This window comes from Haplochromis burtoni, unplaced genomic scaffold (genome assembly GCF_018398535.1).
Source record: "Haplochromis burtoni strain Fernald_Lab_line unplaced genomic scaffold, NCSU_Asbu1 Contig_209, whole genome shotgun sequence".
NCBI lineage: Eukaryota > Metazoa > Chordata > Actinopteri > Cichliformes > Cichlidae > Haplochromis > Haplochromis burtoni.
In genome coordinates, this window is record NW_024582570.1 from 868,822 (window position 1) to 940,910 (window position 72,089).

The window sequence follows — 72,089 nt, forward strand, 5'->3', positions numbered from 1 at the left end:
CTTTATAAACTCTCTAAAATCAGCTTTATTAAATTATAAGAATTCTTCCCCTTCTGCACTTGGTCTCTTCCTGTGACCTCAGATGAACCCAGAAGGTATAAAGCAGGAAGTAAAACTACATTTCCTCCTTTTGCTTCTGCAAGACAGGTAGGTAAGGTAAGTTCTAAACAATACCAATTAACAGTTGAAATAAAGAACATGTTAACTTAACAAACTTGTATGAATTGATTTAAACCAAGATGTTATATTATATAATCTGTAAAAGTGCAGAACATAAACAAACCCGGGATAGTAGATGTTTGCCTATTGCAGATTACATGTGAAATATGGTTAAATCAAAACAAGAATGTTAACCAAGAATGTAGACAAATGGTCTTCTCACCCACTTTGTCACACTCACCTTGAAGGAGAGAAAGATTTATCTCAGGGCCCACCCATTTAAAATTTCCTCACATTTTTTTATTTTGTTATTCCATCCATCCATCCATTCGCTTCCGCTTATCCTTTTCAGGGTCGCGGGGGGTGCTGGAGCCTATCCCAGCTGTCATAGGGCGAAAGGCGGGGTACACCCTGGACAGGTCGCCAGTCTGTCGAATGTTATTTTGGTTTTTAAATTTTTCACCCATATTCTCTTTACATTGTCGAACGTCATTGAGTTTCTATGTTCACTGGTCACTAGGTTGCTGTGGGTCACTCCCTGTGTGGATGCAGCTGAATGTTCCAAGTCTATCTGACCAAAAAAAAGAAAGACCCTGCAGCAATCCCGTAATGTCACGAGTTTCTTTTGACAGTGAAATCATACATTCACTTACGTGAACCACAGATGTTTAGCCCCCCACAGTGCAGCAATAAATGCAGAGAGAATCCCAAACCGTTCTCGGATGACTCATTTGAGATCTAAAGCTTTAAATCTTTTCACAACAGGTATGGTCTGGGTGAGCCTTCTGGCTTAGATTTTCAATTAAATTAGACCCAAAGCATCCAGAAATATTGTGTTTGTTCATGCAGAGCACTGCATGAAAAATATGTTCATAAAAATAATTTATCCAGCCATTAGAATGATGGTAATGAGGACTGTAATGATCTCTGCTGAAGACCCATTTGTGTCTGAAAGTGCACTTCATTTATGAGAAAAACACTACTTTTCACATCAAAAGTTAAAAACAAAACTATTGTTAAAAAAGTGAGAAAGAAAACCTGCTTCTTGTTTGATTGAAAACTCATCAGTAAATTGTTATAGATGTACAAAAAGTTAATGCCATTTTGTTCTTACCCTCTGGAAGAGAATACAGAGGTTGCTGTGTGGTCTTCAAACAAGCCTCTTCGATTCACATAGGCAATCAAAAGTATGTAAAAAGTAAAATTATAATGTATACAACTGTGTATGTGCCATTTTTCACCTGTTATTAAATAACAAAGGCCAGGCGACATCATGAGCTTACACTTCATCATTTGTGGTATTCCCATAAGAGAAACGGTTTTCTATCAAATCGACTCACTTTATTTGTAATTAAAGTTGCTGAGCAAAGTCTGGACTTCTGGCGCTCTGTCTGCTGGACACTTGATTAATGATCCCAAACATGTTTCTCACTCCCCTGAGCCTAAACCTATTTCTTCTGATACTGTAATACATTTCAGCAAAAAACACACAAACACAGATGTAGTGCACACACCCACATGTATAAATAGGACAGGGCAGTGAAATTTTTCTCCCAGCAGGGGCAACCTAATTGATGATAACATGTTTGAGAGCTGTCAAGACATGCCACCAAAGAGGTCACACACAGAATTCCTTATTCTACAAGGAAAAGAGAAAGTAGAGTGTTTGCCTGCAGTCTCTTAATTCCTTTAAGCACATTCCAGAGCGAGACCATGGATTTTGTCATGTTTCATTTTAAAACTAATATTTGCTTAAGGTGGAAAAGCTATTTTTGTAAAAGTGTCACTTGCTTATTGATATTCATAATTCTTAGCAAGTATCTTTTTTGCACTCAAATTCATGCCGATCTAAGACATATGCTGTTTTTGTTTTCCACTGAGAGGTGGAAGCGTGCCTCTTTTCCTTTCAGCCCCATCTGTGCAGGTCAATGGATTAATGTAAAAACTCAAGTGTTCTGACTCTTAATTAATGCTGCAATCGAGGGTCAGCATGATTGCTGATGGAGAATAAACGTATGGAGTTGCTGCTGTTGCTTTTGAAAGGAAATTGGGGTCAGTAATGATGCAAGGTCATATAAAGCGCGCTTTCACAGGCGTAAATGTGATGAGAAATCAAACCAAACTCGTTTCAAACCCCTCCAAAAAACATGAGGGAGGTCTTCAAGGTGCAATAGTGCAAATGTCCTTAATCTGTGGGCATAATTTACCTATAATATCTGTAGCTTGATGCTTTATACACTGTTAAGTGGTAATGGTGGTGCAGTGCACGTATTTTTTATACTGACATATAGCTTATTGTAGGTATTTTTTTTTCCACGCCAATTGTTTAGCTGTGAATTTGTGTAATTTATTATTAATTTATCTATTAGTGATATATTATAAATGGCATCTGTGTTAAACATATTATTAAGTCACCAATATCTGATTTCTACAACCTTGTTATTTGAGTGAGATTCATCAAAGGCTTATAACTAACCTATAAAGCAGTAGTAAATATTTCATAACATGGAAAAATATATAACTTAAGCCAAGTTATAATGGAAAGATATTCTTATGCAATTTTCATGTATTTAAAAAAATAATAATATTAAAAGCTGAAAAACCTCATTTAGATCAAAAAACAACCTGTGGCGTGCTGGTCTCTAGACCGAATACCTGGGTCGGGTTGGTTCAGAAAGGACATTCGGCATTAAATTGTTTCCAAATCAAATATGAAAATCATCAAAAATGAGATTTTCATATGTGAGTGATAAGATGAGATGGAGGGAGATTATCCACTGTGGTGATTCCTAAAGGGAGTAGCCAATAGAAGAAGGTTAATACATGGATGTATGATAGGGAGACTTACTGGTCTCACCCTAAGCCTTTCACATAGGGACATCTGTTCAAGATCCCTCTGTGTTCCATTTTAATGCACTCTTTAGCCCTCAGTGCACTTTTTTTTTTAAAGTGGAGACTTAACATTGTGAACACGTGTTTTATATAACCCAAACCATCATTGTATTGTAAGCCTGAGCAAGTAGCTTTGCCCAAACCTAATCGAACAAAGCAAATAAACAGAACTCTCTTTCTGAGAGCCTTATGGTTTACAAAACTGATGCCCGTCCTTCATTATTAAGCAGACTTTTTTTTCTCGTGCAGTCTGTATGTCGACTAGGGCTGTGTCATATTGTATCATTTGCGTTAACACAAAACGCAAATGATAGCTCAGTGCTGTCAGAGTCTCCCGCATGGGGTGGAAAATGTTGTCCAACAGGGATGACAGCCACCGTTCTCCTGTCTCTCACCACCTCCACTGGGTCCAGAGGGCATCCTAGAACAGAGCAGGATAAGCCTGTTCAGTCTCTTCCTGTCCCCAGCAGAGATGCTGCCACCGAGGCAGACATGGCTGAAGCCACCACAGAGTAATAGAAGGTGTTCAGGAGTGGGCCCCTCACTCCGAAAGATCTGAGTCTCCACAGCAAATACAGCCTGCTCTGCCCTTTTCTGTAGAGGGTGTCTGCATTATGAGACTATATCTCCCACCCCTAATGGAAAAGGAGCTGTAGCTGGAGTCAAATAGACAGCATTTTTAAAGTATCCATTGAAGATAGTAGAGCCAGCAGTACTCCTGGATATATTTGGTTACACTTCTGACCTTGATGAAGAAAGAGCTGAGGAAATTTCATTAACAATTCATTATGCCAACAGCACAGCTTTATGCCCATGCAACTACTGTCTTCAGTGACTGCAGTCTTAACGATGCCTTGCAAAGAGACACATAATATTTGAGCAAGTAAGTAGGGTCACCTGGGTGGCATTATGTTGTCCTGTTTTGGGGAAGTTTGGGGGAGGTATGGTTTCAAACCACACTGACTGCTTTAGCCCAAAATTGTCCCTAAATCGGTTTAAATGCCGGTTGCAAATGTAACAAAATCACTACAAAATAAAATTTGAAAAATAAAATTATACTGAGTACAAAAGATAAAATATCTCCCAAGTGAAAACAGAATTACCAGACACCAAAAGAAGTGACGTTAATACATCTCATGTTGTTTCGTATCACAGCTCTCAGTCTCACAAACCACTCATCTCAACATGCTAGCCGTCTTCCCTGTAAGCCTTTAACAAAGTCCTTCAAAACTCCCAACTCAAGCAACAATTGCTCATTGAACACTGAAAGCCTTCACCACCACAGCTCCCTGGGCAATCAAGCAATTTCAATCGCACCTTCCAATTCCAACAGTGGGGGATGAACCTATCCCTGCTGTGACATCTACAACCCTTCAGACTTCCAATATACATTCTCCCTCTAACTGTCTCGCTGTGAGCACTATGTGCTGCAAACAGTATGCACTCTAGGTTTTCTCTGCTGCGAGACAAATCCTTGTGATTTTGTCAGTTGTATTTTTGTTTGCAGAGCCATATGGCTTCGTCTCGGCAGCAGTCACCAGTCACTCATCTCAGTGTCGCAGCTATAAACGTCTCAATTAAATAAGATTCAATCTTCAGATGAGCGGTTTCACGACTGCTTTGATCCTTTAATCTTCAGGATCATCATTTCTACAATTTAATTTGGAAAAATGACAAGGCTGGGTTGAGATGTGCTTTTGAGCGTGGTACACAAAGTCCTAAATCACAACTGCTATGATTAGGTGGCTCACGGCAGGATGGTTATTCCAATGAGTACTCCAGTTCAACCCTCTTTTAAATACAGAAAACAGACTTGGAGTGTGCACGCAGTGTTCCAACAAAATATATGAATTCATAACTACATTTGTGAGGGTCTGATCAAAACTGAAGAGCATTATAGCCCTACAGCTATGCACTAAAGTATTCCTTACTGTCACATAACATCTCTGATACTCAAATGAGGATTAGTTTGAGAACGAGTGGCGAGCTTGAAAAAGATTAAATGCAAAGAAGCAAAGATATAAATGGTTGCATGCAACAGCACTGCAGAAATTCTACTTTTTTTTTTTCGAGTGCCCACTTTGATATGAATCTCCTGCCTATTCATCATAAATCAGGAACAGTCCATCTGAGCTGATATTGTTGTTCAGGTTTACTGTAATCCATATATAATTAGAGTTGAGCAATCATACAAGAGATTAAATCCAGGATATGGAAACACAGAGAAACAAGTTAAAGTGACCCCAACTGTAATCCAGAAAAACATATTAGGATGAAACACAGGACTTCAGTGAGCTTCTACTGCAGATTGTCTTGGCTTTATAAAGAAAGAACAACCGTTTAAAAGGACAAAGAACTCAAAGATATCATATTTATCACGCTCTACCATGCCATAGAAGAAGAACAATGACCAAGAATGCCATGTTCTTGTCTTTAAGCTGAATAAGTGTACTTAAGTGTGTGCGAGCATGTCACAGGCACTCCCGACAGACATCAGCACACAATGTACCAACACCTTCAGCACCGCGGCAGGCCTAAAGAGACACGCCTGTTGTTTTCTTCTCTTAATTTACGCTCGTTAAGACGTATCCTTTCACATTCAGCTCCCCTCAACAGAGGCAGGTCAGACCACCAACCTGACACCTACGGCGGTGTGAACACAAACACAGAGCGCTCGATTTTTACTCTTACTCGGGTAATGTGACTTGAAGACATTCGTACTGTGTAGCATTTGGTGTGAAAAGAGTGGGCAGACTATTCTCTCGAGGATTGCTTTCAGAAGTGCAAGCTGTTGTAATATACATCCCCAGTTTCCCGTGTTGATTCGTCACTATTCGCTCACATTCATAAAGCTGTTAGTTGCATACAATATGAAGCTATTCTTATTTATCTGTTCTGTGGCGCTGCAGTGTACTTGTTCACACTATTGCCTAACAAGCAAAAGGGGGAAAAAAATCCTTGGTTTGGTCCTCATTGGTTCCAGGAGGAGACATAAATCCCTTTGGGGTTGGGTCAGGAAGGGCGTAAAAATCTGACAAATCAAACATGCACAGCTACCCGTGCTGATGATCCTCATAAATAAGAGAGCAGCCGAAAATATAATTTCATATGAAAAGAAACAGCACTATAAGCTGAATATTAAACCCTGTTAGCTACAGTGGCAAACAGTGTACTATTTGCCATCTGTTGTGCTTTAATATAATTCCAGCTTGTTATTATTTCATTACTAAACCATTTATAAATCTCCTCCTCAGTTACACAGCCCAAAACCAGTGGCGGGTTCCAATAACAACAACGCTCATGGTTTGTTCAATATTAAACATTCATTAAGAGGCAGGCAATGCTTTATTGAAACATGGTTTGTTTCTGCAGCCGGAGGCGGCTAAGCTCTCCATCTCTGTCACTGCGTCTCTGGTTGTCTTTAGCAACATTCTGCTGCTGCCACAGGAAAGCAGCGTTCTCACTTTGTGCTGCTCCCTGTCTCGGTTTGCCACTTGTATTTTTTTTTCCTTACACAGCCATCTGTCCCTAGTCTGTGTGTTTTGTGTTATGGGTTTCTGAACAAACATTAAGCAGGACTCACTGCTACAGATTTCGAACATCAATTCATGAGAAACACTGGGGCCTATCCACATAAACAAATGATTACCTCTTCTACTGGTAGAACACTTTTGAATAAACGTGTGAGTAAATAAATAAAAGCATTCAATCTGTTTGGGGTGATTAACTTCCTCTTTACTGATACTGAATTTGTGCTAGGCTGCAGCATTCTACCAGTACTGTGATTATTACATACACAACACCGGTATTCCAGATCTCTTTCTTCTGAAAAATCAATGATGCTGGAAAAAAAAGAAAGGAAAAAAACACAAAGATTTTTTCTTTTAGAGAGAATCTAATCTTGTGGATTTCGTTCTGCTTTTGTGGAGCAAGAACAGCTTTGGCAAGCTTGAATAAAGCAAAATAAAATAAACCAAAACAACCTACTAGTAGCATAAGTGCCTGAAAGTGTCAGACAAACAATATGTGGTGTAACTTTTTCCTAAGCCTCTCTCACACAATCAAAATATGGTATGTGCTCCCAGCAAAATTACTATCAAATGTCTTTTGGAGCATCCATAATCTTTCATAAAATCCATATCTCCACAAGAGAAAAAGGTGACCACTATTATATACTGATGGCTTGCTAAAAAAAAACACTGACACACAGAAACACAACCAGGATTTGATGCAGAAAATATATATTTTCATCCCAAAATGAGAGGATTTACCAATGTGTTTAAAAGATTCAAAGCTGTTTCATTTAAACAGGACTGACATGCACATTCATGGCACTCGATGTAATCCCTGCAGGGCAACAGGCTGCAGACTGTAAGCCAAGAATGAGTCATCTCAGACAGACAGAGATGGAGAGAGAACGTCATGAAGCAGGTTACTTTTCACCCACCTTATTAAATTGGATGTCCATACAAGCCTTATGTCGTGGTGATCAACTCTCTCTCCACTACCTTCCTTTTAACATGATCTGTTGGGCTTTTATGTGCGTTTCTCACACGTTTAATGGATCGGAAATGGATGGTACCAAAGAATCATTATGACCATCTGACAATGTGACTGCTGCCACGTTCTACATCTAACAAACCACCTAAGACTATTCGTTATGTAACACGAATAGTGCACTGATAAAATGTGACCTTGAAACAACTCTTTGAAAAACTGAATGGAATGAATGAAAGGAAAACGTTCAATATGAAATGTTGGGGGATTCAGTGAAAAAGAAGATCTAGTTTAGTAGTGGCAGTGGAAGCCCTGGTTTCATTATGTCTCCTCCAGCTGTTTTTATGACTGCACCATGGGGACACAGCAGTTGAAGAACTGCAGAGAGATTTTGATTCAGTAGGTTTTAAAATCGTTCTCTACTTCTCTACACTTTGTGTGGCTTGGAAGAAATTCCTAACACTGCCGAAAGGTTTCTATATTCCATAACTGTCATGATGGTACAGTATGAAGGGTTAAACTGCTGCCTCTTATGACCCACTAGCTTGTGTTTTACTGGGAACCTGTTTCTTTATGCATTTTATGACCTGAACCACACTAACTCATTTTTTGCAGCGTCATGCAACAGGAACCTCTACTGCTTAGGAAAAGATGAGCATCATGCTCCACTTGCAGAACTGACTGGTTAGTAAGGTGTGATTTAATACACATCGATCATTTAACCTGTTTAAGAGCAGGTTAGGTCTGCACCTTACGTTACCATGGTGATGTACCCCAATGAGAATAGAGCATCTCCTGAAGCTACTTTTCTAAGACCATAGCTCCGCTTTGTAGTAAAAGTGTGGTGGCGGCCTGTGTGTAAAGTGGTGGATTTATTCAGACACAATCTCCCTATTTAGAATTTCTTTTCTTTTTTTATTTTTCAGTAACTTATTGTAAATTTCTGGCAACATTAGACTTGTAAAAGGGTATTTATCTACACTTGATGCTTTATTTCATTTTAGATAGCCCAGTGCCAATACACTCTTAGCATGACTTATCAATTAACTTTAAGTTTAAATTGTTGATTACAAGCCATTTAACTATTTTTACATTAATTTGCTTCTCATAACTGAAGCTTGTATTTCTATTTCTTTATTTCTATTTGAATATTCTGTTTTGTTGTGTTTTGTATCTGATTTGATTCATCTTGTCTATTTTTAAATGTTTGTTAATAATTCAAATAAATCCTTATATTATAAATGAGGGATACCCCCAAGGATTTGTCCAGTCTAAATAAAATGCCTTTTTACCCTTTAAGACAGGTCGGAGCCAGCACGCTCCATTTTGCGTAACTAGAACTACAACCATGCAAGCTCACGCAATAATTTTTTTTGCACATGAAACAGGAGTTGTACTTACATCTTATCCCATCAGCTTGCCCTAGGTCACAGTTTCCTTCCACATATAGCTTTGCAAAAATTGCATAAAAAGAACTTGCAGCAACAAAAACATAATATTCCAGAAACAGGCTTTGCCGATCCGATCAGCTGTTCGTAACACTTCCTAGGTTGACGTCAGCGTGAACTATTGCATATCCGCCATTACCAACCTAAACCGGAAGTGACGTCATTTTTGTGGAAAATGTAGTTTTTTACCTTCAGGGCTTTATAAGCCTTCATTGGTGTTTTTAAAAGTCATGTTTGACTTTATGATTTTCTATATAGTTTCTGGGATTCTTAGAACTCAAGTTGCACAGCTGGAAATAGTTTATTTTGATGCACATGCTGTTTTGTTTAGTTTTTTTTACAAATTTGCAATATAACATTTATTTTAGTTTTTCCTGCAGGATATAAAAATTGGTGTATTTCAAAATTAAAACTATGAAGACACTCAGAAATTATTTTGTGCAACCTTTTTGTATTTGCAGTTTTGAGGGATAAACCTCTTAAATTTCTCTTTTACATATATTTCTCTAAAAATATATGTAGAAAAACAAAAACAATTTTCACATTTTTTGTAGTTTATTACACCTTTCTGCAATTTATGTAGTCACTATGCACTTAATGCATACATACTATTAGAATTTGGGCTATAATGGTTGTATTGATGTATAGCAACTTGAAATGCTCCCAGAAATTGCACTTTAGCATGTAAAAATATAAAGATAAGCTCTGGCGGACTTGGTTCTATGGTAGGTCTTAAAGGGTTAATACTACAAAAATAGTAAAAAATCATAGCTGTGAATGAAATACACCTCTCCGTAGGAACATACATCTATTCCCATCTGTACGTGCCACTTATGCTGTACAAAGTTTGTTGATTCTTTCAGCATGATTAAATATATTGAATACCTCTATTTGTCAAATCAAAACATATAAACATAACCTTTAATAAGAAACCTTCCATTATTCCAGAAAAGCTCCGTTACCTGCTGATATCGCTTTGTGTTTTCACATGATGAAGCTTGCAACCCTTAGCCTTCTATATCGATGGCAAAGAAATCACTAGAAGATTATTATGGAACATATGGAAATGATATAATAATAGATACATGTCCAAAGATGCTACAATATATGTTACATATAATATATGTAACAAGTTTTTTGTAACATATACCTAACATAGATCTGACAGAGACATGGCTAAAGAGGGAAATTTCAGACTATCCAGTGGAACAGCTAGTTTCTCACTAATTCTGGCGACTGCGGGAAAACAGCAGTAAAAGCAGTAAGAAGGGCTTAACAGCTTTGTTTACTCAATATGCTCAGCACTGGATTGAGGCCATACTATTTACCACTGGAGTTTTCATCATTGTTCAAATTATGCCATCAGTGCTCTGCACATGTGACATGATTAATTCCACAGTCACAGGCCAATACATAGCAACCCAGTGCACTGCTCATGATAAGAGTGGAGATGGAGCCCATTTACCAGTTCTTGACAGTGCAATTAAACAACAATGTCAAGATGCGTTCGCACAGTCACTGTAACTTTTTCCAACTATACCAGACAGAGAAAGCAGTTAGACTGCACTGCATTGTTAAACAGTCTGCACCCTGCCTGCTCTCTAGTGAAAGATTCACTTACACTGCACCTCATAGAAAACCAGAATAGTACAAATTCTGTATATAATATCAGAAAAGTGAAGCCAATGCAGAAATGCCTTAAACTTGCATTCTTTTGAACATCCAGCAGGTCGTATTTCATGAGGAAATTATGGTCCAGTGATAGTAGCGCGTGGGCAGCACATACGCAGCATGTGGGCAGTCAGTTGGCAGTCCATGAGGCAAATACAGACACAGTCTACCTGCAGAGAACGTTTTTTGTCAGATCGAGACAGTCTGTGGGTAACTCTTGCTCGTGCTGTTGCTGGTCCATCAGCCAGCTGAGGAGAAGAGACAAGTCCTTCCCTTCCCTTGTCAACCAATTACCATTCAACCGATGCACAGTGTCATCCACATCATGCACTGGGATGCTGGGACTTTGGGAAGCTGCACAAGAGCAATGGTGGTTATTGATATTTTATAAATAATCAATTAGCATTTCATAGTACAATAAAGCAAGATATGCTTTAAGATTGGCCTACCTAGCTTGGAGCAAAACTGAGACTACTGGGCCACATTAACTACTATCCATGTCCAGCTGATGTAGACATGCACAGTCTGCTGTGGTTGTTTTTCCAATCTGCAGTGGTCAGTGTTGTATTTTCTATGGTTTGCTGGGGAGGTGGCCTTGGGCCTTATGATGTCAATACGCTTATGACGAAGGCCAGCTCTGTGACATGGATGGAACTGGGCAGTATGTAGGCAGTGACAGAGAAAGGGATGAAAGGAAATCTGAAAGCACTCATGAACAACCCCTCTTATCCTTTGCCAAGCTGAGGAGGCTCAGGAGCACATTCACACACAGATCCAACCAGCCATGTGCCTCAAAATGCTTGGAGGATCTCTCATGCCATCAGCAATCTCCAAAGTTTACGTCCAACCTCAACTAACCGACACTCAAACACATGGTCTCTATAGCTTTTTTCCATATATAATGCATGAAAAACAAATGATGTTGCCTGGAGAGGCAAAGAGTCAAATGGAAAAAGTGGACTGTTGTGTCTATTACACACTTTGCTGTGATATGGGGTTGCACCAGCAGATAACATGGCACCTCAAATCATTACAGACTGCAGAAACTATACCCCTGGACTTCAAATCCTGTATTCTATGCCTCTCCACTCTCCCTCCAGAACCTTGGGAAATCGGAAATTTAAATGTCAAATCCAAGAGTATCCCAGCTAAATACTGCACTGCATAGGACTTTATTTTAACCATCAGTGTTTTTAATGTTTTCAGATCATGTTGAAAGAATCAAACTCCCAAAGAGTGGTGTGAAAAAAAGTTTAGTTTTTTACACATTATTTATGTAAAAGAAGTCCAAATGCTAGCAGGTGTTTCTGTGGTCAATTGATAAGAAGTCTGTAATATGCAGATGGCTGTGCATTCTGTTTACGCTTCCTCTGAAGAACAGAGCTGCAGCCAGATATCCTAGGCCTTCCCCAGGCTGAAAGCTAATACATTAAGTGCAAGACAGCCCCCACTGATGATAGTACTCATCAAAACACACTCAATTATGCACATGTCCAAAAAAAAGAAAAACTAACCCACAATCTCAAGCGAAGGCTCCCCTTGTCTTCAACAAAATATATATAAGCTCTATGAGTCAGTAGTTTTAATACAGTCACTTGTTGCTGTATCTTATTTGTGTGTACATTTATGTTCAAAACAATGAGCTCCAACGAACAATTTAAATCACTTTTCTTTTCAATCCAACTTCTTCTTTTCAATCCTTTTCACAGAGCAGTTTCAGAAACTGCTGATCTACTGGGATTTTCCCACACAACCATCTCTAGAGTTTTACAAATTATGGTCTTAAAAAGAGAAAATTTCTCGTGAGCAGTAATTCTCTGGGTGAAAATGCCTTGTTGATGCAAGAGATCAGAGTAGTTCTTGCTAAAAGGAAGGCAACAGCAAGTCAAATAATCACTTGTTACAACCAGGGTATGCAGAAGAGCATCTCCGAACTCACGACATGTTGAAATTGGAAGCAGATGGACTACAGCAATGGAAGACCACACCAAGTGTCATTCCAATCAGCTAATAACAGGAAACTAAGGGTAGAGTTCTCACAGGGTCACTGAAATTTGGAAAAAGTTGCCTGATCTGACAAATCGGGCGAACATGGTGTAAAGAACATAAAACGTCAGCTCCATCCTGACTTGTGTTAAAGGTTGGGGCTGCTGGCGGAGGCGTAACAATCGCACACTGAGCATCGTTTAAACACCACAGCCAGTTGTTGCTGACCATGCGCATCTCTTTATGACTACAGCGTACTGATCTTCTGAGGCCTGCTTCCTGCAGGATAATGCAGCATGTCACACAGCTCAAATTTATCTTGGGTTTCTTGTATGTGAGAGTAAGTTCACTGTACTCAAATGGCCTCCACAGTCGCCAGCTCTCAATCCCATAGAGCACCTAATGATTCTCTAATAAAACTAGGGAAAATTGCAAACAGTGTTGTAAAAGCTAATTGTCAATTTATCTGTTGTTTGTATGTGAGATTAAGATGTATTTCTTTCATAAAGTTGGCCTGAAATATCAAGCAGTTTTCAACATTAGCGATCTGGTATTTACTCATTAATATTTAGTTCTCATCTCCTAAACTGTCATGTATCTGAGAAGAAAATAAGATAATGGCAGCTGTTGTTTTAGTCATGAAATTACTGTTACAATCCCAAGATAATTACAAGAAGAAAATGTATTTGGAATTATATGACTTCATTTCACACCATCATCAATATGGCACGCTACACAACACTTACTAGAGAAAGAACAGGCAAAACAAAAGCAAACCAGTAACAGACTGAACTTTTAAACCCTTTAAAGTCAGTTTTTGAGAGTTTTTGAGACATCTACATAATCAGTGTTATTTTTTTTCACTCCAAAAAAACCGAGGTGAAATTGAAGAATACATTTTTAAGCAATTTATTTTAAAAAAAATGCTGGAATTACAAAATGTTGATACAAATGAGCTAATATATCCAGATAAATTAGACATTTCTGGCAATTATTTCATGGTTTGGGATTTAAAGGGTTAAAGACTTTACTTTAGATGTCAAAAAATGGGACAGCACAGTTACAGCAGAAATTTTCAACCCTTAATAGAAGCTTTGCACACCACATAATGCCCCAGGAATCAGGCAGAAAATGACACCTGAAATAAAAATCAAAGCTACATTTTAAATCAAGAGGCACTGTTTATCTGCAATAAGCAGCACTGATGCTACGATTATAATTTTAAAGTGGGAAAGTCAGACACTGAGCAGCGCGCCACAGAAATGCAACAAAAGCAGCACTGACAGCTTATTCAGACAGAGCATACCTGAGAAATCTTATCCAACACCTGTCTCCCTCCATGAGCTATTTTATCTCTCATCTCTGGGCCCTGAAAAGTAGAGTGAAAACCAATTGGTTTCATAAGATTAGAAAGTACCACACGACCACCAGGTGCTCCATCTCTCAGCTTTTACCCTCACACACAGCTGTGAAGCAGAAAAGTGTGTCGAAAAAAAAAAAGGTTTATTAGAAGATTGCAAGATTGATTGAAAACTGTTAACTGGCTTTTTGTGGATGGAAGGCTCAAGAGATTCATTAAACGCCTCTGTGTTTAAAATAAAGCCCACAAAAGTGTAATGCTTGACTCTATAACTACCTGCTGAAGTTAAAAATTATATTTGATCATTTCAAAATATATTTCCTCTAGTTTTCATTTTATCGTTTAACTCACAGCAAGTTTCTTCTGCTTCCCAAACATGTAAGCACACAACCAGGCAACACTTGAAAGAGAATATGAGTCACAAAGTTACAGCTGTGAAGGGCATAAAATTCTGTCTGAAGACTGGTTTGAAAAGTGGAAGAAAACAATTCCAAGGACCTTCAAGAGGAACAGAAAATACTCAGAACATGAAAAGAAAATGTGTCTATAAGCAAGCTTTCAGTGCTCTATAAAGAATCCAGCCTTTATTTTGGAACGCTAACTTCATTAGGTGTTTGGGTCAACTGCCCATGGCAGCAAATTACTGCATTTAGCCATGTAGGCATGGTCAAAACAAACTGTTACGTTTAAAACAAGCATCAGAATTCAAAGAAAATTTAAATGACTCTGAATTTTTCAATCTTTGTTGGGCTAGTCTGAGTATTTCAGAAACTGATGATTTACTTCCCACACAAGCATCTCTGGAGTTTACAGACAATCTTCTCTTGTTTAAAATGCATTGTTAACGCATTTCAGTGTCATGGCTCTGGTTCTGCTTTCCAGCATTCTGTGTTTTTTGAACTTTAAACATCTTTTTTTTAAAAGTAAGTTTACATTTCACACAGTCACAGTGAATAAAGAAGGTTAGAAAAACATTGTCTCAGTTTCTGCTTCGACATTCAGATGATAGGGTCAGATTTTAGCTGTAAACAACTTGAAAACATGGCTCCATGTTTACAGCCGCTTGTTGAATATATGCCATGAAGAATTAAAGCAGTTCTGAAAGTAAAAGGGGGCCTGGTCCCATATCAGCACGATGTACCACTGTACTTCTAAAGGTTGTGAGCTGGCTCCTTTCCCGTGTCTTTCTCCTTGTGTATGTCAGTGAAATAGGGTCTACTCCTTATCTAAGGAGGGCAAGGTGTGAAAAGGAAGAGAGACAGATGTAGAAAACATTACTTGAATTAATGACGGTGACAGTGAGTGCAATAAAACCTTCTGTATTTATCACTCTAGAGCCAAAGATGGAAGGACACTTACATCAAACATGTGAAAGTAAGGCCACATGAATGTGGTGACAGTGGTACAAAGTCCCCTGCTAGTACCATCACAGCTGCCATCCTCCAAAGCAATCGACCGAAGGGAAACACTGTAGCAACAGCCCTCCTTCCAGATCATTGATATTGGGTATTGACAGTCTCACATGGTGTTGACTGAACAATGTGACTATGGAGAAGATTACCCTGCACAATAAACAATAGTCACAAACGTTAGCTTTAGCTCTTTTTTTAGTTTTTATCATGTTACACAAATTACATCCTTAATTGTGTTTGGTATTTGTGTGCAAATGGACAAGATGGAAAAAGGTATGCTATCTGTAACTCATAAGAAAGCAATTAAAGAAAATTCTGGACTGAACCTGAGAGCACTAAAAATCCAGTGGAACAGTCTCCAGCAAAGATAATCAATCGCACTACACAGCTCTGAAACAAGCAGTTCTTTAGCTCTGTTCCATCAACAGAAAAGAGAGCAGTGACTGGTTTGCATGCCAGATAACATCCTTTGACAAAGCTCTAAAAGCACATTTACAGCCACATCAGGAACTGATCATTTCAACTTAACCAGCTATTTCAATCACAAAAAGCATTCATAAATGAATTATACATGAGGAATTACATAGTAATTAATTTGGATTTTACATCGCGTTTTGTCAAATGTCATTGGTACAGCTATTATAGGAAATGGCTGGCACTTAAAACGTCTGTCAAGCGCAGTGATTTGCGCTGACTTTTAAATGATTCCTAATCATCCATCATTTTGTGGAGCGCATCAACCCACACTGTTTATTCCCAGCTTGATTACAACCTGTGCTTCCTGCTACAAAGATGAACAGTCCGGTGACATCATGCCAGCAAAATAAAAGATACCTCTGACAGCAAAATCCAGCTGAATAGCAATCAGAGGTTTGTCTCAGTTTTTATTAACAGTCACGGCATCTAATACCAAATCTTATCTGTGTTAAATACTCTTTAACAAATGAAGATGGGGACAGTGAGATCCCACTGAAACCACTCTGGATACAGCTGAAAAAGTATACTCAATATGATTGAAGCCTTCCAATGTCAACTGTGAACCTTGGTGCTCAAATCCGACTACTGTGTTCTAAATGTCCCAACAGGTGTGTTTCAAGGTAACGTCTGTATTTCTTAGTGCTCAGTTTGTTGTAATAGACTCTGTGGAACAACATGAAGCAGATCATTATCCTTCAGAATCACCTTAGTCACCACAACTGTGTCTCACAGGAGTTAGTTTGTTGCAGCAGGCAGAGTCATTTTCTGTAAATAAATCGCAGTGTGTTAAGACTACTGATAGAGCCGTTGGCACAGACCGGGCAAGGCGTATGGCTGAGAGTGCCTTAGTCACAGAAAAGACTTATAATGCCTTAAACACAAAGTCTTTGGTTTGATAAATAAATAACTCATCTAATTTGTTTTGTTCCATGCACAGTTGTGTGTTGCAAAGTTGTTCATGAATGTCTGAGAAATTAATTTAGTCCTTTTTATTTAATGCTTTAAAATCAGTTAAAAATAATTTTAGCAGGTTATAAAGGTCTTTCACAGATCTCTTTGGGCATTGGCGTCTTTTTTATTCATTGCCAGTCTAAACCTTGTATCTGACTATTTTTAGGGGAATGTTGTTTTTTAAGCAACTTAATACTTAAAGATCCAAAACATGTAAACACAGAAACTTTATCAAAAAAAACTCACAAAATGTATTTCATTTTTTCAAGAAGCCTAAAATCAATGGAATTATGAACATATCATAAAAAATATCTTGAGATTTTGGTCCAAAAAGCAATATTATCTGGAAAACATCTGGACAATGATTTACACTGCCAATGCAGCAGAAGCATATCTGGATAGAAAATCACACAGTAGAACACCATCATTCGTGGACTGGCCTCCCCAGAGTCCAACAAAAGGTAGCCAACATTCAATGTCTCCCAAGAAGGCAGGAGAACTATTCCTGAAAATGACAAGAAAACTGGTCTAAGAGAGTTCAGGCTGTGGTGAAGAATAAAGGTGGCTTCATTAAATTCATTCATTAGACTGTTTTTGGCTTATATACTGTATTTCCATGTATGTTTGCAGGTGTTGCAATAAATTTCTGCCCATATTTCCCATTTTTCTAGCAAAATATAGGAATGAGAGGTGGCGCCAGACTTTTACACAGTCCAGTAGTAACCGTTTTTTTCTTTTACAATTTGCAGCATTATAAGTGACAAAACACTAAAGACAGAAAAAGGACAAAATATGTCAACAGTCTCTGAATGAAGCCTAATTTCATCCACGTTTGCTAACTTATTATATAAACAGGTTCCAAAAACACCTGTTTAATTTTTGTCACTGGTGGTACAGTCATTACATAATTGCCAAAAGCATCAGTAGTATTCATTAAATATTTTACAGCTGCCTCGGGCTTCTAATTGCTTGTCAATTCACCATGGTACGATGTATAATCAATGTTTTCAGTTCAGGGCCTGGACCAGAGAGGTACTTCATCATGCCTCAGTAATTAGAAAGCAAATAAAGACCTGAACTACCCAGCAAAGCCAAGTCAGGATTTCATTCTGCACATCGTTCAGTGCTATTATGCACTGCCATGCATTTTTCACAGAGGGAATACCCGTAATAAGTGTTAGTGCCTAAAGGCCTCATGAAAAAATCTTTTTTTTTCCTTCAGTTGCCATAACATCCCAAGACACTTGTCTAATGCCAAGGTTTCAATGACAACACAGCTTTACCTACAATATCAATGTTAAAATCATACAGAAAAGTTAATAGATCACTTTAATTTAACTATATTGCATTGTACACAAAACCAAGTTGATGGGTTATTGATTCTTTGTCACGGCAAGGTACCTACTAATAAATTACAGTTTAAATTCCCCCATGACCTTTTCCTTGTCTTTCTTCTGGACAGTCAACATGTGCTTGTTTCCTGGCTTTCACAAAAAGAAGAAAAAAGAAAGCCTAATATCCAATCAATAACTGCTTAATGGCCTCATGCAAATTTTAAATGCAGGATTAGCAGACAGGCATTGACGATGAAGTGCACCCAGTACTAGATTTTCCCTGAACTGCTATTTATGTAAAAACAAAGTATGCTTTTAAGCCATTAACGGCCACCCTAAATCTGAAAATAATGTTACAAACATTGCACTTCCCTAAGTTCTTTTCTTAAACGAAAAAGAAAAACAAGGCAGACACAGTAGATTAAGTCCAATTTTAAACCCAATGTGGTCTGACATCTTCCAGATTGGTTGTTCTTTCATGTGTCATGAGTAATACAAGTAGTGTTAGGACAGAAAGTGCAGGTCTGTCAGCTTACTAGTCATGGCTTTTGTGGCAAAAAACCCACATTCATCCATTTGCAAAGAAAGTGGCACCTTAGTATTATGCTATCATATTGAATAATGCCCCCAAATTTTCATGCCAGCCTGTTACTTACAGGGTATCATTTGCTCTTCTTTTGACCCCATGCAGATTACAGCAAGTACCGTACCATTTACCAGAGGTTGCAGTACCATTGATACAAGGTACAAGTGCTTAAAAACACAACTAACAAACAAAATGCTTAAAAATAAAAGTGATAAAAGTGTGTCTCTCTTTTACGGAGCCCCGCAAGGGACATGGGAGAGAAAAAAAATTACGATGAACTTTTGCGAGATCTCGCAAAACTAACTCGGGATCTTGCAAACGTTTTGTGAGATCTCACAAAACAAACTCGGGATCTCGCAAAACTTTTGCGAGATCTTGCAAAAGTCCGTCTTAATTTTTTTTTTCTCCCATGTCCCTTGCGGGGCTCCGTACTCTTTCTCTGTCACTATCAGCAAGATGGAAAAAAATCATTATATATGTCTCTTTAACCACTTTATACAAACTAAACATTGAATTTTTATAGACTATATAATTGCAATTAGAATATGATTTTCTGAAACATTAATAATGTGTTCTAACTGTGCAGAAGACTCACTCATAATGCGATGGATGATTTGATTGGCTTGTGAACTGTCACCCGCAGGTTGACGAGTAGATGTTTGGGACCCTGGATTTGTCCCTCTCCCATCATGCAGAGCTGCTGAAGAACATCAAAAACAGCACTTCAAAACCAACGCTTGGGTATTACAGATGTGAAGTGAAGCACTCTGCAATAGTGATGTGTCGGTCGCGAACGAAGCCGGGTCTTTGACGTGAACAACGTGAGCCGGCTCCTTATCGCGAGCTGTGGGTTTTGTTCTTTTTTTCTCTCTCTCACCCTCTCTCTCGCACTTTTTTGCTGCTTCATTCCGCATGCGAGCCTTGTGCTTTATGCTGGGATGGGGGGGGGGCACAGGAAGCGGGAGGGAGAGAGAGAAAGAGCCAGGGACAACAACTTCACATTAGAAAGGTATAGTAATCATCCACAACTATTTTCAGTTGCAGATGATAAAGGATTCAGAAAGTTTATTCATGCAGGCCCAATGCATGTTATTTTTGTTTTCATATTTTAATTTATATTTAATTGTGTTGTGGTTTGCAGTGTTTTGTGTTGTTTCACTTTAAATTTGTAAAAGGAAAAAGCTGAAAATTTAAATAGATAAAGGTTGAAATGTGAATAGTTGGTTTTGGTATTTTTTTGTATTTGTATTAATTTATGGATTTATTTATTACATTTTATGTGGAGTGAATAAATAAAAGTATATTTACGGTGGCCCCTACAGACAAAGAACGTACAAACTTCAAAACACGTACAAACCCCGAAGCAGTAAAAGCTCCAAAACATGTAAAAACTCCAAAACACGTACAAAACACAACAGAAGTGCTCCAGAATGCTAGGTGCAGTGTTGAACTTTTGTTACCTAGTGGCTACACAAGCCAGCAAGTACCAACGACCGGATTTAGTGTGTGGTAGTAACAGGTAAATGAACTTTTTTTTTAAATTATTTGAATATATATGAATGCTTGTGTATTTATGCAATACACATATGCTTTCATGCTTTCAATTGTGTAATTTAAGTGATCTAGGTAGCTCTGTTTTGGAAGTTCAGTTCAAGCTAGAAATGTGTTTTGGAGTTTGCACGTGTTTTGTCTCTAGGGGCCACCGCATATATTTATATATAAACATATATAAATAAAAACACTTTTTTAAATTCCTTTTGTGCATAATTTTATATTATTGTTAATAATAAATTAATTAAAGCAACAAAACAACCTGAAGAGCCGGTTCGGAGCCGAAAGAGCCGGCACTTTTTAGTGAGCCGAGCCGAAAAAGCCGGTTCTCTAAAAAGAGCCGGAAATCACATGACTACTCTGCAACCACCTCAGCTACTGCATCGTTGAGACTGCTAGATATGTATTGTGTTTACAACTCGGAAACAAGATGAAATTAGCTTTGCATGAATGCTAGAGGTTTCGGCAGCACCTGATTGTTTTTGCAGCTCTGTGCTCACTACTGCCCCCTGAAGGGTAAAAGCTGAACTAAAGGTAAAGTATGGGCATGAACTTGCACGACACTTTTTTTTTTTTTTGCTGAAAGTAATATTTTCCTTTGTGGATGACATCCAAGTCTCACTCCAGTCACTCCATTTTCTTTTCTTTTTGACAGTTTGACTTTCACTGTGCAATGCCTATGCTGCATTGCTCAGACTGTAAAGTTTAGGTTCATTCGGCTAGCTCTAATTTCCCTCGGGCTGCCACAGCGGATGGATCCGTATTGTTTGATTTGGCACAGATTTAAGGGCAGATGCCCTTCCTGACGCAACCCGTCCTTTTATCTGTGCTTGAGAGACAGGTGTCGTACCATTTCTGTTAGCTCCTGGTTTCGAACCACAGAGTTTTCACGTGTAAAGCGCATGCGTTAAAGGTTTCAGCTAAAGGTAAGCTCCTTTTTTTGTGCGCAATCAAAAATCTGAGTTTGTAGCTTCCGGGAAAATTTGGGACAACAGACCGTCTCCTAGCCAATCCTAGTCTGACCTTAAGGAAATGCGTTCTGACATATTTTACCCAGAAATTACATAAAATTGAAATTTTAAAAAATGTAAATCGGGTAAATAAACTTTAGTAAATAAGTAAATAATTTTTTTCATGAAAAAGAACTCGTGCCTCGATCCTGTAACCAAAATGTTAAAGTCAAATGATAACTGGATGATAAGCTGGTATGAACTGACCTCCTTTAAGTCTTGGTGTCAACTTTATTGTCACATCCCAGAACTATCCTATCCACAGTGGCGCAGGGCGTTCGCCACCACAGTCGTTAAATTATAGCATGCTTCATGCAGATCAGCTCCATCTTATGTGGGATTGGCTATCTGCATCATTGTAGACGGTCCCTCTTCGTTCAGAGGTGAGTCTCTTCAGCACCTCCCCGGCACTGCTTAAACATCCCCGCGACCGCCTGCCGGAGACAGTTACTGCGCGCGCCACACCACGAGGGCATCCGTCTCCTTTTCTCTTGCTGCGTAACACACAATACAGTACGGATTTAATGCAAAACGAAATTTTGCATCACGCAGTGGTTTTCCATCTCGCCCATGAGACAAACTTGGGGAATATTTAAAGATGAACCTGCCGTGGACACTTAAAACACTTGAACCCACACAGAAGCGGTGTGTTCTGTGAATGCTGAAAAAAAAAGCCCAGTTACAGGTAAGATAATAACTTCCAAGAGCAACTGATAGGGATGTGTTAAAAAATGTACGAAAATAAAGGAGAAGTCAGATTTACGGATTAATGAATTAAAAACGGGAAACTGAATGTGCTTGAGCCAAAGAAATGTCTCGCCCGTTTTCCGTGGGCTGTGGTAATTTTGTTAACTGTTTACACAGGCGCAATTTCACAACACACATAACCAAACAATATCCTATCCTATTTGTATACAGAGTTTCCTAATATAGTTAATGAATGACTTAACCTCACTCTTTCAGTTTGTCTTTTCTGAACCAGATTTGTGTCATTGTCTTGTCTTCTGCTAAAAAAACAAAAACAGGTTCCTGAAGGCTTTTAGCTACAAAATACTCTTTTTACCATCTTTGCTGGAAGCAAACTGCATTCCTGACTCCTTTCTTCCTGTGCTGGCTCTTGGCTGTATATTTTTATAGGGAGAGATAGAGAATACCTGTTGCTCAGTTTGCACAGTACCTCAAACACAGCATTTTTTCCACAATATACCAGACACCTGCAGTGTTTAGGTGTGTGATTCATTTTTCATCTACACAAGTGCTTTAGGCACCATGTTAATCGTGTCTGTGCTCTGCCTCTATAGAACTAATCACTAATCTTATTTATTCTTTGCGATGGGAATGTGCTTTTTCCAGTTTCCAACTGATAGGTAATACAACAGTGTAAGCACCCGAACAACAGTAACATGTGGTCGGCTGTTTACCAAAATACAAGACTGCAGGCAGAGTCCAACCTTTCCTGCTGCTATGGAGAAAATGATGCACTGGCATAATAAAACCTCTTATCTTTTTGGCTTCAAACTAAGTTGTCAGACCACGTTTGCCTCTTGTGTACTGGCAGTGAAAAGCACTTCAGTCTCACTGCAACAAGGCTATTGGCAGTGCCGTGATTCCCCCGATTCAATTACTTAAGCTGAGATAAATTTACATCCATGCCTTCCCCCTAATAAATTGGGGGGTGGGGGGGAAATGTGTCAACAACGAATCCAAGGTGGCTTGTCACAGCTGATCGTTTTGCAGCGTGTGAAATGAAAGAATTTCCCCCGGGAGAGCTTATGGCTTTAGGGGGTGTGGAGTGATTTCCCTCGGTAGCAGTAAGCCTGACCGAATAAACGCGCAAAGGTCTAACCTCAGGTAGAAAGCACCATCTAAGCTTCTGTATGAGAAGATATTCCTCCTAAGACATGCTGTTATTCAGGTCTGTTCTCAACAGAGATACAGATAATCATGGTGTAGACTATTAGATTCCCTATATAAACTGCTGGCCATACGTGTGGAAAAAATACAAATTTTCTTATTGCTACATCGTGTGCTCGCATGTGGACAGTTTTCTGCCATATAATAGCCACTCATATCATCTGTCCGCAACATAGCTTCTCTTGTGCTTGTGTCCAGGTGGGATGTCATAATCAGTGCGACACAGAGAGACTGAGGTGTCATGGACTCGTGGATCTTCCCGTCATCCCCTCCGAACCTGTCGGAGCACCTCATGTACGACAGCTTCATGCAGGACAATGAGTCCATCCCCCACGGGAACTACACAGACCACAGCTTCAACAGAACCAGCACGGTGGTCATCACCTGCATGTACTTTCTGGTTTGTGCTATGGGGCTGTGTGGAAACGCTCTCGTCATCTATGTCATTCTGCGCTACGCCAAGATGAAGACAGTTACTAACATCTACATCCTCAACTTGGCGGTGGCTGACGTGCTCTTCATGCTTGGCCTGCCGTTCATTGCCATCCAGTTGGCCCTGGTGCACTGGCCTTTTGGACCCGTGCTATGCAGGGTCGTGATGACCGTCGACTCCCTCAACCAGTTCACTTCTATCTTCTGCCTGATGGTCATGAGCATTGACCGCTACTTGGCCGTGGTGCATCCCATTAAATCCACAAAGTGGAGGAAGCCACGCATGGCCAAGACTATCAATCTGGCAGTGTGGGGGGTGTCGCTGATGGTTAACCTGCCAATTGTTATTTACAGTGGTGTAATTACAAAGCACGATGGCTGCTTCTGCACCATCGTATGGCCTGAACCTCAAGAGGCTTACTACACAGCATTCATGTTCTACACATTCATTCTAGGCTTCTTCCTGCCCCTCATGGTCATCTGCCTTTGCTACCTGTGCATCATCATCAAGGTAAAGTCCTCGGGCATCCGTGTGGGCTCCTCCAAGAGGAAGCGCTCAGAGAGGAAAGTCACCCGGATGGTGTCCATCGTGGTGGCAGTGTTTGTTTTCTGCTGGCTGCCTTTCTACGTTTTCAACGTCACATCAGTGACGGGCACCATCAGCACCACCCCGATTCTGAGAAGTACCTTTGCATTCGTGGTGGTTCTAGGATATGCCAACAGCTGTGCTAACCCCATCCTTTATGCCTTCTTATCAGAGAACTTCAAGAAGAGTTTCCAAAATGTCCTGTGTCTTAAAAATGTGGGAGGGCTGGACGAGGTTGATCGAAGTGATAGCCGACAGGACAAATCTCGCATGATGAATGACCCGACGGAGACCCAGAGTACTCTGCTCAATGGGGACCTGCAGACAAGCATCTGAGGGGCGGCTGATTGGACTCGTGTACACACTCTCAGAAACAGTCATCAGTTACCAAACTCTCTAAGGTTTCATCAGGAAGAACATTATTAAATATTAAACTTATTAAAAACCAACACAGAGGAAAAATCAAAGGCATGCCAAACTGCAGTGTCCCTCTTGATGTATTATCAGGTTCTAAGCAAATCTATTATAACATAATAACACAAATTCATAAATGCTGTCTTTAGGCTGTGGATGAAATGCAAATTTAATCTCCTCAGTCCCGAGTGTATTAACTCTGAAGTAACTAAACAGACGCCAACACCCAATTGCAAATGTGCCCAATTAACCAGTGTAGTAGAGACCCAGCACTATGTACAGAGTTTATAGCAGAGAGGCTGTGCCAAGTTTACACATTTTTGTATTGGCTGAAAATAACAAGAGAACAGTGTGCTCAAGATATTGTGTAACTGCAGATTATTTGCTTCTTTTCGGGAAGTATTTTGACAGTAAGCAAAATAGAAACTGTATTTAAAGAAAATCAGAAAATGTATATAAATATATGAATCTCTCAATCCTGTCTTGTACAAAACAGCTGTAGAACATAACGAATGTCACTGCTGTTGTGTGTCGTTATGTTCTGTAAATAGCTACTTTTTTCTTATTTTTGTGAGTGATTTTCCTTGGAAGACAAATGTATCTCGTGTAAATATGAATGTTCAGTAGGCCACCAAATATTTAGTCCTGTGTCACTTTTTCCCTGCATTACACTATGTACATATATAATTTAAGTCCCATTAAAGGGTACTGGCTTGACAGTTTATCAAGCAAGCCTCTAACCAAAGTGCTGCTAAGATGTATAGACATTTCGTAGGGTTGTAGTACCATGGTGGTATTAAATAGAGCAATGTTACCTTCCTGTTTTACTGGATTTTTCACAACACTGCTTATTATTTAACGACATCTACCATATAATAATCTTGCTGTCATTGTTTGCAAAGTAATAATTACCAATTAGCTTAAATTTGGGGGAGCTGTTTCTAAATGATTAAGAATGAATCCAGAGTCTTTTTATTATGTTTTTTTCCAAACCTGAAACCTGTTACGATAATTTCTTATTTATAGTTATTTTACTGCATTTTTTTCTGTCCACCGGTTTCCCAGGAGCTGCAGTGCGCATCAAAGGGTACAGATGACTTGATCTATATCTTAAATCAGTTCCTGTATCTGGAGGCTGAGCTTCCACATCACATATTATTAGTTAACACTTTGTATCCTTTGACTCTGACCCATCGTCCTCCGTGGCGTCTTGGGGCTACATTTTGAGTGTGGTTTCTAACACTTTTTGTCTGCGTGTTGTGAATTTGTGAAGGGCTAGAACACTTATCCTAAAGAGGCTGTGGTGTTCCTTTTTAAATCGTCACTGTGCTGCTCCAGGAGTCCACAGTTCCTTCTGGCAGCCCGTGACCTCTCTGTTCCTATAGTCGGATTACTATCTTTGTGTTTATGAAACATTTATATTAGATGTGGAGGTTTCTTCAAAAGCATCAAAGCTACTGATAGATTTTAATTAATTCATGAAGAATCGTGACTGCCCATGTGTTGATGTGAACATGTCAGCTAGCACTCTCTAGCAAACAAGAGGTAAAATACGTGTTACTACTGCCTTAAGCATGTCGAGTTCAATATGTACTTCTTTGTGTGAGTGTTTACATGATATGCAGAAGTGCACACACACACACACACACTTAGTCACACCCCATCCATAACTAACCAAATTCCATATCCAGCCTGGCACTCTCTCTGCAGTATTGCTGCATATGTTAACAGGATTGTAACTTCTTATTAGCATTGAAAGACATGGAGCACCTCTAGTGTCCTATATTTCTATAGCAACAGTGACCAGTTGGTATTGGTTGCATAGAAACATTTATAGCAGGACAATAATAGAGAGATGACTCCAGGAATATATTATGACTAGATGTTGCTCAGAAGACTGAAGAAGAAGAAAAAAAACTCACCATCTCTGAGCTATGAAACCAAACACATCAGATACATGTGAAAGCTTATAGTCTGTATTAGTATGTGTGAGCAAAATAAACACCTTGCATTAAGTATCATGGTAGCAGATATCAAGGGAGAGCTGTGTTACTGCTGTTTATTAATGCTGATTTCTTAAAATCCATTTTTTCCTTTAAAATATCTGAATTGATTACATTGCCTGTTCTATTGGTGTTTTATTTCACTTTTCTTTGTTTTGTGAATGTTACCATTCCTGTATTTTGGGATATATATGTTCTCCCAGCTCCTGTTTAGTTAAATTAAAGTGAAATAGTTATCTAATGAGATGAGATGAGATTGTGTATAGTTGTGTTGAAACTAAATAAAGAATATGTTCAAAAATCATTTGGTGCAGTCTTTTAAAACTGACCTTTGTCACAGCATGAATGAGCAGGTAAACACAGAGGTTGTTTATGAAGAGTTTGGGACTTAGATATCAAAGGTATCCAGAGGTGTGGCTAAAGGGGAAATTTGATTGGACCCTCTCCCTCTCCAGGGAGGGAGAGGGTCCATTGCACTGACATGCACTGACATGTGGTCATGTCAGTGCAATCATCGGTGGAAATTAAAGGGGTATAGCACCGCTCATTGCAATCATCAAGCTTTAAATTATAACTATTTCATGTTAAATATTATTAAACCCAATGAAAGCTATTAGTTTAAATGTAGACTGGAAGATAATTTATTTTGAAAGTTGAACTCCCCCTCATGAACCTCACATTGGCTCAGTCCACTATAGTACACTGCACGAAGCATGTGTGAGTGGTCTCAATACCCACTAAAATTAAGCACGTTTGGTGTAATAACCGGACTTTATTTTTATTAATACGCTACCTCGCTGACTTGTGTTTCAATATTGTTACAAGGTGGCTACGGCTTATTTCCTAATGTGTGTTTATGGAGACGAGGGATTTGTGCACTCATTTAAGTCTCAACCAATTTTCTAAGGATACAAAATGTTAAATTAAAATCCAATTTACTTTAAACTGTTTTAATTAGTCGGAAGTTATAGTCGCTTAAAACAAATTAACACAAAATAACTGTCTTAGCAAATCATAAATACGAGACAAGTTTCACTTATGTCATAAATAATGAAGTAATGTAAAGTAGTGAAGGGATACAACCTCATCTTATGTGCTGTTTTAGTGCAGGATGTGGTTAAATGCCCATGACCAGGCTTGTTCTTTTTTTGCGTTGCGGTTTTAAATGTGACCACAAGGTGGAGCCATAATCACATGCCTACATCTGATCAGTTAGGCATGTGATTATCAGCTATCAGCTGTGTTTCAGCGTTCAGTCTAAGTTTTGACAAAGTGAGACTCCACTTTTGTTTCTGTCCTTGTTCTTCTATAACAGTACATGCACGGCAGCGCTTCACTTCTGAAAATATATTTTAATGTGCAAACAAAAACAAAAAGAAAGAAATGAGACAGACAGCATATCCATATTCCAGTTTTGTTCTGAGTTTAATCACTGAAACGAATGAAGGTCTCCTCTTCCTTTTCGTTTCAGCTGTGTCCCTGAATGTCCTTTGGGCGGTCTCAACTGCTCCACCACAGAACAAAACCACAGTGTGACCATTTCAGAAGTCTTCAATTTCACCCTTCAGAAATTCATCACTGTCTACGAGCTGAGGTTACGCAGGAGACCAAAGGATATGCATGTTGGTTTTCAATAGAGCAGCTAAACAAACAGGGGTTCCTCTTTTTCTTCTTTATGTGGCATTACTTTGTGATTGGTTAGGGCCCTGGTCCTCTTTTTCCCCCCCTTTTTTTTTTTTTTTTTTTAAAATACAAGTTTCAATCCGTCAATTTTTTTTTTAATACACACAATCAGTGACCACAAAACCCTGACACATATGTGTGTTATCTAAAGTCTGAGTTGACAAACAATTTAATAGAACACTAGGTTTGCAGAGGCAAGACATACTGTAAGCCAAACTGGTTTACACCATCCACAGTTGCCATGGAGAAGATTAATACTGATGGATGCAGAGCCAGACTGCGGTCGCACAGGGCCCATATATGTGCAATGTGTTTAATCCACTAGAAATCTCAAACAGCCTTCTCACCCAAAAGTACAGAAGAAACAAATCATGATGGGCAACAAGCCTCGAGCCATTACTAAGGGCAATTTTTCACATATAAGACCATGAGAGCCCAATCGCATGCAGTGCTGTTAACAGGGCTTCTTTTTTTCCTTTGCACAGAAACATTCAAGGTGTTCAACTCGAAGAGAACACATCAGCCTCACATATTACAGGACCTGATCTGTAGTTTTGTGTATTGAATCTTCTTGTCATACAGTACAAAAACCCAAAGCTCACATTCAACATACACACTTTCTAAACAGCAAAAGGTGAGCCAATTAGTCATCACCATCATTATACCAACAATTCCACAAGAATGAAAGTATAATACGTCAAAACAAAAAAAGAAATTTCCAGTACCAGGACAGCAAGAAACATATGAATGTACTGAAAATAACAATTAAAAAAATAAAAGACACTGAAAAGAAAACAAGTAAACAAAAATTCAACGAGTCGCTAAAAAAATAAGATATTCCCTGCCCTCAGCCAGACTTTAAAAAACAAAAATGAAACAATCAACACAGTAAATAATGAAACATGAGAACACACAGGTCCAAATCTGTTTAGTTTCCATGGCAGCGCTTCCCCAGCTACTGGCAAAGGCAGCGTCTCCAAGCTCTCCCATTATTTCTTTGCCCATAAAAAATAGATGTATACTAGATTCATACAGTATTTCATAACTAAATTCACAAATGATAAGAATCATAACCATAAGTTTAAAAATGTTCTTGCAAAGTTCATAATACGCTGATTTATATATTTAATTTTTTTTTCCTTTTTTTTTTTTTTTGCATTCAGTCCTTTATGCATATGACAACATACTGTCCTCCATCATCACTAAGTTAAATGCTTGGTCAGCTGAAATGAGAGCACCATGGGAGAGAGATGGAGAGTGTGTGGGAGGTGGAGAGGGACAGAGGGTGTGGGGGTGGGGTCAGAATACTGTGAGAAAAAAAAATCCAGATATGCCCAATCGGCGTGACAGTCGGTCACGCTCAGACTCTGCCCCTGCAGCAGGAAGGGGAAGGGAGAGAGAGCGACGGGGTGTGGAGCCTCTTCCCTCTGCCCAAGCCTGGAACTGGCGGCGCCTGACCCTTCCTCCTCCTCCTCCTCTTTATTCAGTTTTGTCAAGTAGATGCCAAGAAGTAGCTCAGTGCTTGTTTTGTTTTCTTTTGAAAGTATGTGTAATTTTACACATCTCTTTTTGTTTGTTTGTTTGTTTTCATCCTCAAGAACTGGAGGAGCAGACTGGTAGTCAGAAAGTTTCAGGTAGCTTTGTGTGTTTCATCCTGTCGCCAGTCACATGACTGTCTCATTTAAAAGCAAGTGGTTCTTCATGGTCATTGGTCACAAAGACTACTCATACTCAAGGAACTGTTTATGGTAGAATAAGAGATACCTAGAAAGAAAAGAGAAAACAAAATGAATTACAGTATCACACTGTATCAGACTGTGTAGCACTAATGTTGTGTTTTGACTTTTACCCTTCACTATCGAGTACATCCTTAATGCTAGCCTTGGTGATTATGGCATCATCACATTTGAACCACTGATCCTTGTGCTGGCGGATAAAGCTGGTGTAGTGGCCACTCTCTAATGTGCCTTGGTGGTTGACCACAGCAAACAAGGAATACCTAAAAAGAAAAAAGAAAAGAAATGGAAAAACTGAGTTTTTAATGCAAGAATATCCCATCATCCCACCAGTAAATGAGCTCTTTCGGTTCAAAACCCAGTACCATTAAACTTTAAGGTCATTTTTCACACTATAGAGATATTAAGGAAAAAACATTTTCACAAACGACACAGTATATTCCCAATAAATGTCCTGGAAAATTAAAGCAGTTGTAGCTGCAATGGATGAAGAAAACTAAGCAGCTTTTAATAGGCTTCAAATTGAATTAATTAGGGGAAGTCACAGCCGGATGGTTTGGGTCATTAGCATGTGCTACTGTGTAAGAGTCTTTGATGTCATACAGCAACAAATGCTGATAATTTAGTGATATTTCGTGAATTTTGCTAATGCAAGGTACTCACTTATTGTCATTGTTTAATACATCAACTGACTGTTGATACTGCCCGTTCATTCTGCTCTCTTTACTGTAAAAGACAAAGAAGACAGTTAATTTTTGAGGCAAGCATAAACTTCCTCAAAAATCCACTAGGTGGCAGAATACTACAATCAATGAAAGCACGTTGGTTCTCTGCCTGTAACACTAATGATGTTTCAGTCTATGAGCGGAGCTGAATGGATGCAACATTCAGGGGTGGGGCAAGACTGCTGCTGCATGCTCTAGTGACATCAGTGTATATTACTAGGGAGCATTTACACAAAGCATGTCATGAAATGTAATAAATGAATTGGGAAGGTGAAGGATATACGAGGAAAAGTATTTTTTCCCCATTTGGATCTTAGCTGCCAAATATTTACTATAATATATATGAAAAGAAAAGCTGAGGGCCTCATTAGTAGTAGAAATGAAACATGTAGACTTCAGCGATCATCTAACCTGGACGCCATGAAGGGTGTCATGTCCAGCTCTAGGGGGAAGGAAACATACGTGGTGATCTTCCTCCGTAGTTTAGCAGAGTGCTCAAACCGCTGGAGAGGGCCAGAGAGGGTTGATGAGAAGGGAGACGGGAAAAGGAGAAGTGGCAAGAGAGAGAGGCGGGGGGTGGGGAAACCAATACTATATGTTTAGAATTAACAGGCATCATTTTTACAAAAAAACAAAACAAAACAAAAAAAACATGAGTGAAATGTATGTTTTCCACCCTGGCTGTCAAACATTTCCATATTTGTAATGAGATAACAAGTGAGGCTGATATCCATCTAAGACAACATTACTGCAGCCTACAAATACATTATAGGTCTCCAGTATTGCAATAAATAAAACATGAAGATAATGGAGCACCATATGAGTCATTAAAAATCATAAATGTCCTGGGACACTGCACAAAGGTGCAACACTGTAGGAGGCAACAACAGCTAAATTGAATTATGAACACACCTACGCACATGTACCAGCCAGCTAAGGCACTGCATAATGTGAACCTTGCTGACATCAGATGAAAGGCTGCATACACACAGAGCAAAATGAATCATATATTAATGCCACTGCAATATAGAACAAGTACAGATAATTGAACAGCAGAATGCATTGGCATGAAGGCGGAAAGGAGGGAAAGTTCACGTCAAGATCAAATGCATTTGTTTTCCTCTGGCCTGCAGTGCAGTCTCTAACTAAAGGAAACACAGAGCTAGTCAACCTTATAGCTTGGCATTAATGTTTACATCCTGTCACGAGCGAGGGCAGGTTCAAGATTCTCCTCCGTGCAGCAAAAAAGCTAAAAAAAAAAAAATGGGTAGCACGATGGAAAGAAAAGTAGTCCCTACATAAAACTGCTCAAATTGCTGCTCAAGTTTTTAGGGGATGAGACCTTAGCATTATAAGGAAATACTTATTAGCTCAATTACATATAAAAGCATGCAGGAATCTCATCAACACATGCACACATTTGATTTTAAGGGTGAACTTTCCTTTTAAGTCACACAGCTCTTTTAACTATTTCGGAGTGGTGACAAAATTAGACGTGCGAATGTTAGATCCTCAGATTAGCCTTAAATAATCAAACTGTCAGACAGTGACAGACAATGTAACGAGTGATAATTGGCAGCGCATGGGTGACTCACTTTGAGATGGAAACATGCTACGATGGGAAGCTTCTTCATTGTCAGCTGTTTGGTGGACTCCTGGTAACTATGGCAACCACCACATTTTATTTTGGCACTGCTTCCTAGATGCTCAGGTCGCGTAAACCTGCAGAGTGAAGAATGCAATAAAGAGAGAGGGGAGAGATGACGTGTTAAAACGTGCAGCCAGAAAATGGATATGGAACGGAGGCATGAAACGCGAGAAGCAGGAAGAAAGATTTCTGCGTGGAGTGTTTCTGGTTGTGTTAGATGTCCTCTGAATGTGGAGCGCACTAAGCTGTTCTCCGTATCAGTGGAAGAACATGAAGGTCTGTATAATATGCCTGCTTGCACGGTTTTGCTGCAGCACATACGCATGTCAGTTTGCCTAACGCAAAAGCCCATGTGGTGTCGTCAACGCCTTTATCACCATGGCAATAACATCAACCAGTTCTGTAGCTTTAAGAGACTTGCTGCAGCAACTAGAGATGTGTGAGAAGCTGCAGTAAAAAAAAAAAAAAAGTCAGCAGGAGAGGAGGTGAGAAAAAGAGAGGGGGAGGATGAGACAAATGTGAGTGGTAGAGAGTGAGGGCAAACGGGAAAAGAATGAAATAAGATAAGGAGAAGAGGAAAACAAATTGAAAAAATGAAGAGGCAGTAGAGGAGATATGAGAGGTCACACTCCCTGGTCAACCTGGTGATGGGAGAAGATGAGATTCAAGGATAACACGGCTGTTGTGCCTGAATAGAAACTATATGTGACCCCCTGTACATGTGCAGGGGTGAGGTGAATGTCTGACTGCTCCTGAAAAGATGCAGGTGGACTGATAAAAGCTTATTTCCTTTTAAATCAGCGCAGATTAATATGCCTACTAGGAGCCCGATAAACATGTAGCATCCAACCTGAGAAGGGTTTTGGTTTGCTTTTGCTTTTTGTTTATGTATTTTACATCACACTCACTGACACATCCACAAGTATTTTTAAAATCAAGAAAAAAATTTCTTCTTTGACTCTCCAAAAGAGAAAAAATGCCCACAGAAACATTTATTAAAAAACAAAACAAACAAACCTTCATTTACATAAAAATGTGAAAAAACACTTAAAATGCAAAATGCCTGCAAAATCAGCAGGTGACAGTATAACTAATTCCAGCACCATGCTGCCAGTTGGCCCTGCCGCTGCCACTATAATCCATAATATCAGTTTTCCATGTCTAGACATAAACAGGGAGTATCTGCACCTTATATGGAGTTTTCCAGCAGGCCTTTTTTTCAGTGGCTTTAAGCAGTTTTTCAAAATGTTAAAGTGTTGCATTAAAAAACACAAAGCAAAAGAAAGCACTCCTGGGGAACCTGGACTGAACCTTATGTATGAATGAATGAATATATACCTGCGCAAGCAGTCTGTGAGCGTGGTGGATCCTGACAGGTGACTTTCGCCATTAACTGTGCTTCCATCCCCTCCAGGGCTGAGGGGCCAAAAAGGTGTGGAAGAGCCAGGAAGGTCCAGACTGATGTCCCAGAAAGGGTCTATCGTTGTGGAAACCCCACTACAGGGGAAAAAAGAAGAAGAAGAAGGGAGTTCAATTATAATGTTTAACTATTAGTGTGTGGCTTTGTGTAGTTTGGCGTCACTTGGCAGGATGATGACATAGATGGTAACGAGTAAGATTAAACTCCCACAGCCCCCTTGAGATTCTGATCATGTCTTTGTTTAAGGCTGATGGAAGACTGAATGTGCGCATGTGAATAATGTCTACACAGTTGTTCCGGGTTCATCTGCAATTCAATGATGTGTTACGTCAAAGAAAATGGCTTTGCGTAAAGAATTTGTATTATTACAGCCCAATAAGCGTGATGGACTGCAGCCCAGGCAAAACAGAGGCCTCAAGTGCAAAATGTGTAGAGTATACATAAATATATATGCACAGGGGTGGGCTGCCAAACATTATCAATGCTGGTTAGATGAGTCATGGTTTTGCAATACCCAGAGCAACCAGTGGGTGGCTAGCAAGGCAAGCAGACATGCATTTATGGCAATAGGAGATCAGCTCTGCAGTAATTTGACACCAGTATGGCACTACTTTAGTTTGAAAGCCTTTGCTGATGCATTTTATTGCTTAAGAGCTTACCCATTATATTCAAAAAGTGATTTTAATGATTATGAAGGGGCGTGATTTACTGCCACGGTGATGCACTGTCATGAGCAGCTCTGCATCAGCAGTCTCTACTTTCACAGTGGAGGCAGGTAATGTCACAGTAAGCTGGGCTGGGCTTGCCTGCAAGTCTGGGTGAGGTGCTTTCCAGTTCAGTGCAGCGTGCTAGTGTTAATGTGACAGGACAGCTCTAGGGGGAAGCAGGCAATGCTTGGGTTGCGCTGCTGTCTAGACAACCTCCATTAAAGCAGCTCTGCAGGGACTGGGTCTTTGAATAAGAGCGCAAAAACCAATGGTTCCCCCACTACTTGAAGATGACAGGAATATGTGGAGGATGCATGAATGAGTAAATGTTGGAGGGAAAAAAAGACAGAAGGCGTGATGCTGCTTCAACATGAATGCTTAGTGAACATCTCGAGTGGGATTGTCTTTCAGCAGTCCCTTTCCATTGCATCATGACGGGGGTTTTATCTGACGCCCCCCACACACACACACACACACTTACTGGCAAACTTGACAGGTAACATCTGATTGCAGGCCCCCGGTGAAGATTTGGTCAATGATGCAGTTACAGTGGTTTGGATTGTTGGCTTTCTTGCCATTGTCGTCTGTTGACCAGAGAGAGGAGACAATATGAACACACATGACTGCACACTGCCCACCTCTTTAGCACATTTAAAAGCTTCACAGTGCCTCGCTCCCACTTCACAGCTCTTTATTCTCTCTAGCCAATCAGGGTAAGCCTTTCCGTTGTGGCTATGACTGAGTCAACCTGTCATTGCACTGCAGCAGGGCCTATTGACATTCCTTACACTACTTGCTTGCTGTCCCGTTGGTACATTGTAAGTCTCCTTCAGTATGTTTCCAGTGAAGTAAGGCACTGTTGTCTGTCGGTAGATTTTAGGTATAATTCGATATGCCAGATCAGAGACAGTAGGTGGCTCTGTCTCCTAACACTCCCCTCAATCTCAGCCGACACTGTTTTTACCTGCGTTTACTCACTTAAGTCGAACTGGAATTTCAAACTAAAGTATTTATGGGCCACAAACTCAATAAATAAATAAACCCATTAAACTAATTGTGTTTAAGGACGACTTACTGATAGTGTCTCCTTTGCAGTGCCTATGCAGTACATCCAATGCTGCAATGAGGAACTCATGGGCATCTTGCTGCTCGTAGCCTGCGAGGTGGCGTGCATGAGTCCACACCAGGTGCAGCAGCCGGAATGGAATGTGGGGCGAACGGTGGCCCGAGTAGAACTGGGAGAAGGGATGAAAGATGGGACAGGTGGGTGAGGGTGAAGAAGAAAGGTGGTTAGCCTATTTTTCCAGGTGTTACTAGGTGTGTTATTTTATCCACTTCATTCCAGTCTCTTTTGGCTCTTTTGTAAGCACTTCATTCAACAGGTCTTGCCAGATATAAATGAATTCTAACAAAAGTTACAAAACAGAACCAGCTCTGATGACAGCAAATCCACAGAGAGGGAAAGTGTAAGACACAACAGAGGCAAGTCAAAGCAGATGGGTGGGGGAAAAACAGGGAGAGTGTGCAGCAAAAATATCCATCTGTTATGTGCTGGAGATCTCTGGCTTGCTGTTGAAATTGGACTGAGAATTCAGGGCAGGTCAGGATGGACAAACAAGTGACAAGGCGAGTACCGGCAGGGTGCAAAAACAGTGCAACGAAGTTCCAACAAGAGCTCATTAATGCCAGAGGATCTCACATCTCGACGTGCGGATAATGCGCGCACGTCGCTTTATACTCCTCAGTTTTCTCTGAAGTCTGATTGAGCGGTGAAAGAAAAAAAAATGCTGAGCTGACGTCTCTTTTTGAATCTTACAGACTCTTCTCCTTTTCGGCAGTCTGAAGGTGCCTGACAAACGAATTACGCGACAACACGAAGACAAGAATAGGGGAGAGGAAGAGGAGAGAGTCGCTGATCAAAGCAGGCCACACCTCCCCTTTTCAATCCAAAAAAGCTGCCTGAGATCACGCAGGTGCCTACAGAGCCACAAGATGACTTTTGATGAAGATACAGAGGGGAGCTGGATGTAACCTATGAAACAAGGCTTAGGCACCAAAAAAAAAAAAAAAAAGACTGCTCACGTGCCCGGGACTGTTTAAATGTAAAATCCTGAATTTTATGCCTCAAAGACACTTCATGTGAAATACAACTGAACAGTTCAGCTAACTGAGACAGGACAGACATGTCTGTGTGTGTTGCGGAGGTGGGGGGCTGATGATTCAACTCGTTATATATTATAACACCACTTGCCAACTGTGTGCCCATATACACTGCAAATGAGAGGATGTAAGAAGGAAGTGAGACAGTGTGGGAGCAGAGCAGGCAGTCATTACGTAAGACTCTGGGTTGAGTTTATTAGATGTAAAATATTTTCTGTTGCATGAAGAATAAACAGTTAAGACTTTTTAAGGGCTACGTAAGTTAAATCTGGCTGAGCAGATTCAATAAAGGTGTATAATTACTGCATTGTATGTTGCACTCTACATTCCTTTCAGGCAGCATTTCTTCCCTTGTCTCTGCCTCCCTCTTTGGACTTGACAAAAGAGCACAAGAGTGACTCAGCCTTTTATGGCAGAGAAAACATTCTGTATTGCATGGTTGTTAAAAATCTCTAAAATTATAGCTGTGTACACAAAAAAAAAGATGATAAAAAACTAAACATTCACAAACCCATTTTCTTTGTGCCATTTACCAAACCTATCTAACAAGTTTGCACATGTCGACTGTGCGTCGTACCTCCTGAAAGAGCTGCGACATCTCACACACCAGACAGGAGTTTGATTGCATCTCGCACTTGTGTCTGTCGGAGAGAAAGAAGTCTCGTAGCAGTGGTGTGTGTGTCAGAGCCTGAACGATGCAGTTCATGAAGCACGTGTTGCCCAGATTTATTAGCCCTCGTAAACCTGCGGAACAAAAAGGGAATAAAAGAAGAGGGAGAACATCAGGGTTTTGAAGGTTAAACACGGCAGTGACTCCAATTCGCACTGGTGACGATGAAGAGATTTTTAAATCATATTTATCTTTGGACTACAGTGAACTTCCTTGTTCAAAAAGTAATTCAGTACATAAACTACCGGTATTTACAAGTCTTTTTCTTTTTTTCAATGCTCTCTCATTTTAAAGTCTAAGCTTTCGCTCAACTTAGCCAGACATTTATCCCAAACCCAATTCAGCAATGTTTTAGCCATTAGCTTTGGGTTATCATCATGCTAAAAGGTGTATTACTTACTATTCATCACTCACTGAGTTGCATTGGGTTTCCCTGGGCCTGTTATTAAGAACTAATTCCATAGTATCATACTGCTACTACCATGCTCTACCATGGAGGTGTGACCAGAAGATGAGCAGTGCTTCATGTTCACTAAGAGCTCTTTCCAGAAAGTAAAATATTTATCTCAGAGTCCTTTAAATGGCATTTGGTAAACTCTGTGAGCTGTCATGTGTCTTTTACTGTGAGCGATATATCCCTACAAAGGACTTCTGAAGATGACACACATCAAAATTCTATGCTACTGGGAATACGCGTTGCTTTTATGCCTTTAACCTGAGCTGTGGCTCGACAGAATTTTAATCACAGAGCTCTGAAGAGTTAATTGGATGTCAAGCTTTTGTACTGGCATGTAGTGTAAATTGTGAAACAAATGCACCTTGTAAGAATATAAAGTCAAGTAAAAGGTTTGAACACTTCTTTTACATTTAATAAATTGAGTTAAATTTGGTTTTTAACACTAGATTGATATATAAAAGGCTGGTTCATGTATTTAAACATAATGAAGTTATGCATAAAAGCCACCAATGCTTTGTGATCCATTTTTGTTTGGCTGAAAAGTTAATATGGTGTTGGGTCAGGTATGCCAGCAACACTGTGTGCAACTTGGATGTGTTCCCAAAGCTTTGAATGAATTCATTTAGAGTGAGAAATGATGGCCAGAAGAACAGGTGAGACACAGCTAGATCTTGGGTCTAATCCAACTGACCAAGGTTTAGTTCTTGATAAGAGTGCTCAGTGAGCGCCTAAACAATTTAGACTGGTCATGGTGGGCACACACACATAAAGACACCAGTTCCACTGCCCAGTCAGGTTGACCAAGCAAATTGTTTGAAGGTATAAAGAGAGTGAAGGCTGGTGGGAGACGGGGCGGGAAAAAGGGTAAATTACTACATGTACAAAATTAGAGACACAATGGAAACAACAGGAGGGGTAAAAGCATGGCAAGAGATAACTCCAAAAAAGGAACAAAGAGAAAACAAGCTCTGGGTAGAGATAGACACACATTCTGATGTAGTGTGCATATATCTGAGAGGGAACACTGTGTCCTGCCTCTCCCAGTCCACTGCCTGCGGGGCTGCCCAGTCTGGTTGACCTTGAGTATTACACCTAAATGCATGAGTGACTCCAAGCACACTTGCGCGCACACACACGTACACAAACACACAAAGAGCCATGGAGAAAACCCACAGCAATCACAACTACGATGAGAAGAAAAGCTGTGCAGATTAAGACGTGCAGAATAAACAGTGCAATCGATTGCCCACCTATGGTGCAGTTTGTAGTGATTTTCCTCCGCTTTGGATTGTGTCGTAATAACTCTAGCTCCCTCTTGGTCGGCTCCCACGTCGTGTACTTCTCCCCTATGCCTGTGGACAAATGTGACGGCGCAGAGATTACCAGGCTGCTTTAGTTTAAAAAAGAGAAAAGAAAGAAAACTGTATTAATGAAAACAGAATGCTATACCTTGCAATTTCCATGCTTTCCTCTGTTCCTCTTTGGCAATCTGCTCCATGTCTTTGTCATAAATGTAGTCTTGACACACAAAACAATATATTCCACCATATAATAGGTCTATTGCTGTAGGAAGGAAGGAAGGGGAAAGAGAGTGAGTATTAGATATTAAATTATAAGTATATTTTTTTTTGTACAGTAATAGACATTGGGGGGTGGGGGGGGTTAAAATGATTATTTTGCTGTCTAAAACCACTGATAAAACCAAGTGTTACCATCTTATTGCTTCCACTGGAAATGAGAGGCAGATGTGAGGCAGGCAGTGATGGAAAAGGTGTATTTGTCTACCACCCCCACTTGTGCTTCCCATTAACACAACCCAACTTCTTCCATTTTCAAACTCCACAGCAACAATATTTCAGCTCTGTTGCTGTGACAACCTATTTTTAGATTAACCGGACATCTTTCTGTTTTTGGCGCTACTCACAATAAGAAGGTGAGCTAATGCATCATGTAGAAAAACCAACCGGTGTATATGTGCTGCTCAGTGTTTTGCAAGGGCGTGAAATAAGAAAAGACAGTAAAATATATATAGAAACAGGATGCTCCACTGCATACAACAGCACCCGGTTAATGAAGAAAAATTAGAATAATACAAGTGGCAGAGAGAGGAGGAAGACAAGGTCCTGCATAAGGCATGAGAAGCATTTCAGCACTCGTGCTGAAATGAGTAAAGCATAAGAGCAAAACAATAAGAGGATGAAGAGGTGGGGAAATGAGGTTGATAGAAAAATAAGCAGACAAAGAAGGCATGAGCAAAGTCCTGTGAGTGAGCCTGCTAAGAACAGGAAGTGAAAATGATGGGTACAGAGCACTGAGAAGGGAGCTTGACATCTAGCAGTGGAGCAGACAAGGGAGTTTGGATTAATTTGATTAGAGGTAGAGAGGAACAGAGTGCCAGTGTCAGGGAGGCACCTGTGGAAAGCTCAACGCTAATTAAGACCGTATCCCCGCACACAGGACGGAGTGTGTGTGTCTGTGTGTGTGTGTGACCAAACTGCTGAAATGGATTAAATCAATTAAATCCATTAAGATGTGTACAAAACTGTTCTATTGTCTCTGTTGTTCCCACATTTAATTGTGCTCATCAGGGTGATGTCAAAATCTTGCTCTTTAATACCTTTGTCTTATTTCGCATAATTGGTATGTAATGTTGAAGCTACTCTTTTTGATAGCACAAGATTAGCAAAAGTCTACCATCCCCTTGCTGAAGAAGACTGCCAGTTTAAATGTGACTGGGACTAGGCACTCCCACAGGAACTGTAATGCAATGCAGTCAGCATCTATTTTGCCACTGGTCGTGAGAATAATTTAAATATAACCAACTAGGGTCTTAGAGTGCGTGAGAGTGAGCAACTTACCTAGATTGTGTCTCTTGTTTTTTGCGTGTTCGTGGATGTGTTTCTTTGTAAAACAGCCAAAAAAGACGCAGTAGAGACAAGAGTGGAGTCGGTTCAGGTGGGCGCCACACATGTGACAGATACACGACTTGGCCTGGAGAGAAGGACCCAAGGGATTACGGGGGTTGGGAGAGAACAGGGGACAAAAGGAATTAAGATCAAGGCAGGAAAGGACAAGTCCATAATTTTGAGAAAATCCTCTGAAGCAGGACAGAGCTTCGAGGCCTAGTAAAAGTATAAAGAGCAGAAAAATAAAGTTCTATCTTCAAGTGTCAGACAAACAATTCTGAGGACACAAAGCTTGAATGAACCTGACAGGAGGACAGACTAAAGACTGCTGGGCCTGCTGACAAATCAAACGCAGCGACAAATTAATTTCACAGTGAATCTTTCTGTATTAAACATGTGCAAGCCATAAAGGGTGTTGATGCTTGACAGGCACACCATTGCAAACAATGTGCGGGTAACTCACTAACAGCAATAGGTGTGTTGCCAGTGATTTCATTCATAACATGGCATAACTGGCAAACATGCAAAAAACTCTTCCTTAAAGGAATCAATGTAGAATAATAAGCAGCAACTATAAAGCTAAAATGCTAAAGAGCATGAGTGACACAGAGGATAAAGGACCTGTTCTATGAACACAATGTGTAGAACTATAGTCCTGAATAATGTGATCAGCAATAGAGTAGGACAGAACTGCTTGACATGCAGGTCAAGCATTTAAAAAGGGTGAAAGGTCAACATGAAACTACTATAAATAAATATATAAATGCAGTATTATTGATCTAATTAAAATCAGAGCTTTGTCTGATCTTTGTTTGTTTATTTAGGAATCTAAAGGACACTACAGCAGAAAGTTGTCAGCATGCCTTTTTGAAAGGGAGAAATTGAATAAGGAAAGGGAGGAGAAAGAAAGCAATCTAATCAAAGCCTTTCAGGGTGCAGACCTGATGCAATGAGTCACCCACTTAGAGGGGAGATAGCACAAAAAGAGCTGTGAAGTAGGTGAAGATACCGAAAATAAAAGGAAAAAGTACTGACCAGACAGCTTTCGGTTTTACACTTTTAGGCACAGTGTGTGAAACTAACCTCACCCTCTACTTTATAACTAATGCTACTGCATATAAACTCAGCGGTCCCGCGTTATGTTGTCTGCCTATTGTTAACTTTGAATTGGGATTCAAAAGCATAACCTGAGACACTCTGAAAAGCATAAACCATCATTGTGCCATAGAAATAAAAAAGAATTTAAAAAGAGGTCCAGCCAGTTTTGCCTTCTTCTTCCTGGACAAACCACATATTAGAACAGTGAACAATGAAATGGTATTATTACACAATTATCAAAGATACCACTAATAATGCAATCCCTAAAATAACTAACTACAATTGTAAATATGTTCTGTAGTGAAACTTTGTTCCCATGACAAAGAACTGGGCAAAGAAGTGGGACGTTGAATTGGGCTCCTACGGGCACATTAGTTTCAGGTCTGTGTACAGGTTTTGTGTTTCAGGAAACTAACATTATAGCTGCAAGTAACAACGCCGTTCAGCAAGGCACAGTTGCTAAAATCTCATCTCGCCGCTTGGTATGGCTATGCATTTTGTTTCCAGTGGCCCCTAAAGGTGAAATGCAACATTTTTATGCTTCCTTAAAAATTAACTTTCTGTCATGTGATATTTGGACAGAAAGTATATTTAGACCTCACTTCCTGAGACAAATACTTAAAAAAAATCCTTACAACTCCTGCAAATGGTGATTTGAAGCTCATCTGCACCAATGTTCGAAACAACTGGAGAAAACAAAAAAATTCGCAATCACCAATATGGTGAAAACACCTCAAGCTGAATTAGCCACAAGCCCACAAATTCAGCAAGTCACTTTCAAAAGCCAAACACCCCTAGAGACAGTCTGCTCCATTTACATTATATATTTCCTTTAGGCATTATTATTAGATGCAGCATACATTTTCAGTACAATAAACTTTCCTTTTTGCTTATTGTTAGCTTATAGTTAATGGTAGATCAGGTGCCTCTGAACCAGTAGTTATGCTGCTACAGTCTCAGATAAAGCATCTTCTCTAGCACATCCAAAGGTTTTTCAGTGGGGCTGAGGTCTGTATTCTAATGGCTAACCCATGTGTCAAAATGACTCATGCTATGTGGACCCCTCTTTCACAGGCTGAGCCCAATGAATCTTAGCATTGTCATCACAAAATAAGCTTAGGGAAGAAAAAAATTTAAATGATGGAAAAACCTGGTTATTCAATATATTCAGGTAATCAGCTGACCTATTTTCTTGTTGAACCTAGTCCTCCATTCTAATGAAAGGCTCTTTCTTACTTTAAAGTATACCTGGGAATGGGGGGAAAAAATAATCCTGATGATACAATGATGGTTTATTCACTGTAGCATTATCAAATGTGTAACATGTCTTTTTTTATTTTGTTTAAATGGCAAATGAATTACCTGAGTCACTTTCTTCTCCTTCTCCAACACTGATTAGTTACCTTCTATTCACCTTAATCTGGCTTAATGAATACCACCATGACTAGTTATAAAGTAGTGATGGATTGGTCAATTTAAAGAAAAAAAAAAATCAGTTTGGACTACATACACAATAATTTATATAAAAAATATTGATATTGGGTGGCAGTGTAATGATTCTCCCACCTATAGCACATATCCAGATTTAATACTTGATACCCTCTATTTCTATCATTTCTCTTGTCAGCTACTTGCAACAGAATTTTAACAATAGAAGTTAACACAACTATTTGATATGTTAACAATAACAGAAATGCCGCTGTTAACTGTACTTGAGGCATTATGTTTTTTAGAAGGAAAAAAAAAAACAGTTGGACTGAGACCTGAATCCCCGCAGAGATGATTTATCAGTGGGAGTGGGCAGAAATGGTCACAAATTGTGTAGGAGCCAGTGGTTGCAGGATAAAAATACCATTCCTGTGCAAAATTCTACTGTCAGAAGAGAAAAGAATTCAAAATTCACTTATCTGATTTGCAACAAAATATGCTAGTCAGGATGTGATCAATGCGAACAGTACCATGCAATGACACAGAGGTAGCCAGCAGAACTCCCAGTGCGGTCTATGTTTTGGATAAGCATTAGTAGGCATGGGCTAGATTGTGATGACATTGCAGTGGAGGGGATATTCACGGTTGCAGGCACTAAGCTCTGTTTTTATTCAAATTGGTCTGTGAGGCAGCCAGCTTTGAATGGGCAGAAGGGGCAGCACCAAAGAAAAGCTCTATGAGCTTGGTGAGTGAATAAGGAAATGAACTAATTACATCACTTAAAACTAACATCTACAACAAACTCTAAATCTTTAAGGTTGCATGTAAAACATATAAAAGGTAAAATGGGAGACAGTAGTAGTAGAACAGATAGAGTGAAGAAGCAGTTCTGTTTTTAGAGTATAAATTAAGCCCTAAATACACCAGTAAGAAAAGCTACTCACTGTACTTAATATTAATAACATGTTTTTAACTGCCTGTCCAAACTCATCCCACCAGCAGTGATGTTAATCCCCATTTCTCCACTGCACCATAGCACCAAAAACAAGAAACCCTGCTAATGCCACGCCTTACCCTACTCCTCACCCTCCCCTACCTCAATACATCTGTATTGGGCAGAAAATCTATCCCTGTTCTCTGCCTCTTACAATAGTTCACAGGCTGTCTACTCCTCAGTGTCAGCAGTCCTGCATCTCTGTCTGCACCTGGAGCTTTTAATGTTCTATTAGATCAGCTATTGATCAGCCGCTGGCTCAGATGACTGGAACAAGTGTCGGGCAGGTAGCAAGCTCATGTTCGTGCTGCGCTAGGCTGCATCTCCCACCTGGGATGCACGCTCTTTGAGGGCGGTTAGGCTGTGCTCTGAGTGAAGGGAAATGATGCGCTAAGTTGCTGATTCATAGAAGAGCAGATTTAGAAAACCACCGATTTAAACGACTATACCTCCAATCTATTATTAGCATGGGCAAAAGAGGGCATAATGCTTTGTGGAGTCCACCGATGCTGTGTGGGGCTGCTAGCAAAAAATGACTATGATGGAATAAATATGAATCCTCCAGTGCTCTAGATCTAACTTCACAAAAGTGCCATCAATACGTCACACTTACTCCAAGCATTAAGGGTAATGCATTCAGTTATTCAAACGTAGCCAGTAATGTGATGAGCTGTAACTGAGGAGGAGAGAGAATGATGACAACAATTATGATGTGGACAAAGGTCTGGCTCAACGGAGAACCTTCTTGCTGCTGAAAAGAGAGGAGCAAGGAGGGGAGGGGCAACAAAGTCAATACAGACTAGGGAGCAAAGCTATATGAGAACAGTGACTCACCATGCTGCCTAGCACTCATAAGCCCATGCATGCTTTTCAACACACACACATACATTAACCGTAACTGACATTAACAGTGCATACTATAAATACGCCTGAAAACACACACAGCAAACACAGACATTGTTAGACATTTGCTGTGGTACTTGGACACAAGTGTGCACATATACCGAGTCTTCTTTGACTCCATATTTAACAGGAGCAAGTCAACAAGAGACTATGGAAGAAAACTGATGGTGATGCTCCAGAACCGCACTGCTTCTGACTGACCTCATGGGGCTGTTGCCTGACACTGTCTTGGCAGAATGATGCTGTAACCCCCCACCCCCACTATTTTCACATAACAATGCCTGGCCCACAACATGCACTTTCAGTAAGCTGCCCTAGAGATACACAACATGAATCTGTACGGTTTCACGTCAGCTCATTGCATGGTCTGTTGAAAGTGATATGAATGCTGTGTAGTCTTGGCTTGAGAATGTATTCCCACCTCATACATATGAATTTTAACTTGGAGACATAAGGGATTGTTAGAGTGTGTAGTTTAGCCTCATACTGTCACATATAGTGGTATAACGACACAAAGCTAAACCCTAAGCCCCTAGTGTACAGAGTCTACTTTTCCCAGGAAAACGAAAAAGACAGACACACTAACACAGAGACACACACACACACACACACACACACACACACACACACCTGAATAAACAGTGTATGAAGGAGAACTCCATACTGGGGATTTGTGCAGATTTTGTAGGCCTGCTGAACACGTGACAATCTACATAATGAATATGTGAAAGTAATTAAGATCACTGAATAAGGGAGTGACAGTCTGCATTCTCTATTCTTTTACTCTTTTATTTAAGACATTCAATGATGTGGGAGAAAACAGGAAGCAGAATGCAGCAGTGAAAGATGAAATATGGTATTTAATTAGTAATACTGTATTTAGAGATCGTCTTCTGGAATATGCATATACTTGGAAACCAGCCATACTCCCTTGAAAGGTCATTGTGAATCAATGCAAAAAGCTCCATCACACAAGAGCACAAAGCCAACTTTAATTCAATTCACCTCTTAAAAACAATAATAATTTATGAACAAGTTTGTTAAGCTGCAGAGATGTTTAACTGTCCAAGCTAACAAATTGCTATATGGTTATTGCAGCTATCAGATGCCCAAAGCCTGCTCTACCAAAATAAGACAACTATTTATTTAATCAGAAATTGAAGAGCAGCTTGTTTTGAATGGCACCCCTTGGACTAATCATCAAATTGCGTGTTTTTCCCTTCAGCACCAATATGCCATAACCATCACTTGCGAGAAAATCTATAAGCACCACTGAACAGAGCCACAATGGAGCTATTGCAATATAGCTTCCTTAAAAGTGATATTACAGAGCAGACCCAAGTAATTGTCATCCAAGTGTCTGATGCTATTGTCTTTCTCACAAGGAGAGAGAATGTTTTGTAGACATAATGTCAATCCCAAGAAAAGCTGTCACTTCAGTGAAAGGTTTTAACTATAGGGAATGACCAAGTGTCTACAAAAAAGAGATTGATTGCCTCTTGGTTCTGGTCAGCCGCTGGAGAGTGACTGACAGCTCATTAGCCAGATGGTGGTGCTAAGGGAGGGCTGGACAGCAGCCTCATTGGCTGGCTCATGCCACGAACAGCATGCTTTGTGGCAGTGATGCCTTTCCAAAGCCTGCTGGACAGTCAAATGAGAAGTGTAGTTGAAGGGAGGACAATGAAAAGAAACAGTCTGTGGGAGAGGAAGAGGGAATCAGTCAAAGGGGAATGAGACCAATGAAATTGCAAACTCATGTTCTTTTTCCACTTACACAGACTCCCATATCTGAATATTCGGGTGTAAGGATCAATGAGGCCATTGCAAAAGATAATACCACAACACAAAAGCTTTTGTTTTGTAAACACCTATTTTTTTTTTAATGTTCCTCTCCATTGTTTATCTAAGAGCAAACTTTCATGCAAAATCCTACCCATATGCTTAACCAACACTTTACATATGTGGCTATTATTTGTAAATTTTGTACCTACTTACTTAAAATTGCTTCCAAGTGGAAGATTGTTAACATTTGTCCTTTGGTATGTCTTACCAGAAATGAAAAAACCCAGAATAGTATAAAATGCACCTAGGGGTACAGTAGAAGTTCACAGAGTATGTTACAGTTCCCTCAGGACACAGAGTATTTATGAGGCAAGATTTTCTATGACTAAAAAACTGGGAGGCAAACAGCATGTGAAAGGGGCACCACAAGGTGACACACCAGGTCCATGATTACTCTGGGAGGGGTTTACAGACCATTTGTTTAGTCTGACTCACTAAGCCATAGCCATGGTGCTTGACAGACCGAAACCCACATAAGAAGAAACCAAGGAGTGACAGAGAGCATACAGACATGGAAAAAACAGGCCTGGACAGGGGCCCAGGAACCAAAATCTGACATCACCAAAGCCACAGAGTGTTGCCTGCAAGCCAATCGGATGAGAGGAAAAAAATAAATAAATAACTAACAGAAAAATAGACCATTTGATTATGCATTTCCCAGGATCCACAAAATCAAATTAATTCAGATAAAGATATAATTCAAAAAATAATAACTCAACCCATGTTTTATTTAATTCCAATAAATACTCAGCATAAGCCTTGAGTAACCCAACCATTTCTTTGTTCCATTTCCAAGTAGCCAGATTTTCTTCTAATTTTTAAAGTAGTTTTGAAAAACAGTTCTTCCCAAGGTTTTTCAGTCCTTATATCTGACCAGACCAAGAAATGTGATATATTTTTTGTGCGTTTGATTGTTAAACCACTTCATAATGACCTATGTATCAATCAAGTATAAAAAGGCACCCGACTCAAGGGATAAATCAGTGCTCTAATTACACATAACAATACAACCCTTTAAATTGTGTAAAATAGCATTTTTACACCAACAAGATGATTCCCAAAAGAAAACTATTAGCCAGAAGATTTGGCATATATTGTCATGGTGTGCAATGTGTCCTTAAAAATTTAAGACGTGACAACTGAAGCTTGAAAAAAACGAAGTGACAGACTTAAAAACTATCCAGGGAAGATGGATAGTATTAAAAGCCATGCCCTTAACAAACGGGGGGGATCCCACAAAGACCTCACACCGGACCTGAGAGATGTATGTGGCCCTTATTTTGATCCATCTACTGTTCACTGAAGCCTCATCAGAAATGGTCTCAGTGGAAGAGTGACTGTCAGAAGCCATTCTTAAGGAAGGGAAACTGGAAGAAAAAGCTGGGGTATGCCAAACTACAAAAGAAATCGATTTTTGGTTCAGGCTGTGTGGAAAAACAGCGATGACACAAAATATTGTCCCTCAACCTATTGAGAATTGTACAAATTCTATTTTTGCTTTATATACACTATATTTCCAGGCATGTATGTAGATGTTTAAAAAAAAATAGCTGGATCTGAAGAAACAAGTAGCTGCTGAAGATTTCTGTACAGTACTGCACACCAATAAAGTTAAATAAAATATGAATAATCAAAAGAGTATTTGAAACAAACTTAATAGGCTAGATTTTAGAAGAACCATGGCTTAGCAAGGTTTACAAATAAAATAAAGTCAAGGTAAAGCAGGCAGCAGCGGCGTGGGCGCAGAAGAGGAAAAAAAGCGTGATAAGAAGAGACTGTAGGAATAGATCCTGGCGCTAGAAACGTATGCTGATGAGTCAAGGAGCAGGCCTGTGATGCGATGGAGGCAGATCTGACAAAGAGATCTCCTCATAGCACAGAAATCAGGCGCTCTCTGGGATGGGCCGTGCCTCCGTGATTTTGTGCATGTGTGCATGCCAACTGAAAAAAGAGGAGGGAGAGACGGGCGTCGTAATTGTGTCAAGCCTTGAAAATATATCCGTTTTCTGAAATTTCCAGCAGCATCTAGCAAATGATTTATTTCTCATCTTCTCTCATCAAAAGCAGAAAAGCACAAAGGGGGGTTTGCACTTATGGGAAAGGTAGAGGAAGGCTGGGGGGCAGGGGGTGTGGTTTCTCAGATCATATATGATTTATCAAAACTAGAAAATACAAGTTCACTACTGTCAGCTCTCTAATCATTACTCTTTAATCTAAGTAACAGCACAATCTTCAAAGTAGTTATGGCTGCAAAAATTCTGCCAGCCCCACCCCACTCTGCTTTCATCCTACCCCGTTTCCACTCAACCTAGGGTAATATCTCTTGTTTAACTGTATTGCACAGACCCTCACTGTGGAGTAGTCCAGTAAACGAAATAAGAGTTCATCGTCCTGGATTAAGCAATGTCAAGATAAATAAGTATAGAGGCATTACCACTCACAACCATGGCCATTCACAAACTATAAATTTTGAATACAACTGAAATAGATTAGCCTCAATCAAATGACACAAAAGCTGCTCTGACACCCTTCTGTCAAAGTCCACTTAAATGGAAATCTGGCAATTAAGAGAAATAAAATGTCAGGAAACAGCACAGAAAAGGTCCCACACGACATACCCATTTTAATCACACACAGAATTTAAAGCACACTAGCTTAGCATATCAAAAACAGAAGGGATTTGAAAGACAGAAGGGAAAGCAAACCAAAGCAATGGTCTTTCCTTTCCAATCCTGTAGCTACCCAGTATGGCTAAAGAAGATCTTTCCACTAACCAGCATCTAGGTTCTTGTTCAAGGCTAAATACAATGAACCACAGACTTATTCATCTGGAATAAATCCACCCGAAGACAAACAACACTGCATACTTGTTTATTCTTGCCATTTCATTTCACAGGGCATCTTCAAAACGCCCTTTTATTTGTATTTAATTGTTTTCTCAATGGACCGTTTGTGTCCCAATTACGAAATGATTTAGAGGCCATTTGTGATTGTGCAGAGAAGACGGTTGCTACATTTTTAGAACAAAATGACACCAGGCTTCAGGCGTGACAGAGTCTACAAAAAATAACAACATTAAACGTGGAGTTTATGGTTAATATTTCAACTGTGTGTCAGTAGCAGATTGCAGAACATTACACAGCAGATAAGAGTACTTGTCATTCCAGATGAATGGGGAATTTGCTCTAGAACCATAATGCAAAAAATAAATAATCCTAAGGTCCTCAAAATGAAACACACAGAATCCCAGGCCACACTGGGTCACCACATCTCTCCTGCAGTGTCCTATTCCTGATGTTCAATCTACCGGGTTTTACCAGTGAAGGGTTGTACATTCAGAACAGGCGACAGCGTAAATGCATCACCTGGGAATTGATATTGGCTTAAGGTAGGAAGAGTAACAGCTTACAGGAAGGCTGCTGAGGACAGTCCCTTCTAAAAGAAGATGGGAAAAATGCAATACAAGATTACAAGATTATAAGGCACTTCTAAAACCAAAACCTCACTCTCATCTTTCTAGAAGGTGCCTCTTAATTTACAGGGCTTCCCACCAGTGTAAGATGAATATGCAAAAGGAACTGCACAGATAAGCTTTTATCTAGTGAATGAATATGACATTCACAACATCCATCAGTGTCATCTAATCAAACCATTTTGATGCAATAAGTATTCAACATAAAGTCATACTGGTATCTAATGATCTTAAGAACAAACACAAAGTGGTCTCAACTTTACTTTTGTACCAATGAACCAGCACAGTAGTGCTCTGCATGTTACATTCGTTAGAATCTAAACAGGCTCAGTGACAAGTTGTAAGGCACAAATATATCAACTAAGTAAAATGCAGAAACTTTAACTTCTCTTTTCTACCTGCTTTCAGCCGTATGTAAACATACTATTTCAATATAATAAATAGTCATATGCTCGATGAAGGAAATATAACAAGGTATAGCAAGCAAGAAACATGGAAAAAGCCTGCATGTCTCTAAGGCTACAGGCGTATTGTGATAATTTGACATGATAGAGAATCTAGAGGGGATACATTATAATGAAAAACTGAACTGATAAAGCACATGGAAATGTGGAGCACAGAGCATGAATTAAAATGCAATCCAGTCTGGAACTGAAAATGTTAAACTGTACAGAAACCTGCTTGTCACTACTTTCAATGCAAAACCGTCATCTATCCTTGAGCACTTAACATCTAGCAGGATTGGGCCTGGATGACTGTTATTTATGCAGCATACTACCAAGCACAGATGGCGCAGGATTGATGGAAAAAAATAGGAAAAGAAACATCACTATACCTCTGATAAACTGCTGTTGTGTTTGTCTCAACATTGCAGACACATGGAAAGATTTATTAGACGTACTTTTTATGTGAAAAGCGGAGCTTGCTGCTGATTCAGAGACTCTGGAAGATATTATCTTGCAAAAAAGATGGTTGTGTGGAGCTGACAGGAATGTTGCTGAGACAGAGAGCGCTGCAAAACAGATACGGAAAGATTCCTCCCAAACGTATAGGACAAACCAGATTAGCCACCACTAAACACAACAACAGGAGTTTAGCCATAACTCTGTACATCACTGAGAAGTGAGCAACACCTATGACAAGTCATACTTTTACGACGGACTTGAGCTGCTGTTGAGCGCTTTCTTGTCTGTAGTGTGCCAAAGAAACCAAACGGGTTTTTAAAATAAATTGTAGCAGTGCCCCCCATTATACTGTCATGTATACATTTTCAGATGCTCTCTCACAGTTTTGCTTTATAATTCTGTCGTCTTGGGTGGGTGAAAAAAGAATTAAGACAGACAGGGTGAGCGCTGTGCTCAAGTTAAAGCATGTCATTTCAACACTGTATAAGCAAAAAAGGGTTACTGGCCATTTAGCACTATTTGCTCTAACATAACCGCAATGTAACTGAGCCATGCTTTTGGCTGTTCTACTCATGGTCCACCCTCCCCAACAGGCAATATTTCTGGCTGTAACAGTGCATCACAAACAATAAAAGGATGGGGCCGATGCCTCCTGCTACACTGGTTTACATCCAATATTATGTCCACTAAATGAAGAGGCACTGAAGCGGGTGGGTGAGCGGGAGGAAAGCAAGCAAGCCAGCTCTTATTCATCTGAACTACCTGCATTATGTCAGTGAAGATGAGGAGAGGGGGGAAAGCATCAACTCACCAGCTCTGCCCATCCTGCATCACTGTGAAGTACCTATTTTATCACAACGGCATAAATATGCATTACAACATGCAGGTGAAGCATAGATGGCTTATAAGCAAGCAACAATCAAACTGTTGCTAATGCAAGGTGAAAACAAAGCCAAGCTAGACAATGTGAAAACAGTGGCTCAAAAAAACAAGAGGAAAGAAAAAGAAGAAAGAAAAGGAGTGAAAGGGTGGGAATATAACAGAAACTGCAGCACGGTCCAGTGATGACATCAGTGTAGAGAGATACTCATAGCTGTGTAGGCCAAGCAGGTGTGGGATGAGCCCAAAAAGAAACTGGGAATAAAGCAATCAGCGGAAGCCCCTGAAAGCGACATGGCCAGGGTAGAGAAGAGAGCAAAATAAAATAAAATAAAAAAACACGCACACACAAAAAACAATGACCTAGGAAGCCCAACAGAAACCCGCTAATAACGTGAGGACTCTGTGTGTTCGTGCGAAGACACAATAGGTCCCAATTGGTGTGGTTACTGTTAACCCGTGACCACAACTCCAAAAAAAGGAAAGAAAAAAATCCAAGTTTAGACATCCAGCAAAACGCTCAGCTAATAGCAGATTTTCTCGAATTAACAGTGTTTCACTTATTAAAGACAATTTCAGTGTTTTTGTTAATTCTGCTAAGGATCCTACAGTATCCGCAGTTCACCAGGCAGAGTCCTGCTAGCTAAGTTACCGGTGGCTAACCATAGTACTGGCAACATTTGCTGCTGCAAGAGTACTTTCATTAAGATTTTGTGATTGTGCTTCGTGTGGGACACCATTTGCACTCCAGTTCTTTGTCTGTCTGTGCCACATTAAAAATTATTTCACTTCTGTTTGTGAGGCTAGCGTTGCAGTTCCTGTGTTTTTTGTTTTTTTGTTTTTACCTTGCGTCTCCTGGTCTCAGCAGTACCACTCCAAACAAAGCATTGGTATATGACTCGAAGATTTTGTTTCCAATTATCCACCTTATAACCGTTCACATGGGAGCACCCGGCCGGACTCATGACAGACAAAACATTCAGTATGGGTTTTTAGGTGACAATGAAAAGTCTCCTGGATTATTCACTTAGCTAGGCTAGCTAGCACGAACTGTCTGTCCAGAAATGGTTTCCGTTTGGAAATGGGACAATCGATGTAGTATCCAAAATGCTCCTCGGGCATCTGACAAACACGGTCTTTGATTAACTAGGTCTAAATCTTTTCATGTAGTCATCAAACAGAATTATCACTTCACTAAAATTCTGTTCCCCTTGCTGTTTTGACAGTTGGCTTTTCGTTTAGCTCCACTTCCACTCTCACGATTAGTTAGCTTTCTTTCTCTAGTTAGCCTGCTAACACTCAACTACAGCTTCACAATGCCCGCCCAGCCTGCGCTATGATTTGCCACAAAAATTACGTCACTACGTTCGTGTTGGAACTCGAATGGTGTGCTTGTTTTACAACCTACAGTGTCCCGTAACCATTGACTTCGTCGATGACACAGGCTTGAGACAAACGCCTCCTGTCCCGGATAACGTGGAGTATATAACTGAACCAAATTTTACAAGAACGTTATTCTGAATGGTTCACGCTACATCCATGAGTGGAAGGGTTTGTTGCTTCTGAAATAAGCAATATTAAAAAAGAAAAACCTATTTGTTGCTGTCCTGTATCATGTCCGCCTCGGTTAGAGGATGTTCTATTGAGGCGATGCCTCTTTCTTACATAGTCACTCTTTATTCATGTAAAAGTTTCAGTTTATGATTGCAGTGCAGTTGAGTGTGTGATATAATAGCAATAGTGTAAAGTGGATTTTTGTTTATTTGAACATGTGCAAAAATCTCCAGCACATATTTGAAGGTGCAGTCCTATTAAACGTGTAACCCCTTTAAATTAAACAATTGAAGCCTACCACCTAGTGGATAAATTGTGCATGGGCATAAAGGATGCAAGGAAATTTGAAAATGTTTATGCCGAAATGACTGACATGAAAGTAAGACAGTTAGGGAATAATTACCCCTGGCTGAGGGCTCAAAAATGCAATGCTAATCTTTAAATATAACTATATGGTACACTGTATGTCAGCATTTAAAGCCTTGACAAACTCCATATGGAAGACCTAAGATTTTTTATAAGCTTTGTATGGAAGCCAACCAACAGGATCCAGTGGTCTTGTTGACAGCATCCTGGTCACCCACGATCACCAAAGGCAACAGAGGACCTTCAAAAGCGTTGGTAATACCTAATATACACAGCATTAAGGAGGTTGGCTTAGTGGATAGTGACTTATAATATTCTCATACTCGTGCTGTGTTTAGGAAAGGTGGTGGAGAAAATTGTAAATGAGTGTATCTGCACCTGAGATGACGGCAACCAAGATCAAGCAGCTGGTCTCAGTACAGCCCTACTCTATCACACTAATTACTACCTTTATACATTATGAACCCAAGGCTGTGTTCCGAAAGCCTGTGTATGATTTGCATGATTTATTTTTATGATTTATTTTTTAAGATTTATGAGAGGGTTGAAAAAAGAACAGAAAATGTTTTTGTTTGTTTGTTTTGATTCATAAAGTGCTACCTTCTTACATTTTTCACTTGGGGGCAGTGTTAGCTAATTTTGCGCAACAAAGCCCACAATTCTGGATTTTATATACTGATTTCTAACTATGAATTCATTCCCACATTTAATATCTCTTCTTTTTAATACAGCCCATTTTGGAGAAGTCTGTGCAAGCCTCAAGCTTGTCATTGCTCTGCATCCCCTGTTTCTTATAACATCTCTTTTTTCCCCAGTATCATTAAATTAAAACAGACTTTGAAGTCTGATCATAAGCACACAGAAAAGGAAAAGGCGTTGTATCAGCATTATTACCCACCAGATGTTTTGCTTGACACCAAACAAAGGCTGTATTACACTATTTGGGATTTCCTGAGGAATATTTTTAATTCCAGTTATCCAGTAAAATGCACTGCTATTCCAGTAGTGGTCATTGCACAGGAGTGGAATTGTTTTTCATGAATAAAATGGTACTGTATGGTTCCAAAAAATCTACACTGAAAGGTTTATGATGCTTTTGTGAGCTTTACGTTGTGGGCATGTCATGATGGTGGACTCTCTGCATGTAGAAACAAATTAAATATGAACTCTTCTTGAAATTGCACCTACTTCCCTGAAGACATTTTCCGAAACGTTAATGTTTTCTGAATGCATGTTATTAATCATTTATTAGTTAAAAGAAATACATAATATTAAGGTGAGCACCATTGGGCCTGAGACTGTCCTTTTCAATCACGAATAGTAGCTTTTCAGTATGCAGCAGTGAACCTGACACAGCATGCCTGTTTTAAGTTTCAGTAACCTGCTGTCTTGAAGACATAACAGTTCAGATGATGCTGTTTATCCTCAACCAAACGGAGAAAAATATGTTACTGTCCAATATTGAGACAGGCCTCGGGCACATTGTACTATTCATATTTACGGCATTCATCAATCTTACCAGTTTCTTACCAGTTACCTATCTGTCATTTGGACTTTTTATTTTTTTTTCTTTCAAATGCAGACATGCACAAATTCCCTTCTTATCTTGAAAACAGTCAAAACCTTTTTCCCGCAGTGCCCAATTTATTTCATTTAACAGGCAGAAAATATACTGTTTGTTCAAACCTTGCCTGAGTCCTCAGCAGCAATGACTCCATCTGTAATTCAATTATGGAAATCAAAGAGGCCTGTTAAAAAAACCCAAAGCTTCGTGGAACCGAGCTTCAGATTTCTTGGAAATAAGAGACGATGAGCATGACGATGAGTACTCTGGTTATAATCAGGATGTTGAACAGTAAAATGTCAAATGAAGTGCAGGAATCAATTAATAGCTGCACCAGCTTATTATGTTCTCCTGTTTTGGATAGACCAACAACTAAGAACAGATAGAGTGCAAATGTGCATTTCATGTTACATGCCACAGAAGCTGACTAGTACAACTGAATCCTGACTCCTGATCTATCTCATGCACATATCCTCAAGTATCCATGGCAGTGAAGTAGTGTTTATTAAATTAAATGCAAATTTGGATTGGATTATGACCAGCAGCTGACCGGCTAGCTCTTTGGTGCACATAAAGACACTTTGTGAAAGCATCTTTCCTAGAAACTTTTATGAAACCAGGATTCACATGATGGGAACAAATCTCTTGTCAAATAAAACTTTCACTTTGCCCTAAATCTAAATAACAAGAAAGGTTCATTTTATTGGGAAACGATTTGTTTTAATGATGCACAGTTTCAGTGACTGTGTCTTTCATATAGAGATGCATGCTAAGATTAGACCACAGATTAGCAGACAGGACATCTGCATCCTGTCAGAGATGCTGGGAGGTGACACATCTGTTGGAAACTGTCAGCTGCCCATTCACGTCATTACAGAGGCTGAGTGGGGAAAGGCAAGCCACTCTGGGACTCCTATATATGGGTTCAACTGGAAGTGTCCTAAAGTCACCCAGGCTTAAAAGATATCTATAATTCCCTTGTTAGCTATAAGTTACAAGTTTAGTCTGGGCTCCACACGAGATATGCAGGGCAAAGTTTTACTGCTGGAGTTCTTACATAGAAATCTATATTGAGAGCTAGAAAATAAATAAATCACATTTTGTTATGAAGTATGATGAAATGAATACTTCTCAAGAAATTTTAAGCAAGAAATAAAATAGGAGCTTTGTGTAAAAAAAAAAAGCAAACAACCAAACAGAAAACAAAACAGAAGAACTACTTAGAAGAGTTTTTTCTGTTGAATAGCTAACCATAAACACGTAAATGCATACTCCATTTTAATAAACATTACTGGGAAGGATATACACTGTAAATAGTGTATATCCTTCCCAGTAATGTTTATTAAAGGAAGGCTGAGGTTGATATTTACAATTGTCCTCTGTGAAATTCACAGAGGACAATTGTAAATATCAACCTCAGCCTACCTCACATCTGAAAATTGACTTCTCCCTTCTTCTACCTTTTGCTGTTGAGATGAACTAGATGTGAGAATGGTGATCTTTGAGAACTATGAAGGATCATGCAAGTGTGAATAGATCTATGAGCTGAAAGTGATGTTTAGAGCTTACAGAACACATGTGACTGCATCTACAAATCACTATTCCTTCACGACTACCTGTGATGTTTAATAAAACCTCACTACCTCTGCAGGCATTCAGTCACTTTACTTGAAAGTAGAGCCACTGACATTTTCACTAAATATTATATAAGCATAAGCAGCACGCCCCAGCACTGTTGACTAGTATGTGCTGTTGGCAGCAAGTAAGTCCTGGATTTGAATCCACTGGCTGGCTGGAGCCTTTCTGTGTGCAGTTTGCACATTTTCCCTGCGTCAGCATGGGTTTTCTGGCCTGATCCCACAGTCCATGGGGTTACATTAATGGTGATTTTAAATTTGCCACATTGGTTATCGTTCTGTTAGCCCTGCAGTAGAGTGTGACCTATTCAGGGAGTACTCCACAGTTTACCTTTTGGCAGCTTGGATAGGCTCCAGCCTTAAACTGGATAAATAGAAGAAAACGGACTAGAGTAGATGGATTACAGAAGCCATTAAAAAAAATAATTAACATGGATTTTCCTTAAATCTATCAACATTTTTCTACTTTCAGTTGCATCACAAGGTGTTGACAACAGGTATTTGATTTTGCAGTTTTATGCTAGAACATGCTTCGTTAACACAGCAAGTGTAAGTAGATGTGTTAATTATCATGCTCTGCAGTCACTGTATATATGGAACAACTAATTTAAAGAACCGTAATGAAAGCAGGCCACTTACAATAAAACAAAATATAAGTCATAATTAAAATGTTACATTTCTAAATGCTTTTCATATACTTTTAACTTCATGATTTCTCCAGTGCCTTCAACACCATTCTTCCCTCGATTCTAAAGGACAAGCTGGTGAACTCTGGAGTGGACCATCACCTCACTGCCTGGATTTTGGACTACCTCACCGACCGACCACAGTATGTGAGGACTCAGGGCTGTGTGTCGGACAGGGTCGTCTCCAGTACGGGGGCCCCACAGGGAACGGTTCTGGCTCCGTTCCTCTTCACCATCTACACTGCAGACTTCTCCCACAATTCCACCCAGTGCTTCCTGCAGAAGTTCTCTGATGACTCTGCAATAGTCGGCCTCATCACTGATGGGGACGACAGGGAGTACAGAGGACTGACCCAAGACTTTGTGGACTGGTGCCAGCTGAACTACCTCCAGATCAACGCCAGTAAAACCAAGGAACTGGTGGTAGACTTCCGCAGGCACAAGCATTCTCCACTGCAACCACTGAACATCCAAGGTATGGACATTGAGGCTGTGGACAGCTACAGGTACCTTGGTGTTCATCTGAACAACAGACTGGACTGGACTCATAACTCAGACGCCCTCTACAGGAAAGGGCAGAGCAGGCTGTACCTGCTGCGGAGACTCAGGTCGTTTGGAGTGGAGGGCCCACTCCTGAAGACCTTCTATGACTCTGTTGTGGCTTCTGCTATCTTTTATGGTGTGGTCTGCTGGGGCGGCAGCATCTCTGCTGGGGACAGGAAGAGACTGAACAGGGTGATCCGAAGGGCCAGCTCTGTTCTTGGATGCCCTCTGGACCCAGTGGAGGTGGTGAGTGACAGGAGAACGGCGGCTAAGCTGTCATCCCTGATGGACAACATCTCCCACCCCATGCAGCAGACTGTGACAGCACTGAGCAGCTCCTTCAGTGGGAGACTGCGGCACCCACGGTGTGGGACGGAGAGATTTCGCAGGTCTTTCCTCCCCACTGCTGTCAGACTCCATAATAAAAACTTTAACTGATCAAGCACACACATCCATACATATGCAATAATACTAAGTGCAATAATCTTTCTGTCATCGTTGTATTTTTACTCAGTTGTATATAGCATTTGTATTTGTATTCTATTTTTATCTTATTGTATATTTATTTTATTTTATTCTACTGTATATAGTATTTTATTTTATTCTATTCTGTACAGTTGTGTACTGTATTTATTCTTATTGTATTCTAATTTTTGCCTCATAACTTTTGCACTGTCCACTTCCTGCTGTGACAAAACAAATTTCCCACGTGTGGGACTAATAAAGGTTATCTTATCTTATCTTATCTTACCTTATGTTATCACTGTCACTGCTTTTGCCGAATGAATAGTCACTTGAGTATCAAGAACAGGACTAAAGATGTCACTAATGTCACTAATGTTCAAGAAGCCTAAAAACCAGACCACACCACAAATAAAAAATGTTCAGTCAAATAAAAGTCAATGAACTAAATTCCTGTGTTCATATAATAATGGGATATTTATTCTCTCTACTGTGCGTGTTAGCCATTGGGATATTTTCATACCTTTCTAATAATGCTGGGTCACAAAATGACCCACTTTTTAAAATGTATTAATATAAGGTGTCAGAGCTTTCCCTGACCCAAATGGTAAAACACTTAGTGTTTTACCATTTGGGTAATAAATGCCCAACAAACTCAATCTAGGTCACCTGTACTAACTCATGTAAGTTTGAGCAGTATGTAACACTCTGTCATACTGGAAATTAGTGTGAGGACTGAGCTTCTGGTAGGATCTTCAATGATGCCACACGCTGTGAGGTATGAGAGAAAATGTTTCCTGCTGACCTATATTTTTTCATGGCTATTTGTTTTCATCAAAGCTTAATTTCAGCAGCTGCTCCCTTCCTCTTCCCATACCTGGCACACTCATTACCCACACGTAGCAAACACTATAAGGAAGCATTCTCATTAGTCACTGCAGCAATGAGACCACCTCTGTGACACAGCCAATGAATATTTAAGATCATCTTTACTGAGATTTAACTTCACATTTAATGAGGCCAACATAGAGACCTGCTGGTGACTGATCTCCCAGGAATATGGGTCAATGTAAGGGAAGACAAGACAGATTAGTTTTATATTTGCACAGTTATGACAATACTGTGATTTGTTCCTGAGAATTCATTTTAAAAAGGTATTGATTCCATCCTGTTTTCTAGGTTTATCGTATGCCACTATTCTGCATTAATCTCTATAAGTTGAATATAATATATAAATATAGTTGGATACATTGTAGTCCATTAGATTATATTTGTGCATGTCAAAGTTTATATGGGTTGCCATGCTTCACTCAACATGCATGACATGTGTTACACTTGTAGGGATAGTAGATTGCATTTACTGCCGAAATAGATGTTTCAGGTTGCTAGGTATTGGGATGTGAAGCAAATTTTCCCACTCATTGCAGGTCAGCTTTGTTTGCTCGGTGTATTAATGGATTATCTGGGCTTATTTAAGGGCCAATGTGTGCTGCCGTGGGTTTCATTCAAAATAAAAAACACCTGGGGAAAGTTATTAGCATAAACAGTAGGAAAAAAATAGGTTTCATTGGTTTCTCTTAAAATACAGTTAGCTTTAGGCTAACCACCACTTTAAAACCTTAGACTCAAGATGAGAAGACAGCAACTTTGTTTCCTTGATGCTGTGTAATGAATTCAATGATGACACTTTAAAGTAAATGATGTTGACATCATTTCTCCCTCAGCTTTTTTCAGCCTATATTGCTTAAGGTCATAATTCCCTTTTGCATTTTCATAGTTCATTGGGTGCTCAAAAGAGAACCCAAGGCAGCAAAAGGAATTACATAATTTTAATTGTGCCTTTTTATTTTTTTTATTTATTTCAAACATTTTAGCAATGAATGAAAAACTAATCTCCTCTATTTTGCCATTCAGTGTGATTCACTTTACCTGTATAGTCTGCATGTCCATTCATTCATTCATTGCTCTTTTTCTTGTTTTTTTGTTTTGTTTTGTTAGACTTATTTATTTTTTACTTTATTTTCATGAGTTTTTACACTCAACCTGGACTTGTATAGCAAAAACACAAAAATACATTCTGTAAATAATGTATGTGTGTCTGTTTGTTTATGAACTTTACTGCAGGTCAAGAATGTAAAACTTATTTGACATTGTGGCCCACATACAGCTCACTTTTATCTTAAGTGGGTTGAGCCTTTCTGCCAGTGAATTAAATTTTAACTGCACATTTAATCACAGCGGTATCTTAATATTAGAAAAAGGAGAGCGACTTCAACGGTTTTTCCACATGATAAAGAAATGCTGCTGTAGTAAATGAAAGAAATGTATCAGCAGAATTGTTTGGGCTTAAATTATAAGAAAAAAATGTGAAAAATTACAGAGAAAGTTGCCCAGACTGGCCTGTAATTATCTAATTATGAATTACCACTCACTATTTATTTATTCTGGTGGGGATGGGAGGGGGGCATGCAAAAGTTTTAAAAATTCATTTAAAAGTCAAAAAAATTGTGCACTCTTTCACACATAGCATCCAGTGGGCCGGACTGCAGTCTTTGCCAGCCGGTTCTGCCCCGCGGGGCTTATGTTTTACACCCCTGCTCCAGGTAATTGAAGAAAATACGTACAGCACACAGTGCGTATCCACGCAATTACAAAGTATAGCACTATATCTCGAAAAGGTCGAATGAATAGAAATAAATATTTCTATTAGTTTTTTACAATTCGAATGTAGTGATGTCATCAGCTTTGTGGCTGACGTAAACAATCTGCGCCGAGAAGCTGAAGAGAGATGGCGACAGCTCAGGCGAAGCTCGACAAAGAGAGCGATGACTGCTCTCTGCTGCCTTTAGTTCATGATATTATTAAATGGTAAGAGTATTTATTGGTTCGTGTGTTGTCACATTGTGTGCTGTATGCACGGGACAACACTTGCTTGTCTCAGTCGCTTGGTGGAGTTGCTATGTTGTTTGCTGTGTTAGCTGAAGCTAATGCCGATAGCTACAAATGTTACGTTAAGTGTCTGCAATAACAAAGCAGACGGATGACGCACTCTTCTTTTCCCCCATTTGCTTAAAGCATGGACAAAGACAACCAGGATGTCCTCCAAGAACTTAGTAAACTAAAGGCAAAGATCCAGGAGGCTCGAGAGCAGATCTCCAACATGCCGGGGATAGACAGCAGTCCGCTGGAGCAGCAGCAGCAGCTGGCCACGTTGCGGGAACAGGTTCGCACCAAGAACCAGCTGCTGCAGAAATATAAAAGTTTGTGCATGTTTGACGTGCCAAAAGCATCGTGAGACTAAAAGACTTGGTATGCACGCAGTATGGAGGTGGCGTGATTCAGGAACACCGGATGGACATTGAAATAATAACCGTCTTTTCTTTAATTGTGTCGGACTGCAACATGTTTTGAACTTGTCTTTGTTTTGTGTTACCACAGCGCAAATTTGTTTATATGATATTTGTATTAAATTGGGATTTTTCGCTTTTTTGAGTCCCATGATATTGATACGTTGTAATAAATTGTATTTTGTATAAGCTTCGTCCTTTAAGGTTATTCGGAATACATAAAACAGACTATGAACCACGGCGAGCTTCTTAAGGGCTTCTTGCAGTTTTAATCTGCATGTGAATGACGTGTCAGGATGATGCAACAAGTGCATTTTAACAGATGGACAACATTTTTCTAGTTAAGGGAAACGGAGATCTGTGAAGAGTGTGAAGCTTTGTTTTTAATGCAACTTCTTGGAGATTTGCTTGAAATGAAAAAGAAGGGGAAGGCAGACTATAAAAGTAACAAGTTTTATTTTCTTATGCAAAAGTCTGGGTAGACAATAAATACACATTTAGCATTAAATTTGATCATAATGGAACAATCAAGTTTCACCATGGTTGAAAAAGTACAGTGAAGTGTAAACATGTTTCTTCTTTCCTCAAATGCTGCTCTTAGAAAGTTAAAATAGAGACAGATTTACAGCATTTTCAGAGCATCTACTGCACTACACAGAGATTTATGAGCCGAGCTAGTTCACAAGTCTCAGCCCAGGCTGCACCACTGTGTCAGTTTATGGGCTTACATATTCCTTGTCAGTAAACTGGCTATCCACCACGGCTCCTAACCCTCACAGAAAAGTCTTTCACAAACTGGCAAATGAACTGTCAGCATATGATGCAGCCTTTCTCTTTGGCTTGGCTGCCGCCTACAGCTTTCTCCTTTATGTACATCAAGTCACTGTGCACGCTTGGTCTCCGTGCAAACGGCGCCACTATTCCATATGCGTTCCCGTCCTTGCACTTCTTGTTTTTGAACGACTTCCTGTGGAGAACCTCGCAGTACTGGAGGGAAACTTTGCAGTGTCGGTCGGGGCTCATTTCGTTTGGCAGCTTGGCCATGGTGAAGAGAGTCTGAAACATTTGGTCTACGTTGGTGTTTTTCTTTGCTGAGATTTCAAAGTATGCGCAATGTTCGTCCCCGCCAACCAGCTGCTCAATCTCGTCGTCTTGCACCTCACGGTAAAAGTCCCTGTCACACTTGTTGCCGCAGATGACCAGCGGGACGTCCACGTTCTCCTTGGTTTTGTTTCGCAGGCAGGACTTGGTCTCGTATATCTGGCGCTTCAGGCGCTGCACCTCTTGGAAGGAGTCTCGGTTATCGAGACTGAAAACCAAGATGAACACATCACCTGGAAATACAAGAGAAGGTATATTTGAATATCAAATAAAATTATAATAACAATATTTGACTGTAATTAATTAAATGCATGGTCAAAGCTTCATGTGTCTGCAAAACTCAACTCACCAGTAAGGATTGAAAGCCTCCTCATTGCTGGGAAGGGATGGTTCCCAGATGTGTCCAGAATGTCCAGCTGGTAAACGTCTCCCTTGATACTGTAGAATTTCCTGTGAAAGTCCTCGATAGTAGGCGTGTACTGGTCATCAAACCTCTCGTTGAGAAACCGAGAAATTATGGCTGTCTTCCCAACTTTTGTGGAGCCCAGAATCACCATCCGATGGCAATTCTTGGCCGGGATGTCGAACTCGTTTTCGGGCGGTGACATTTTCTTAATCATGATTGCAGCAGATGCACCCGTTGGCAAATGGTGCTCTGTCAAAGCGATCGTTCAAAAATCCTGTCAGTGATGTGAGGGCTCTAACCTCGCTCTCTGTCTGAAGCCAGAGGAGAGCAGGCTGAGAATTTATGGAGAAGGCTTGCCGCGCCTCCAGTGCGTCATGCGTCACCCTACAGCTCTCAGAGCTGGAGCAAGACCTGGAATTAGTACTGTTTTTGTGCGTCAGCCCTTTCTACCGCTCATCAAAAGCAAACACGAGTTTGTTTTCAGATATAATGCTTAACTGTTTCAAAGTCTCGCCATCAAATATTCCTAATTTCACACATATCGTTTACTTTTTTCTTCACATTTTTTATACAAATCTAGAAAAGGCAATCAAATTATTCACACATTTATTCACAGTGTGTGCATTATAATGAGGCATGGGACTGCAATAACATTACTGCCTTTAACCCTCTCAAGGCAGGCGTTGCCGATTTGCAACAGTTAAAAACTAACAACCTGATTACCCCACATACATATTTTATGAGGTTTTTTTACTCAGAAGTACCACTGCAGGACTTGGTTGTGCATTAGCAACAAAAAGTTTAATTTGAGCCTGAGAGGGTTAAAGCATTAACCTCATATGAGTATTCAACCACACAGTCCAAGCTCGGGCAGTTCAGACATAAGTCAAATTTCTTGCAAACAAAAGCTTTATTTGTTCTCTTTTACCACTGGCGAGTAAACAGACTGTACATCAGCAGAAAACAGATGGAACAAGGTTAGGGAAACTGAGAGGGGCGCAGTGATACACGCTTATGTCAAAGGGGTGACTAAAGTGTTTTGTTTTTGTTTTTTTGGGGGGGGGGGGTGATTTTAGTCAGTATATTCCTCCGCATGAACCACCTTGTGTGTCAGCCTGTTTAGAAGATGATTACGTGTTTATTTGTGTTGCTAAATATCTTTAGGTCGTGAGATCATCACGAATGCAAGTAATTCAGGCTACATAAGATTTGGAACACACGTACTCATCAGGTACCCAGCTGAAGTGGGCTACAGCTGGGTGTAACTGGTGCGCTGCAAGCCATCGATACCCATTTCTATTGATTTTTTGCTAGGTATTAATCGAAGCAGCCCAAGATAGAGCCTTCGGTTTGTGACTCAGACTCTGCTTTTCCACTTTACCAGTTTAATCCCTTATCACCTTTCACTTGTCTTCTCACCTGGGAATCATTGTAGAGAGGATTCAAGAAAGAAAGGAAGAAAGTATTGGGTGTTGTCTGGAATTGCTCGTCACTATTCACTTGGGTATTTACTGTGTAAACAATTTTCTTTGATTTGTCTAACTTACAAATGTTGCTGCTGTTGTGTGTGTGTGTGTTTTTTTTTAAATACATTAATAATTTTATGTACTTTTTTCAATAGCAGCCTGAAAAGTTAAACTCAAAGAGTCAATAAATTATAAGCAAGTAGTAATATGATATGACAAAAGTTGTAAAAAAAACCCAACTAATTCTGCATAACGTTAAAAAATAATGATATTTCTATTTATAATCTTTATTTTATTCAGAAATTCAGTTTATATATAAACTGATTTTTTTTAACTCTTAAGTTTTCATTTCTTGTATGAGTGTAGCTTCACTAAGCTGATGCAACACAGCTGCCACCAGGGTTCACAGTGTTGATATATTCAGTCTTGTTGCCCAATACGCTAAATATGCTTGACATAATAAATTATATTTTACCCTATAGGTACAAGTCTGGATATTTACCTTCATTTCACACAAATCCTAAAACTTGCAAATACTGATGACCTTTGTTAGCATTCTGTGGGGTAGGAACGAAATCAGATAGGTGTAGCTAAGCCTGGTTGTTCAGTGCTTCAGTGATGGGTTTGTGTAACCCGGCTGGAGTGAACAGTGCTAGACCCTTGACTATTGGTCAGTAATTAAGCCAGTGTGTTCTCAGTGATGTGTATAACATGACACGTGAGGAATAGCTTGTCCAGGCTTAGGCTTCAATAAAAAGACGTGCATGAAAATCTGATGGGTGATTTTAAATACTCTTATTCGCAGGGGATTATTCTTGTTGTTTCCGAGAGTTCTGATTAAGTAATTACAGTTGCATCAAAATATTTCTGCATATTATAGTTCCACATAATCCCAAAATAGATGGTATGAAGAATGTAAATACACTGAAAGATGTTGACGTTTCTTGGTTTCGGTTGTTTTTTTTCTGATGAACTTTATCAGAGTATTTCCACTGCATTTCTGCTGGACTCATATCGGGACTTTGACTCAGCTATTTAAAAATATAATCTTTATTTATCTTTGGCTATCTGTTTTTATGATTATTTTTCCTGAGGGTTCTCAGCATCTCACTTTATGACCCACTTTCTTGGAATTTGCTGTTGGGTAGTTGGGTTTTTTGTGAGAGGCGTGTCTGTTTCCTTATAGCCCTGCCATGCACACCACTGAATAATAATGGTGAATATGAACATTAGCCTGTGCGAGACATTCTATAGAAGTTACCTTGGGTCCCTGTGACCTCACAGACTATGCACTCTCAGTCATGCCTGGAGCGCAATGTAATTGAATTTTTTTCCATTTGTACAGAGTTTGTACACACTCTGTCTGAATACGGACTGATATAGGTCACATTCTTCAGAGGTCAGCAGTCATCTCTTCTGTTCATGTCATGATATATTTATCAAGCATTTGTTGACGATCAGACTCTGAAGGAGCCGTGTGATTTCAATTGAAACAGCCCTGTTTCTCTAGAAGTTGTGATGCTGTCCCATTCATCCACTGATTCTCTTAAGTGCACATCAGATGTCAGGTAAAAACTTTCCCAGCTAACACTGGGTGAGAAGTAAGAGATGTGATTTTACCTTAAAAATGATAAGTAAGGATTTATCTTTAAGCATTAACCAATGTTTTTGTTAAGCGACTCAGTAAGTTCATAATAAATTCAAGTTCATAATGAAATATGTTTTTCATAATAGATATTTAGCAAATAATTTCATTTCTTGGTAAAACCTCACATTGAATGGGTCATGGTCAGAGCTTATTTGCTTAGCCAGATGGAAAGAAACATCAACATTTTCACAGTGAATTTTCTTGAAGCTCAATGACAGATACACAGACCCAGGCTGCTCATCTAAGAGCTAGCTCAGGGTCAGTCCTAGAACATACTAACACACAGAACATGTGTTTTCAGGCACCATGTCTTTGCATGTGTTTTTACGCTTGTCATAAAACATGAGCCGCATGCACTGACCTGTCTACATGGCTGTCGGTAGAGTAAACACACCAGCTCCAGCCCACTCAGACCACGGCCAGTCACACACATTAGGCTCATTTCCTTCTCAGCCATGTTTGCCTTCATCAATTAGTAAAGAGAACACAGAGGAAAAAGGAAAAAAAGAGATAGTGTGATTCTCTATGAGGACAGAATGCTTTATAGGCAATGTAAAAACAAAACTGTGTTATTTTGGTCTGGTGAGAGGACTGAACTCTTCACAACAGACCTACGTTTTGGTGTTATTTTGGGCATCTGAATAGGCGCACTAAGTGCATGCTTTATTGTGAAGAAACCAGTCCAGTTCAAGAAAAATAGAATCTCGAGTGTCCTTATTTTTGTCAATGACAGCACCATAAAAACTGACAACACAGCTGCGGCAGACGGTGGCGACACAGTCTGAGTCTTTTTGCTGAGAGGAGCTGCAGATATTTTTCACTGTGATTTCTGGCTTGACCTCATTTGTGATGTTATGTATAAAAGGAAGCCTAAGCACTCTCGCTGATTTCACAAACTGCAGCTACTTCTGTAGAATCAAACTCCCTACGCCAGAAACTACACAGAACACTAAGATTTTCTGCACTATGTCATCATCCTCATTCTTTTCTATGGCAGCGTACACGCATAACACACATTTACTTAGTGACTAATTAATAATTGACAAGAATATGAGCATGTGTGCACATAATTGTGTGAATGAGTGTGTTGGTGGAAAGAGATGGAGTTGGTTCATATTGACTTGTATGACTAATCTGCCCTTGAAACCTAAGAAGTTTAGGAATAACTCTGGGGCGAGGTCTACCCTGGCTAGGTTGCCAATCTGTCAGAGGGCTAACACAGAGGGACAGACAACCACTCAGACTTGTAGCTAATTTAGGATGCCAAGTTGACCTAATGAGCTTGTGGCATGAAGCAGGTCTGTTTCATGGAGAGCGTACAGGCTTAGGAAGACCATGCAACACCCACACAGAGCCCCAGTCAGCCTTGATTCAAATCACTGCAGCACAGCACTAGCAACCCCCCCCCAATTATAAAGCCATTTTTGAAAAAATTGTTAGTTAAATTTCTGGGTCGGGGATGAGTTCCTGCCCCAAGTGGAGGAGTTTAAGTATCTCGGGGTCTTGTTCACGAGTGAAGGGAGAAGGGAGCGGGAGATCGACAGACGGATTGGTGCAGCGGTTGCAGTGATGCAAACACTGTACCGGTCTGTTGTGGTGAAGAGAGAGCTGAGTGTAAAAGTGAAGATCTCAATTTACCGGTCGATCTACGCCCCTACCCTCACCTATGGTCACGAGCTGTGGGTAGTGACCGAAAGAACAAGATCGCGAAATGAGCTTCCTCCGAAGGGTGCCTGGCCTCTCCCTTAGAGATAGGGTGAGAAGTTCGGCCATTCGGGAGGGGCTCAGGGTAGAGCCGCTGCTCCTCCACATCGAAAGGAGCCAGTTGAGGTGGTTGGGGCATCTGACAAGGATGCCTCCTGGGCGAGGTTTTCCGGGCATGTCCCACCGGGAGGAGGCCCGGGGCAGACCCAGGACACGCTGAAGAGATTATATCTCTCGGCTGGCTTTGGAACACCTTGGTGTTCCCCCGGATAAGCTAGAGGAGGTGGCTGGGGAGAGGGAGGGCTGGGCTTCTTTGCTTGGGCTGTTGCCCCCGTGACCCGGCCCTGGATAAGCGGAAGAAAATGGATGGATGGATGCATAGTAAAATTTCCTATTACAGCTTCTACATTTGTTGCAAGCAGGACATATTGGATGAGATGACATCAAAATATAGATTTAGATAACATTTTTGTTTTAATTGTGTATAGACACAAGGCAGTTCATGCACACTCCATTATGCACAGGGTTATTGAAAACAGAAGAAAAAGAACTACAGGACAACAGTTGATTTAGCTCAGGTATGAGTTATGATGATTGGGCCTGCAGGTTTTTTAAATTTTATTTTTAAAAGCTTCTGAAGCTCTTTATGCTCCTCAAAGACCCATCAGAAATATTTGATGAATTTTTCCCCCTCCATTTCAAACCTTCCATTTTGCAAAATAATAGGTTACATACCCCAATAAAAGTACTGTGTATTTATCCATGGAATTTGCCTCTGTTTACTAAAGATGAATATGTAGCAATGTGCTAATGATCCTGCAAGTGACAATCACAAGATGATAATTATAAGATGGTCATTTGGTTGTTTTTTTAAATACTAGAATCAAACTGTGTTTACATGGCGTGAGGCTTGGGCCTGTTGCGTGTCAGCCCAAGCTATCTCAGAGAAAACCTGTTGAATGAAACAGGGGCCTGTGATTTCCAGTACAAAAGCTTCATATTTCAGAGCCAATCAGAGCACCGGACTCAGTGCAAGTTTACTTTGCCAGCCACCTTCATGTTTGAACAATCTAACAATCTGTCAACCACATTATTATCTACAACAACATGCAAGCTGATGTCGTGCTCTCTGCATGACGTAGAACATGCGGTTGTAAATATGAAACAACAAAACATCTCCCTATATGATAATATGGCTGCCAGTCATAAGTAGGAAAACGCCAGTGTTTATGGCATTTAGTGACCTGTTTTAAGGACTTTGCTGGGCATCACAGTAGGAGGGAAATAAAACAAGAAAATTATATCCTTTTGAGAGATGTCCACGAGGACGGAACAACTTGTTCTATCAGCAATGTTGCTTCAGCTTCTCTCTGTGAGTAATCAGTGATTTGGCGTTAATGATTTCACATACACTGAAGTGGTTCAAAAGGTTTGTGTTTTTTGACCAATCTGACCTGGAAATTGTCTTGTCTGGTGGTTATTTTCCTCATGGCAGTAAATGTACAGACAGCCACATCTCATTATGTGCACCCAAAGACCTGAACACACCATAAAACATTAGACTCTCTCTCAGGTCACAATTATTATGACTCCCTTTAGAAAACAGTAAAGGCTGGAATAAATCCCAAATGCTCATCAGCTGATATAAAACACAGAAAATGGTGAGAATATAGAGTCAGTCTTTAAGTAAGTTCACATCAATGCTTTGCATTCCAATTTTGCCTTTTTAATTCAGTATCACTTATCCTGAGCCCAGTTTCCAGAGTCTGTGGACAGTTATTTTCTTAAAAATAGCTCAGATAAACACTCTTCACCAGACTGCAGGCCAAATCTGACCCTTTGGTTGTCCCTGACCAGCCTACGTTAGGTGGATTTCAAAGAAAAAAAGATTACACATGCACATCTGTACAAGTGACTACAACTTCAGTGTAAACGCAATACAAATAACTTTTATTAAATGTGAGTTTTGTAGGCCTGAAAACTATGAACTCACACTAAAAATAAAGACAGACTGAAGCACAATGTGGAGTTTTTATCAAGACATAGACTCCTAAATATTTATCTGCTGAAGTTAGAAGTAAGGTTGAGTGCTTATTCTGTGGAGATTGCTGTGTTTAACAGTTTGAATCACCATTATGAGACTACCCATGAAGAGAAATACAACAACTTGACCGATAGTGACATCTGAGCCTTTGCCAGCAAACCTGAAAAAGTAACAAGGACTTATTTTTATCCAAGCTTTACACATCCAGAGATGGAGCTGTCAACACCAGCTTTGTGATTTCCCAACAAATCACTAAAAACAGTGAGCCATTCTCTGGAGAGTATAACACAGAGTGTTTGATGAACTCTGTCACGCTAATATTACCTGAGAAAAAATGCCCTGTATTTGTATAGCGCTTTTAGAGCATCCCTCTCCAGGAGAATGGTAACAATGATGGATCAAGGACTTGACTTTTTCTTCTTGGTTCTGGACAAGAGCTGTGATATCCTACTATAAAGTTAAATCCAGATACAGATCCTGTGATGATCACCCGTCTGCCGCCCTGCTCATTTCCACCTCAGACACTAAACCTGACTGCAATTCACTTGCTCAAGCTGAAACAAGGTCAAGGTCAAGGTTCTCTATTTGTCACATGCATAGTTATACAAGTATAACACACAGTGAAATGTAGCCTGACACGCTCCTCGACATGTGCAAAAAAATTGGGGGGGGTGTAGAGGAAGAACATTATATATATATATGTATGTAGTATATACATTGGGTGAATGTGCAGTAGTAGCAGCAAGCAGGTGAATTCTGTACATTAATATGAATAGACATCTGACTATTTTACAGGATAGACAATATAAACATATTGAAAATTAAAGGAATTGAAATGTACATTGTGCCTTGGTTTAGTGTCTGGAAGAGTCCTGTCTCAGTCAATTATAGATGATGTGAGAGGGCGGGTGTGTGTGTTTAGGGCACGGATGGCTTGGGGATAGAAGCTCCTCTTGAGTCTCTCTGCCCTTGCCCGGAAGATGCGGAACCTTCTACCAGATTGCAGAAGTTGGAACAGTTTGTTGCCAGGATGGGACGGGAATTCTGTAACTGAACAAGAAAAAAACCTGAAAAACTGAAGATTGAGAAATAAACTACAAATAAAACTGCAATAGCACTTTGTATAAAGTTGAAATTCTTTGAATTTTTGCAAAAGCATGCACATTTTGCTTACAATTAATTTTAGGAATTTTGATGAAATTGTGAGGCCTTTTCTGTGTTTGGTTGTCATCCTGTGCTGTTTCA

At 39.8% G+C, this 72,089-nt stretch overlaps 4 protein-coding genes across 7 annotated transcripts; 2 read left to right on the forward strand and 2 right to left on the reverse strand.

Moving 5' to 3' along the window:
- The first annotated feature begins 21,119 nt into the window (after positions 1-21,119).
- Positions 21,120-26,777, forward strand: LOC102291375 (somatostatin receptor type 2-like). Of its 3 annotated transcripts, none has more exons than XM_005936188.2 (2): positions 21,120-21,250; positions 23,447-26,777. In XM_005936188.2, exon 2 carries the CDS (start codon positions 23,490-23,492, stop codon positions 24,600-24,602), a length of 1,113 nt encoding a protein of 370 aa, XP_005936250.1. In that variant the 5' UTR covers positions 21,120-21,250; positions 23,447-23,489; the 3' UTR covers positions 24,603-26,777. The 3 variants fall into 3 exon arrangements, with proteins under 3 accessions (XP_005936250.1, XP_005936251.1, NP_001274338.1); XM_005936189.3 differs by lacking the exon at positions 21,120-21,250 and adding an exon at positions 21,701-22,019; NM_001287409.1 differs by lacking the exon at positions 21,120-21,250 and having other exon boundaries at positions 23,445-25,097.
- Positions 26,778-27,835: 1,058 nt separating this feature from the next.
- LOC102291889 (ubiquitin carboxyl-terminal hydrolase 22) lies at positions 27,836-53,639 on the reverse strand. Its single transcript, XM_005936190.3, has 13 exons — positions 53,162-53,639; positions 40,748-40,880; positions 39,339-39,452; positions 39,140-39,241; positions 37,340-37,506; positions 35,678-35,837; positions 35,084-35,186; positions 33,814-33,972; positions 32,423-32,549; positions 31,239-31,330; positions 30,766-30,828; positions 30,216-30,365; positions 27,836-30,130 (listed from the first exon to the last, which is right to left on the reverse strand). Exons 1-13 carry the CDS (start codon positions 53,279-53,281, stop codon positions 30,088-30,090), a joined length of 1,533 nt encoding a protein of 510 aa, XP_005936252.1. The 5' UTR covers positions 53,282-53,639; the 3' UTR covers positions 27,836-30,087.
- Positions 53,640-61,869: 8,230 nt separating this feature from the next.
- med9 (mediator complex subunit 9) lies at positions 61,870-62,664 on the forward strand. The gene is made up of 2 exons (XM_005936191.2): positions 61,870-61,996; positions 62,204-62,664. Exons 1-2 carry the CDS (start codon positions 61,917-61,919, stop codon positions 62,421-62,423), a joined length of 300 nt encoding a protein of 99 aa, XP_005936253.1. The 5' UTR covers positions 61,870-61,916; the 3' UTR covers positions 62,424-62,664.
- Positions 62,665-62,761: 97 nt separating this feature from the next.
- Positions 62,762-64,319, reverse strand: LOC102292510 (dexamethasone-induced Ras-related protein 1). 2 transcript variants are annotated; one of them, XM_005936192.2, is made up of 2 exons: positions 63,926-64,311; positions 62,762-63,809 (listed from the first exon to the last, which is right to left on the reverse strand). In XM_005936192.2, exons 1-2 carry the CDS (start codon positions 64,194-64,196, stop codon positions 63,286-63,288), a joined length of 795 nt encoding a protein of 264 aa, XP_005936254.1. In that variant the 5' UTR covers positions 64,197-64,311; the 3' UTR covers positions 62,762-63,285. The 2 variants fall into 2 exon arrangements, with proteins under 2 accessions (XP_005936254.1, XP_042082315.1); XM_042226381.1 differs by having other exon boundaries at positions 63,517-63,735; positions 63,926-64,319.
- Between the last annotated feature and the right edge of the window lie 7,770 nt (positions 64,320-72,089).

What these genes read in the sequence shown, in the direction of transcription:
- LOC102291375 (XM_005936188.2), top strand. Translation starts at nt 23,490, where the DNA reads ATGGACTCGTGGATCTTCCCGTCATCCCCTCCGAACCTGTCGGAGCAC.
- LOC102292510 (XM_005936192.2), bottom strand. Translation starts at nt 64,196, where the DNA reads ATGATTAAGAAAATGTCACCGCCCGAAAACGAGTTCGACATCCCGGCC. An exon ending in GAGGCTTTCAATCCTTACTG is followed by an intron (nt 63,810 to 63,925) that starts GTGAGTTGAGTT and finishes TTGTATTTCCAG; the next exon opens with GTGATGTGTTCATCTTGGTT.
- med9 (XM_005936191.2), top strand. Translation starts at nt 61,917, where the DNA reads ATGGCGACAGCTCAGGCGAAGCTCGACAAAGAGAGCGATGACTGCTCT. An exon ending in GTTCATGATATTATTAAATG is followed by an intron (nt 61,997 to 62,203) that starts GTAAGAGTATTT and finishes ATTTGCTTAAAG; the next exon opens with CATGGACAAAGACAACCAGG.
- LOC102291889 (XM_005936190.3), bottom strand. Translation starts at nt 53,281, where the DNA reads ATGAGTCCGGCCGGGTGCTCCCATGTGAACGGTTATAAGGTGGATAAT. An exon ending in TAGCATGTTTCCATCTCAAA is followed by an intron (nt 31,331 to 32,422) that starts GTGAGTCACCCA and finishes GGCCCTCTCCAG; the next exon opens with CGGTTTGAGCACTCTGCTAA. An exon ending in GATGTACTCGATAGTGAAGG is followed by an intron (nt 30,131 to 30,215) that starts GTAAAAGTCAAA and finishes TTTTCTTTCTAG; the next exon opens with GTATCTCTTATTCTACCATA.